Source organism: Eutrema salsugineum, unplaced genomic scaffold (genome assembly GCF_000478725.1).
Source record: "Eutrema salsugineum unplaced genomic scaffold, Eutsalg1_0 scaffold_2, whole genome shotgun sequence".
NCBI lineage: Eukaryota > Viridiplantae > Streptophyta > Magnoliopsida > Brassicales > Brassicaceae > Eutrema > Eutrema salsugineum.
In genome coordinates, this window is record NW_006256829.1 from 15,082,810 (window position 1) to 15,154,898 (window position 72,089).

A 72,089-nucleotide genomic window follows, 5' to 3' on the forward strand; every position below is an offset into this window, starting at 1 on the left:
CAAGCCATAAATTTGCTTTTAGTAATAATTTTACCGCGTCTGACGTCGGTTTCGCCAAGAGATAAAGGAAGATGGTAACCCATCATTTCTGGTACAAAAAAAAAACATATGTAAGTGTAAACCTTAATTATTAAAACTAAATATATCGAGAAAAACTAAAAACCTGGTATGTTAGTTTTCAAAACCAACGATCGAGCTAAATGGACTGTATTTAGAAGTAATATGATAAACATTCGTCCAAATTCTGATACCTATATATATAGTTAGTACTATCTAGGGTTTTTAAACTACCATACCAAACCAGTTAAGAAATATTTGTTTACTGTATACGAATTTATCCTAATAAAACCAACTATAAAAATAAGTGGAAAAAGTTGCAAACAAATATATGACACCATTAACTTGGGTAGTTATAAATATGATGAACCAAATCTAATTAATATTGTTCATTTAACACAATAGTTGTTTCAATTTAAAATAGAAAACATAAACAGTTACCAAATATATAGGTACATTATTTTACTTAAGTAGTGATATCAATATATTTTTTAATATCGAAAAGCGAAAAAAGTATTAAACATAATTATAAGAGAATATGCTTTGTCAGTTGGAAATGTGATGAACCATTAAACTACTTAATAAGGATAATTATACTGTATAATTGATTAAAATATATTTAACAAAATCTAATTACCTACCATATATTTCGTTAAACTTTTGAAGCCTTATAGATTTTTTCATAACTTGTACTTTTCCTCTTCTTTGAACAGGTAAAATCTTTTAACATAACTACAAATTATTGGGTAGCTTAAAATTTTCACACTAATTACAATGTTCATATATTAATGCAAATGAAAATAAAAATAAAAATTGGCGCTAAATTTGGGAAAACGATATAGATAAACAGTTCGACTTTCAGTTAATAGATTTATATTTGTTACACATTTTGATTTTCAAACCTTATATAAACAAATTTTATTAAAGAATTATACTGGATATATCGTTTTTTTATAGTAGTCCAATTCTATTGTAACGCTGTTTACTTACTATGTGAAGTGATAGATCAAAAAAAAGAAGAGAAAAACTACTTATACTGAACGGATTCATCGCAGATGCATAAAAAATACTGAGAACTGACCAATATATTTTGTTCTTCTTTTTAACGATATTTTTTATACATCTGTGAGAAATCAGATCAGAATATCAGTTGTATTATCGATAACTTGATGAAATTTCTCTTATGCTGTTTATTTATATAGTAAATAGAGGGTTACTATTCATGTTGTTCTGTGTGTTTAATATTTCCCAAAAGTATTCTGTTATAAAAATATTAACTACCATTTGACCGAAATATCACAGCTTTCCAAATAAGATGTTTTCAAATATATGGATTGTTTATTATTTAAAATAATAGAATATATTTTAAAATTTGAATAAGTAAATAGATGATATATACTTTTGATTTATATCCATATATATTCAATAAAAATGTATGAACTCAGAATTTATATATCTCTTACATAATATTATTTAAATGGCTTTCTATAACTGTAAAATATATCAATGTATTATAAGTAAATGTTCAGTTATGTAATAATATGTAGTAATATATTACGACTAAAAGTTACTTATTAGACCAGTTATTTTATAACAAATAAAAGTTCTTTCTTATGTGTGTCAGTTACTTTAAGATCATTTTAAAAATAACAGTAACATTCGACATAGTTTCAAAGTCTAAGTTCACCGACCAATAAAAATAAATATGACATAAAAAAATACAAACAGTTTATAACAATCAACCATTCTCATAGAACGGCATGACCCACCCACGATACTCATCTTCAACATTATTAAAATCATTTGTGTAGTCCAACCTGAAATAATTTAATAAAATATTTATTATTAAACAATATCTAACAAAATGTTTCTCATAAACAAAAAAATTTAAAAAGTGCATATTTTCTTCTAATTACATGATACGTGAATTCTCTACTTCCGGAATAGGAGGATCAAAGTTGTCATTGGGAAAAATATGTATGTCATCTGCAATATAAAAATTTAATTTAGCCCTTATGCATAATACAATCGCAGTAAACACTAAAAAAATTTAAATTCATATTACCTCCATATGGTCCAACCTCCCAAAATCTTAATACACATATGATTACTTTGTCTCTAGGTTTTGTTAGCCAGAGCTCTTCAAACTTGACAGCATTGTTACCAAATGCGACACATTTGATATCAACACACCTATGAAAATATGGAAATATATGTATAACAACCCAATCAAAATAATTACGATTAGTGAGGAAACCCATGTAATTTACCATTTGAGAAAATTAGTATAGATGGTTACGTACTCAAAATTCTGAATCGTAAATTTTATACACTTATTGGTAGCAATCCCTTCTCTCCCATATTTCATCCCTCCATGTTCAGGCAATTTGTAAACTTTTACTATGCATCCTATCAATTCAACTATACAAATGGTATTTCATATATGTTATACGTCTGTCAATTACATATAAACGTATAACATATGAAAAATAAGAAAGATGAATACGTACCAGTTTTGGATGATGTAGACAACAACATTGGCATTAATTCGGTGAATTTTGAAAAAGAATACATACGATCTTCAGATTTTGGGGATGTCATATGAAACCGAGTATCATCAGTTATAGATATCTGATATCTATTGAATTTTGCATTAGATGACGATGAAACTTCATTGATGCAAAATTTACGAACGAAATACCAATTTCCCTTCGAACATTCATTGTGATTAATAGACATTATATTCCTAGGAATTGTAGCAACAATTCTATCACCCTAGAAGAAATTGAAAATACCAAATCAGGAAATGGGATTTGAAATTATCTGAAATACATGTAACGCTTATAGACCCAAAATAGTAATATATGGATTTAGTGATTGAAGAACTTACATGTTTGTCTGCACAGACCATTGTTGCTTTATAGTCACTCGAATCATTATCTTCAACAATTTTCTTAATGATTTGAATGCATATGCTGCATCCTTCAGATGATAAGGTAATTTCAGATATTCTTTCACATGGAGACATTCTTCCCGAGAGAATACAAAATTCAAAAACGTTAATGGATATGTTAACAAAGAGTGTTTTCTATTTTACAATATCTATATATATAAAGATTTTATAAGTAACGATTAAACAATTAGGATATTTCGTTATTTAAAAGTACCGTTTAATCAGTAACCGCATGAGTATAATATATAAAAATATTAACCATAATGGCCATACATATAATTTTAATACAATTATATCCTTAAATAATTACTCAGTTAATCATTCATGTATTAAATAATATCATATCATTATTTGATAAATAGTAATTTGTATGTAGATAAACAATATGAATAATATGACGAGTATTTATTTAAACTACTCATATATTATACTTCTATTATTTGATGCAAATTGATAAAAATGTATAACATGTGACTGACGAACATAATATGCAAAACTCAAACATATTTTATTAATTCAACTTATAGAAACAAATAATTAACCATAAAAAAATATCCGAATGCTCAAAATATTAAACCAAATATTGGAAAAGAGAAAGTTATTCAATTAAAAATTGAATAATAACAAATTCATAAACTACAGAATATATGGGATCACATCTTCCCATTTTTGCCTCCCTCTCCCAACTACATTACCACCACCACGTCCTCGAGTTCGTCCATTTGCAACACATTCATTGGATTCACTTGTAAGAAGACCGTTCACCAAACACCATCACTTTTCAGTGTATCCTCATCAATCACTTCATTCACATATGTCGTTTCCACACTATTCCCACTATTACATGACTTCATAGACGATGAGGATGAGTCGACTGAATCTTTAGGATCATCTCGCTCACGCTTTGATAAAGGAGTTTTGATATTGCCAGAAACATCATCCGAAGACTCTTGGCTATGTGTGTTCATCAGTGATGCCTATAAATAAAAAAAATTTCAAGATATAGTATTGTCCCAAAAATATAAAAAATCCATTCACATGATATGAATTTTACCTGGTCGCCAGACATGAGTAAACTCTGATCACTCCCATCTTCAGATTCATTCACCTCATCAATGGTGATAGTCAAAACCTGTTTGCCTTTCCAAACATTTCCGACCTTGTATGTATTACTACCACCGTAGAGATTTTCTTTCTCAACACAAATTAAAAACTGAAAAGTCTTCCCAACCAAGTTTTGCAGTGCATCAGAAACGACATCTGGATCTTGTATCTATGTTGAAAAATATTAAGTATTCGGGAAATGATTTTTTAATATAAAACTCTTTGAAATAAAATACATAAAGTGTATAATACCTCATAGTATGTCCTTTTTAAAATTTTATCAGCAGATTGGTTAACAATATCCTTTGCATTTGAATCAAAAAGAAAACATTTGATCTTGCTCGTGTTATCCATTACACAAAGATGGAGTTTGTATCTACAATATAATTTAAATGTAAACATGTGATTATATGTTTTTGGCAAACAATTTGTTATTTAGTAATTTATAAAATTTAGTTACCTCGCACTGACAGATGAAACTTTGGCATCACATGTTTCACATGAATAAAACTTCTTAGTTTTATCAAAAAATTTCTCGTCTTCACGTTTTGGGATTTTGTAGACCTTTTTTCCCACACTTAGTGCAAACCAAGTAAAACCATGATCAATCTGTATCAACCGCGTATACAGTACACATGATTTTACATTTTCCAACCTGAATATTTAACAATAGAACAGTCACCATAATTGCATAAACTGTATAGATAAACTAACACATAAAAGTTAAGGTTTGAGTTATACCTTTAATTTAGTCGATACCATATATAAGGTTTTATACGTTTTAAGTATTTTATGTTATTAGTTTTATATTAAAAAATCATTTCCCAAAGACATATCATTTTATCAACATATAATAAAGTTATGACAACTTTGTTATATATCTCCAGTTAATCTTGCAGTTCAGCAATAGTCATCATTGGAAACTGATCAAAATTACTCTCATCATCATAAGAAATCCTCTGATGTGGCTTGCTACTCAAGAAAGTAATATTTCCGCCATTTGCAGGTAAACTTCATATTGGAAAATTTTTTTTTATTAATAATCACATTGTCAAAATATGTGTGTGGTATATAAATAAATTGTTTACCTATTTTTGAAATCAATAACATCTGGATCGTTAAGATCTATGAGCACCTTAGAGGTTTGGAAAGAACTGGTAATTTGACGTTCACCTATGATAATTTAAACAAATAATCAAAATGAATTTTATTTTATGTTGAAACAACAATTTTGTAATTAAATATTTTTACCTCTAAACACATTGATTTTTCCAAAACGGATTACAATGATGACACCACGTTCACTAGCATTCTGACACGCCGAATAGACTTGCTCACCAAATTTACCCCAAAATGTGCATGGTAAGCGCTCCTCTCTATATATAATACGGTTCAATTAGATTAGAGTAAATATTTAAAAGGATAAAAAACGTTAACCGTATATACTCACTTTGCATTCCACAAGTTGAACTCAAGCTTGCTGATATCCTTGTTCATGACAGGGATTGTTTCCAGTTCACGTACACTTTCAACTCGTCCAATAACATCTGGTATTTTGAAAAATGAAGTCAGATGAATACATATATAAATGTAATAAACTAACTATATAGATAAATGAAAACTCACCGATCAAAAAAATTGTACTTGTGGCATCGTTCAAGATTGTATCATAATCTAAGAACTAAAAAAATCGACTGTCAGATCGATTAGCACTTTTGCTGACAACGGTGGATAAAATGAAGGATATCTTGAATTGATGCTTTGTGGCCCGGTATTGACCTGATGCCTGGTTCAGTGAAAATTTCTCGATGAACTTCCATTCACCAACAACCATCAACCGCTCAAAACAATGCAACAGGTTTTTCTTGACAGTAGTGTGGACTTTGGTACCCTGAAAATAAAAATTGTTTATAAGTAAACCATTAATAGTTAGTAAAAAAAAATGTAATTACACATTCACTTTGATCATACCATTTCATCTGCGAGAACGATTTTGAGAGACTCTCCACTCTTAGTCTGGTATTGCTTCCAAGTGTGAAGCACCTTCACCTGCACCACCAAGTCTTGAATGGCTTTAAGTCAGCCAAAGGGGTTAACCCTATGTTGGAAACCATTGCAAAGAATTGAAGTGAACTAAAAGTTAAGAAAGTTGTAGATGATGTGGAGTGAAATGGAATACGATAACGTCTTTATAGTGAAACAGTATAGGACTTTCGCAATACCGTTGAGCTGTATGTAAATTGGCGGCCAAGTATATTTTTTTCAATTCAAATTGAACACAATATCGATTGGAAATAGCGAATCTTACTTTTTTGTAAAGTAGTTGTTATTGAGTATCTATACGGTGATGCGAAATAAATGAGATAATATTCAATAACAAACTAATAGCATATTCTCATATATTGATATTTAGCAATAGCTCAGAATAAAAATTGAGGATTTTGTACAATGCCGTTAAGAGGTAAGATACATTGGCGGCGAAGTATAATTGTTTAACTAAATTAAATACAATATTATGGCAAATAGCCAAATACATCATTATTGGAAGTTGTTATTATTGTGTTAATATTCGGGTATGCGAAAAAATGATTTGAAGATTTGCAGATTTTCTCTTATATTTTGAATTCAAGATTCTTTCATGCGTAATGTTCTTAATATGTAATCATATTTATTGCAATATCTATTTCATTTCTTCCGATTATTAGGAGCTAAATATTTCAAAGGGATTACATCTTTAAAAATCATTAACTGCCTAAAGTACAAAACGGGTCAAATTAAAGGATCCATGTCCTTTTAAACGGGTCATTTTTAAAAGGACGTGGATCCTCTTTGGTTTGAGTTTTTTTTTTTGTTCGTGGGATACATTTTATACAATGACATTCATTGTAATATACCACGTAACACCGAGGTCAATTTCCTAAATGTACTTCTCCTTTAATATTATAAGATTACCAACGATACGACAATTTACCAACAACAACAAGAATCCTATATATTAAATGAGAATGTAGTTTAATGAAAAATCTGATTTGTTTTAATTTGGTTGGCTTAGAAAAGCTCCTTTGCCAACGTCAGTGATGATGTTTATTCCACATCAAATGTGACATGGCAAGGGCGCTAGTTCTGCGCAATTTCATTGGATGCTGATGCTGATGTGTAATTTCTGTCCAAGTTTTTCTGTTTTTAAAAAAAATAGAAAATCATAAACGGATAAACATGCGGATCTTTATACCCGACCCGGCCCAATTATCTGTATTTTAAAAACATCCTTTGGCCCAATACTTCATACAAACCCATTTATCAAATTTTTGAAATTATGGTTTTAAAAAACTTTTCCGCGTAATTTTTTACCAAAATAAAAGTTACATTAACTATTAGCAAGATTTACCGGAGTTAATATAACAGAATATACAGAAACCTCAATATTTCAAAAAGAAACAAGAATTTATCTTACATTTTAATACTATACGTCAATTTTGGCAATTAAATCAATTTGAATATATTGATTCTCTAATATTTCTGCAACAATACATACTTCTAGGCACATTCTGAATATCCATATTTTTCATTTCATTCTCTTTTTCAAAATAATTTCAATCCTGCCTAACATCAATTTTAAATGTTCTCATTGACTTCCTCTCCTTATATATACCACCTATCCTAAACCTTAAAACTCTACCATTCTCATTCACAAAAATGGCTTTAGTTCGCAGACGTTTGGCTGCTATAGTTCCATTTGCCAAATTAGATCAATCAAGTGAAATTCAGAAAGTTAGAGCTACTATATTTTCAATTTGGAAAGTCAAGAACAGGCAGTCTAGCTTTGTTATAGAAATGGTATTGGTTGACGAAGAGGTTTGTATGCGATCTTATGTATTTTGTTTATTGTTATTTAATCAATCTATAGATTATATAGTAATACTATTTATGTGTGATTCATAGGACACTAGGATTCATGATATATCATGGTTTTTATGGTTTTTAACCATGGTATATGTCTTATTTATAGTCTTTTTAGTGTCTTTTGAGTCTTTTGGAGTCTTTTCAGGTCATAGGTACGTTTGGAGCTTAACTGGAGATTTTGGAGCACTTTAGAGCTTAACAAGGATCAAATTCGTCAAGTATGGATTTTGTGCTTTAGTGACGCTCGACACCATGGAGAGTGATGCTCGACACTTGTCAGAGAAATAAGGAAAAGGCGATTTTGTTTCCTGTTTGAAGAAGGAGTTGGGTCCAAACGTTTTCAAGGAAGCCCAAGACGTGTCTTAGAGATATATATAGGATTTTTATTCCCTTTTTACGATAACCTTAGATTTTTGAGAGAGAGATACTCTGAGTTTTCGGCTTTTGCGATTTCTGAGCTTTGGGAGACAAGTCTGAACTCTATTCGTTTAGAGAGAAGATTTCGAACCCCTTTATCTATTTCGATTTAATCTATTGCTTTCTATTCATCATGTTTGTTGTTTCAATAACCATGTCTGAGTAGATCACCTGTTAGGTTTAGGGTTAATTAGGGTTTTCTTTGAATGTTTAATTAACTTGCTAGTTAGGGTTCATATCTATTTGTTCTTCACCTTAGGTTGTTCTTAAAGCTAATTCTGGATTGATCACCTAGAACTTAGATCTTAGGTTGCTTAATTGACACGGAAGTGTAATTGAATAACTGGAAAGAACCTAGGTTGAGCAAAGTAATTATTCGCAAAGGAATTTGGTTTAGTTGCTTTGTGAACATATCGAACTTGTGCATTAAGGCTGGTTTAAATCTGTAGGATCTGCAAAGGAATTTGGGATTCTAGGATTTTAACTTAGATAATTCTCACAACGGAAGTTGGTTAATTATAATTCTGTGTTTCGAGTTCAAGAACCGAGCTTAATAACTGAACCCTGATTAGTTAAGTTGATCTGCATTCATTGATCTCCTGAAAATCACCCTAGACCTAGTCTTTATCCAATCGAATTTACAAACCGTTTTCCTTGCTGTTTTATTTATTTCTGTCGCATTACTATTTGTTTCGCATACTTCAGCTTAGCGTAACTCCATCTACACAAGGTTTATTGAGTGATCTCTTGTCTCTGTGGTTCGACCCCTAGATACTACAACTGCACATCTGTGCTCTTGCAGAGTAGCTTAGGGATTAAACTTTAAGCAGATCAAGTTTTGGCGCCGTTGCCGGGGACTTGATTTCGCCATTAAACCTAGTTTTTGAGTTTCGACTAAGTTTTTCGACCTAGTGTCGAGCGACAGCTCGCGCGACACCTTTTCTTTTTTTATAACCTAATTTACTTATTTCGTTTTCTCTCTTTGTTTTTGGTGTTTCAGGTTTATGCATACTCGTGGAACCAGAAGCAACAAGGACATGCCACTAGTGAATTTGAGCAACGAAGAGCTAGCTGAGCTAGAGCGAACGAACAAGAAAGCAAGGGATCCGGCAATGATGGAAAATGCCAATGGACTTGTTCGTGATGATGATGGAATCTGGAGAGACCAAGAGGGTCATGTGTGCAATGCGAGAGGCCAAAGGCTTGATGGATATGGTAACATCATTCCACCAGCACCTTTACCAGTGGATGTTGTTGACCAGAATCCACCACCTGCACCGCGTGGGAATGCTGTGATCGTTCCACATCAGAGGAACGCTCCAGAAGATCGGAATGTGAGGGAACCTGCACCTGCAGCTGGTCATGGACGAACACTTGGAGATTACAACAGGCCTGAGCAGTTCTATGCAAATCGTTCTGCGATTCGCGCCCCTGCGTTTCAAAGAAACGATTTTGAGCTGAAGCATGTGTACTACACTCTTGTTGGCCAGCACTCCTTTCATGGCCACTCTCATGAGCACCCTATGGATCACATCGAGAGGTTTGAGGACTTGGTCACCAGCATCAAGTACAATGGAGTGTCCAATGATTTCCTCCTCTGCAAGCTGTTTCCTTATTCTCTTGTTGGAGAAGCAGCTAACTGGTTGAAGCAGTTGGAGCCAGGATCACTCACTACTTGGGAAGAGACCAGGAATGCTTTCCTGCACAACTTCTTCAATGATGCTAGGTCTGAGGAATTGAGGACGAAAATTTCAACTTTTTCTCAAGAACCAACTGAGGCGTTCAAAGCTGCTTGGGTGAGATTCAAATCGTACCAGCGAGATTGCCCCCATCATGGCTTCAGCGATGTGCAGTTGCTGGGTATCTTCTTCAGAGGTATTGATTGGAGGTATCAGATGGCTCTTGATGCAGCGAGCAATGGAAACTTCAACACCAGATACCCAGACGAAGCTGTTGAGCTCATCGAAAACTTGGCATCTAGCAATAATACCAAGAATGCAGACTATCAGCGAAGGAAGCAGGTTGGGAACATGGATGGATCACAAATTGCTGAGGTGAAGGCTAAGCTTGACTCTGTGCATAGCCTTCTAGTGGGTAAGAAGTCCGTCCGATACGCTGCAGAAGTTAAGAATTTCGAACCAGATGAAGCACTTGAGGAAGAGGATGTTAACTTCATCAATGGAGCTGGATTTCAGGGTCAGAGATTTGGTATTCAGCCAGGAAACATGAATTACAGTGGAAATAATCAGAGGAGTACCTTCACAGGTAATCAGAACTCTTCTGATTATAACTCCAAACCTCAGTACCAGACATCCTACTCCAACAATAGTTTTTCAAGGAACTATGGTTCTCCTCCTACACAAACTCCAGATAATGAGGTGAAGTCTATGCTGGAACAGATCTTGGAAGGTCAGCAGAAGATGACTGTGGATTTCAATAGGAAGATTGATGCTCTGTATCTGGATCTGAATGGAAAAATTGAAGCTCTGAACACTCATGTCAAGAACCTTGATACTCAGGTTGCTCAGACTGCAGAATCTGTAAAAAGGCAAGAAGGATTCTTTTCTGGGAAGACTGATACCAATCCTAGGCATTACTGCAGTGACATCTCGTTAAGGAGTGGTAAAAAGTTGACTCCTGTGCTTAAAAAGGGTGTTTCTGAGGATGAAATCGTGGAGTTGGACGAATCTGAAGAAAATTTCGAAACTACAGAGCCAGTGTCGAGCGACACCACCACTAGTGTCGCGCGACACCAATCGCAGAGTGAAGCTGAAGTTGTTCAGAATCCGAAACCAACAGAAGAAAGAGTCTACAAACCTAAGGTTCCTTACCCAATGAGTCCTAGGAAGTCCAATCAGGAGCTAGACGATGCTAGATGCAAGGCTTTGATGGAGAAGCTTGTGATTGAGATTCCTTTGTTTGATGCTTTGAAGATTGCTCCTACTTTCAGACACTATGTGAAGAGGATGGTGACTAATAATCTGAGTCATGAGGAAGGAGTGATGATGATTTCTGAACAAGTCAGTGCTGTGATTCAGAATAAGATTCCAGAGAAGCTCTCGGACCCAGGAAGCTTTGTTTTGGACTGCTCTATCTTCTCAGAGAGGTTCAAGATATCGCTGTGTGATTTTGGTTCGAGTGTCAACCTCATGCCATACTCTGTAGCTGTAAGCCTTGGAATGACTGATTTCAAACCAACTAAAATCTCTCTAATCCTAGCAGATCGATCTAAAAGAATCCCAAAAGGTGTCTTGGAGGATGTTCCGATTAAAGTTGGTGATTGCATAATTCTTACAGATTTCGTGGTTCTGGAATATGGAGAGGAACCCAAAGATCCTCTTATCTTGGGAAGATCATTTTTAGCTACAGCTGGAGCGGTGATTGATTTCAAGCATGGTAACCTTGATCTCCACTTGGGAGATACCATCATGACTTTCAAGATGGAGAAGCTGAAGGATCTAACCATAGATGGTCAGACATTCCAAGTAAGTGCAATACCTGAAGTGATAGTTGGAGATCAGAACGTGTTTGATGCTGAGAAGATGAGAGATCAACCTGAGTTGACGAAAACATCTACAGAACCAGTGACTGTTGTTGATCAGGAAGCTCAAAACATCTCACTCCATTCATCTCCACCAAAGCAAAGAGCACTTGGTTTTTCGATTGATGATATTGCAGGGAATAAGTCAAGGCCACCCAAACACAGATCTCACCCTGGTGCTATTCCTGCATTTCTTGGACGGATTCATGTGCTCAACGCTTACACACCACCATGGATGAGACGACTTTCACAGAGGCACTCTTTGCCACTGTCTGATCCACCAGATGCATAGTCTATTCATCAAGTCAAGCTAATGACTTAAAACAAGCACTTTGTGAGAGGCAACCCACTGGTAAGTCTGTACATAATTCTTTTTGTTTCTTTCGATTTTCGTTTTTCGTTTTTGAGTGCTAGGTGTAACAGATATGAAGTGGTTAGTGTCGCACGACACCATCATCAGTGTCGGTCGCACCAGTAAAAAAAAAGGAAATCAGGAAACCGGAGTCAAACCAGAAATTCGGGTGGGTATGCGGCAATTCGGTACGAGGAGAACAAGTGTCGCACGACACCATCATCGGTGTTGCTCGACACCATTATTGCAGCCAGGTAAATTCTCTGTTTTTACTGCATTTCTTTGGTTCCTTTCTTTTGTTTCGCCAACTTCGGACTAGATAACACTGGGGACAGTGTTGTTCAAGTCTGGGGGAGGTAGTTGCTGACATTGTTTTTGTTTTTCTTAAGAGTCAGTCGTGTTAAAACGTTTTTGAGTCCAAACTTGTTGGAGATTATGATGCTTTTCCTGGAATTATTGTGCTGACCTTTCATCTAAGTGACCATTGCTGCAGATTCAGTCTAGATCCGACTAATGAAAAATCAAAAGGCTAACCAGATGACTAGAGGCGACCATGTTTCCAACAGAGTCCACTAACCTGAGCTAATTTCTGAACTCTTCCTTTTACATCATTGATGTGACTGATGTTCATAGAGCTTGATTCCTCGTTCATACTTGAAAAATGAAAGCCTGTGTGAAATCTAATGTTGGTGTTTCTCTCCCTGTGACGAGCTAAAAAGTGAAGAAAGAAAGAAAAAGGGCGAAAATATTGAGATGGTTTTCGCTTAGGAGTGAAGGGCAAGGAAAATTTCCAAGGATCCCATTATTTCACTTCTAAGTAGGAATGATCACACAAAGGAAGGAAGCGAGGGGTAGGAAAGTTTCCTATGACCCCACTATTCGCTGAAAACCTTTGATACAAGGTAAGGGGACAACTCGGGGACTCGATGGCAAACACCATCAGTACTCGCAGTTTTACCCTTATCGAGTATATGCCATAAAAAACTTAAGAAGATGATGATGAGTGTGCGAAAAGAATAAGTCTGGGGGAAAGAAAAGTACTAAAGTGTGTATGGCTGATTTGTTTGAGTATAGTACGGGAAAGAGTCTAGAAGGTTCTTGGCATTGGAATCATCAGTGAGATCCAACGATGAGGGTTTATGGACAATGTTGTGGAATTTTGGACTTAATTTAGAACGCTGTGAATGTTTGCGGAGAAGTACATGGTGGTTCGATTTGGTATGATGAAGTAGTAGTTGAGTTGCAGGGTAATTGGTCAAAAGCGATGTTCCAAAGCAAGGTTGAGTCTCCATGTTTTCAAACCTCTTTCTCTTATTCGGTATTCTGTTTGCTTGAGGGCAAGCAAATGCTAAGTTTGGGGGAGTTGATATATCATGGTTTTTATGGTTTTTGACCATGGTATAGGTCTTATTTATAGAGTCTTTTTAATGTTTTTCGAGTCTTTTGGAGTCTTTACAGGTCTTAGGTACATTTGGAGCTTAATTGGTGATTTTGGAGCACTTTGGAGCTTAATCAGGATCAAATTCGTGAAGGGTGAAATATGTGCTTTAGTGTCGCTCGACACCATAGAGAGTGACGCTCGACACTTGTCAAAGAAATAAGGAAAAAGCGATATTGTTTTCTGTTTAAAGAAGGAGTTGGGCCCTAAAGTTTCCAAAGAAACCCAATACGTGTTTTATAGATATAAATAGGGTTTTTAATTTCTTTTGAACGACACCTTATATTTTCTAAGAGAGAACTTTTGTTTTTGAGAGCTTTTGGGGAGACAAGTCTGAAACTCTGTTCCGGAGAGAGAAGATTTCGAACCCCTGTTTATTAATCTATTTACTGCTTTCTGCAATCTATTCATTGATGTTTATTGCTTCAATCTTCATGTCTGAGTAGTTTGCTTGTTAGGTTTAGGGTTCTCATAAAGGATTTCATTGGATGTTAGATTGATTTGTTAATTAGGGTTCATATCTGTTAGTTCTTCACCATAGGTTGTTCTTAAAGCTAATTATGGACTGATCACCTAGAACTTAGATCTTAGGTTAATTGATTGACACGAAAGTGTAATTGAATAACTGGAAAGAACCTAGGGTGAGCAAAGTAGCTATTCGCAAAAGAATTTGGTTTAGATACTTTGTGAACATATCGAACTTGAGCATTAAAGCTGGTTTAAATCTTTAAGGTTTACAAAGGAATTTGGAATTCTAGGATTTTAACTTAGATAATTCTCGCAACGGAAGTTGGTTAATTATAGTTTCGTGATTTGAGTTCAAGAACCATGCTTAAACCTCAACCCTGATTTATCGATTTATCTGCATATTTTGATTTCCTGAGAAACACCCTGAGCCTAATTCGTTTCCATCGAGTTTACAACCGTTTTGCTTTCATTGTTTCTTTCTGGAGACTATTCTGAAATACTTTTCAATCCTCACATCAAAGAGGTTTCTGATTTTCTTGACTGTAATTTTTCTAATTGGTATTAATATAAATATGTTTTATGGTATATTTTAATCTTTTTTACAATTGATAACTTGAAATTATTTTTTGTCAGGCTTCCTTTTACCGATATCCGTGGAGATATAAGTTTAATCCCTCTTATGTACTTATATTTTCCTGTAACTGTTAAACATTCCCATTATATAATATTTTCCATAAAACTTGGATGGATTTGAACCTACTTTCGTATATTTGTAATGAAATATGTAGTATTTATTTATGGTAATGTATAATTGTCAATTTACTTATGTCCTTTAATATCATTGTATTTATTGTTTATATATTTTACATGTATATATGTATAGCTTTGGATATAACATATACCATCTATATATAATCCATTTGATTTTAGAAATGTTACTTCCTTTATAGACATTTTTTTCAATCGAATATTGCATATTTCCATAATAATAAGATATTACCAAAATATACTACTACAGTATAGTAACAGCCATTTTTCATATTATGCCAATTTTAGTACCATAACAATTTATGTAAGTAGACTTCAACATTTACATTTATTGCGAACCTTTATGAATTCTCTTGTTTATTATTATGCCAAACGATGCAATTATAACGCTTCTTATAGGCAATTTCATCTAATGCTCACTATTGATCTATAACAACTTTACGTATAAGAGTAAATTGAAATTAATTTCGACTGACATTTTCATGTCAATTTTGAAAACAGACGTTAAGCTTTTCTCATAACATTTAGAGTTGAGTGTAAAATATAAATTATCGATGTTTTAATGTTTGTGGATTATAGTCAATGTAACAGATGAGTTTCAATCTTACGAATCAATACATATATATGAGAAAAGTTTTAAAATAAATCATTTTTATTTGAATCAAGATAATACAACTTATTGTAGCAAACATGCTTAGATAATTCCAATAAACAGAGATAATTTTAGCTAGACTCCAAAGTTTCTCCTTCCACGTTTATTCTTATGTGCCTATAAGATTCAAAAACATATAATGTTGTTAACTTCAAACATATTAGTTAAACAAATCATTGTATTAATGAAATATTAACAGCTTACCCACTCCGATGTATCTAGGTAGCAGATCTCTTAACAAAGCCGCATTCTATACATTTCAAACCTATCTCCAGAATCTAGATAGAGATCGTGTTTTTCTTTCTTGCAACGTTCCTTTGGATCATCAGTCGATATTTCTCCATCAGCCTGCAGATATTACATATTGATATAAACATCCAATTACAGAAATACTCAATAAAACCAAATAATTTAAAGATTAAATTACCTCAGAAGGAACCTCGATGGCCTTCGCAGTTGATTTGCTTAGAAAATCATTCATCTATTTCCACATATTAGTTTCCTCCATCTCTGATTCAGAAATTGGAGGAGGTGATGGTGGTTCTTCCACACCAAATCTCATATTCAATGGCGGTGGATTAATTCTCAGTAATCTGTTTTCATCATAACTTTTTTATTGGTGATTCTCCATTTTTGTCTAATCTCTTATCAGGCGTTTAGGGTTGTAGAGAAATTTAAGAAGTATGTTTATAATCGAAGCAACTCTTATTTTATATAGGATAGGGTAGTTAAAAAATATTCAATGTCACCAAATTTCTATGTTTTCTTGGGAATACTGTTTCAACCAACCAGTTTAACTTTTTAACTTTCGCTTTTGATATATGGACATAATATTTACACAAGTCCTCTGCGTCCAATTCACACAACTGAGCTGATACAAAAATATTGAAAAGTTTGAATTTTCCTCTTTACAGTTGTATTTAAACCGCAATATATGGTAACATAATATTGTGCTCCGATAATTTTGAACTAATATTCTTATGAAGCTATTATGTATAAATTGAATTATCTAACCATATATTCTGGATTTTTATAAATATAATATGAAGGATGTTTATATATTGTTATTACTTTCTAAAACCAGATGTATATTGAAATCTTTAACGTATTCGTATATTCGTCTATGCCCTATTTAATCCATCTATATATTCACATCATACTTTTGTGAAATGCAACTTCATTTGTTACACTGAATAAAAATTCTCCTATTCCCCATTTCTACTGCTATGAACAGGATTGGTAAGCCTTCTGCATCCAACTTTAATCTATTAAGAATCCATTTGATAGAATTATAGAGACTTACCCTTTATAATTTATTATAAAACATTATTTGTTTCCTTTTAACTGTTTTAACAAGTTCTTTATGATTGTTTTCAGAAATTATTCAATTTCATCTACCAAGAACAAATTCTTCCAAGCGAAACAAGGTCGACAAACTAATAAAAAATACAAAATTTATTGCTTGGATGGAGTGTAACAAGATATACGCAACTGCCAGATTCCTGCTCTACACTGAATTATCTCATCAATTTGTCTAGAATGCCACATTGCATGAGTGGAGGCCACAGGTGAATGGTTCAGGAAATCCAACTATTCTTCAACAGTATTCAATTTATGATGAGGAGATTTTTTATTTGGGTTGTCTGTTGAATATCATCAGAGGTCCTTACAGTTATGAAGATATCCGAACATTTAATGGTGTTGTATACGACACCTTCAGAGAAGCTTGCTGTGCAAGGGGCTTATTCCCAATCAATTAGATTTTAAATGTCTTTCTTAATTTTAGTTATAAAACTGCATGCCAAATCTTTATTTTAATAAGTTACTTTCGTTTTGTTGTTTTTAATCGTACTCATTTTTACAGTACTTTTTATGTGAAATTTATTTAATACTAAAGTAAATCATCTACTAAATACTACATTTGCAACAGTTACATATTACATAATTAATACAGGAGTCAACCAATTAAAGCATTATAAAATATAGTGTAATTTATAATTTATAATTTAGTAAATAAACTGTTATCATTGTAAGTTTAAAGTTTGTTGATGCAGATTAATCGTAACTTATTTTTTAATAAGATAAATTATATCTCAATTTTTGGAAATCTCTCATCAAATTAAACAACTTTTAAAATTTTAATTTTAACTAAAATACATAATATAGATAAATGTGATTTTTTTTTGTTATTTTAGATAATTGCAAATCAGAAATAATAAATATAACAATCCTAGAAATTAGGAAAATCATTATATATTAACATTTCCCCTCCCAATTAAAAAGTTTGTATTTCTTACACAATATTGGTTCTCATACGAGGTAAATAATATTTTTTACACATTTAGAGTTTTTTTCTAAAACTTCCAGTGAATAATAATAAAATCTACATTAGCAAAAACTTATGGAAAACATTATACATTTATGTTTACCTACTGAGCAAAATTACTTGTATCTCACTCTACAAGAAGTACACAGTCAATACTCTATCCAGAATTTGGTATAAAGTACTAACGATGTACTTCCTGTCGAAAGTGAGCATTCACAAGTAACATAATTAAAATAACTCTGTGGCGACACAATGAATAAAACTACTTCTTCTGATGTGATTCTTCACAAATGCACAAGAAATATTATGTAGGAATAGATAATTTTTTCTTTCATGTAAACATTTTTTTTGTACGTCTGTGAGAAGATCACATCAGAAGAATAATTGTAGTATGGTTTGTGTTTGAGTGAGTAATTGTTTGCTTGGTTAGTTGATCAAAATTCTCTTCTGGTATGTATTTATAGAATTCTTAGAGAATGGCTTCTCATTTTTCATCTGTATGTTTCATATTCTCCAAAAGTCGTTTATAATTAAAAGATATTAACTAACATTTGACTGATTTATCACAAATTCCAAAAGAATATACATTTCGAAATAAATGAAGACATCTTCGCATATAATCTATAAAATATGGTCATAAATGTCACATTTTGATGAATAACTTAAAAACATAAAATTAATGTATGTATTCATAATTACATTTATTCTTCATCCACACTTTCTTCATTATACATACCTAATTATAATTACATAGAATTTATAACTGCAAATATGAGCCAAATTTAAGACATCATCCAATTCTTATACTAATAACCTACAATTCGGCCCAAAATTAGTAACATTGTACCCACACACACTGTAAACTATCAATATTATAAAATTTTGACCCAATAGCCTTAACATTATACCCAATAAAATTAAAAAAAAAAACGTTCAAGCCCGCACTGCGTGCGGGCCAGTATCCTAGTCATCGTTAAATCATTGTCTTCTCGACTTTATTGGACAATGTTTTTATGACGAAAAATTGTGTTCCTATATTACGATGATTTAACGATGATTCTTATATTAGTCAAAACTTTGACATTAATGCGATGATTGTTTACAGAAATTAAATCATCGTAAATAAAGAATCAATGGTAACCCTGTATTTTTTTTATAGTGCCCGCATACTTATGACCCATATAATAAGATTTTCAATTATATATTTGAATTTGAAATTAAGAAATTTATCTATATTAACATAAACAATATCTCTCTAAACGAATGAAAGAGTTAAAAAAAAATTGATCTATAACTTAAATCTGTTATTTTCTATTTTAATAAATTATGGATATTATATATTAAATCAGTCATTTTCTAATTTTCTATATATTATAAAGAGACAATTTGCAAGAAAATCTTAAAACTGGTCAAAATTAGTAAAATAGAGAAAAGGAGGAAACAATTGAATTCAAATTGGTGGTTTATTATTAAAAAGACCCTCAGCCACAGTTTCCCAATTTTTGGATCCTATTATCATTTTATTTAAATAAAAAGATAATACTGCAGATATTATCTGCCATTTCAGGCATCTATAGCGGTGTATAGGTCTGTTACTAGGTTTCTGCGGGCCATAGAAAATTTCCGCTCCCAAACTGCATTAATTGCGGTATCTGGAAGATTTTCTTTATGTATGTCGCATGTACATGTATGCATGTATGTACATGTTATTATGATTTTTTACCCTCTATATAATGAGGTATCGTTCACTGCTTTCAGATTATTAGCCTCCAAGAAACTAAACCAGATAAAATCCAAAAGTTAAAGTTGTCTTCTAGTTTGAGTGCGTCAAGAAAGATTCAACCGCTCTCGTTCGGTAAAGGAAGGACGATAGTTATCTTATAGTCTACAATATATTCCTTTTGTAGTCTATTAAATAGCCATCACTGAGCAATAAATGCTAATTTGTGTCTTACATACGGAATAAATGCTTTCACTTTGAGTCAATTGATTTTATGTTGAACTGATTCGGTTTTTATTTCGTAGACGGTTGAGAAGTTGGTGATGCTAGTTCGCGGGGTCTGGGAGAAAACTGAAGTTGGAGCATGGAGTTTTAATGTGGACAAGCAAGGAGAAAGTTTTGCAATCATGGTTCAAGAAAATGACAGCTTCGATAGTTTACTGAACAATGTCAGAGCTTGATATCAGGTTGATGTGGCGACAGATGTTGCTTTAACCTACCAGCTTCCTGACTGGATGTTGGTGCCGAGCGGACCCCCTACTCCACCAATCGATATTCTGAGCAACTCTAATGTCAAAATATTAATGGCGGTGAGGATGGAGGTGGCGGAGCTGCCGATTTTGTAACCATAGGTACAGAAGTTGTTAACCTCTACAACTTTCAGAAGAGATCTATGTATGTTGTTGGAGGACCTTCTACGCCGGTAGCTGCCCCAACGCCTGAGATACAGTTTGGGAGCCTTGATTACCGAAGTTAGAATAAGTTTACAGGTTACTACTTATTTCGTGTCTTCTTTTACAAACAAATCATTTTGGGGTTTTTTTGGTGAAGGAATACTCTCCATAGAGTATTTTCCCTGCAGCTACAAGGTTTTGAAAGAAATTTGCACACCGGAAGAGTTGAGCAAACTGGAGAAATTGTCAGTGGAACTAGAAGCTCAGCTGGTGGCCCAAAATTACGGAATCATACCAAACACTGTAGCAGCCGCTAGTTATAAACAATCGTCAGAAGGTTCAAGCAACAATCCCACAGATGGAGGTGCAACAGCTGAGGGAATCATACGGCTTACTGATGAAGAGGATACCAACATGGGTCTTGGTAGCTTCGATGCTGCACTAGCGAACCTGGCTTTGATGACTCCTGTGAAAGGTATGGAGGACGAGTACACACTTAATGATGAATTAAATTAGAAGATGACACGTTAACTATATATGTATTTGCAGTTATAACAGGGGGAGCTCTAGGAAACGTCACCCCAATAACTCTTAAGTTTAGTGGGGAGAAAGACAAAGGAAAGGAGACAGATAAAAGCATGGAGTGTGGACCGAATCTGGTGCTGACATTGGCGTGTCTGTCGTCGTCGGATAACAATGAACCAATAACAGATGATAGCGAGGAAGACGAGCTGGGAGAAGTCGTCTTCGTAGGTATAAAACTAGATGTCAGTTAAAAATATTTAGTAGCGTGTTATTTATTTATTTAACTGATAACTACGGATATGGAATAGTATATAATATAAGAGACATAAATGTTAACCAAATACTGAAGAATATCTCATGATAATTACACTAAGCCATATTTTTTATGCAGATGGAAAACTAATTGACTAAATATACGTAATATATAATAGTATAAAAAATATTGTAAACGTCAGGTTTTTAAAAGTTTTGTTTTTAAAAAAAAATTGAAATCATTGAAGATAACTAATACAGTTAACAAAACAGGAGATGGATTAAGCAGGACGGATGAGTTGTACATGGGCATGATGTTTAAAAACCAAGAAGCTTTCAAGCTGCACATGGCTATGTACGCCCTGCACAACAAGTTCTGGTTCACACACAAGAAGTCAACGCCTACCGTAACGGTGATTGAATGTGTTGGGAAGAGCTGCCCTTGGAGGGTGTATGCAGTAATTATGAGTGGGTCGGAGTGGTACCAAGTGAGGCGGGTGAAGGCCGACCATTTATGCACCATGGACGAAAAAGGGAACTTCCAAAGACATGCAACTTCGAGCATAATAGGGGACATGATGCGAGCAAGGTTTGCTGGCCGAGGGGCCGGACCAAGGCCTAGTGAAGTGAGGAAAATGATGAGAGCTGACCACGACGTCCCAATTTCATACTGGAAAGTACGTAAAGAAGGATATAGAACGACAGCTTTGAAACATGTTAAAATAAATGTTAGCTGGAAAATATTTTAATATAGGCTTGGCGATCTCGACAGGTGGCGATGGACTATGCGAATGGTACAAACGACGACTCGTACAAGTTGTTACCCTCTTATCTTCAGCAAATGGTTATCACTAACCCTGGTACAATGATCAACCTTGAGACAGAGATAGAAGAAGGAATGGGGAAACGGTTCAAATATCTTTTCTTTGCCGTTGGTGCTTGTGTTCAAGGGTTCAAGTACATGCGCAAAGTGATAGTGGTGGATGTCGAGAATTATAAAGGTTGACCATCATGCCCAAACTCATCGTAAAACACAACAGCTAACTTATGAGACTCAAAAGCCTTCACCTTGGAGGTAATGGTTCTACAACCTTCCAAACCAGCATTGGCATGAGCCTGGAATAGCAGCATCGCCGTGACAGCAGAATCCGAGTTAATCTTATTCTGCGGAATGCCGAGAACTCTTTCCAAGGAATACGGTTTCTCGTCACGCAACGCCTTTGTGCTTGCAGCTCGAACGAGGAAAGGGAACATATTGCAAATACTGGCGAAGTCTCTTTTCAGAGAATTGTCCGATCGAAAAGCAACATTGCATGCAAGCACCAAGATAGATCTGGAAGGAATGTTTACACAGACCCCAACCTAGTGTCGTTTGTCAAAATTGAAAGTGAAATACATAACCTCCGGAAGTGGGTGGCAAGGGTTTTCAGGTTCGAAGTAAGACATCAACGAAGTTTGGAACTTAAACTTCGAACAGTCTTTAACAGCAGTCTTCAAAAATTTGGCATAGTGATTCTTTATGAGGACAGGAAGTATGGTGTCGAAGAACTCTATCTTTGTGTAGTTCATCAGGTACATTTGGGGGCTGGAAATATGGCAGATATAATACATTAAGGCGTCCACCACCTGAAAACATATACGAAATCATAATGAATAGAGGTCAAAAGAAAAAACAGGAATGTACCTTAGGAGGAAGCACTTGTATCCTCTTGCCAATGCCAATAACATCTTTGGTACCAACAGTTGCACCCTCATAAATCTCCATAGAGCGATTACGGTATAAAATTGTGTAAGTGTTAGATACATGTGTGACATCTAACACTTTCAGTAACAATATACAAATAAAGATAGTATGTAAATTTAAATTTAGTGTACTATTACCAATCGTGAATGAGCTTTGCTTTCAGTTCCATGAAACGAGCACCATAGTTCATTTTTGGATCACAGAGCATTGCAAATCGCCTTCAATGCATTTGTCTGATTTAAACCACAATGAAATTTCTTATAAACAACTGAGGAGGTCTTCAATCTTTTTCTTTTACGAGGGAGTTGTTCCTCATTTTCTGCAACATTGTCGTTTAAATAGTCAGGCTCAGTGTCGGCAGGCTTAGTGGTTGTGAAAGTACAGTGTTACCTGGCGATTTCGAGGGAGCCTGCTTGTCAACATCTGACACAACAGCTTACTGGAGGTTTGAGGGAGAAGGCCGCGTTACAATATGAGGTTCATTAACTCCTCGAGGGAAGTGTCCATACACCTCTGGCTCGTGTATATGGCGAACAGAATTTGATATGCTTGCAATGACAGATTCCTGCAATGACTTCAAAGTGGCAGTAATAGCTTCTGTAATCTTCCCATACTGCAAGAGAAATGCAGCTTCAAGATCACTTAACCGGTTATTGAAACTCTGCAACTCAACTTTCAATTTGTCAGCAACGAGCTCAGCAATATTCTCTGGATCAATATGGGTAGAGGTTGACGAACAATCTGCAGATTTATCTTTCTTCTTCTTATCTTTGATTTCTTTCTCTTTTTGAGCCTTATCGCTGCACAGACGGACCAAGTCAGCAGAGGTCAAACCACTGGTAAACATGTACTTGGTAAATCAAAAACCTTCTCCAATAAGTTTGATACGATCCTCCCAAGGAAATTGCACTTGCTCGTTGGTAGGGGTTGATAAACTTGGCCAGATCGGTTTGATCGGAGAGATGCTAAGGGGTGAGGGGTTGCCTCGAAGGTCCTTAGGCCCAACTCGCGAGAAACAGAAACTGAACAAGGGGGTGAGAACACCAAGTGTTGATCTCGCGGGTCAAGGATGAACAGGCGTGAGACTTGATCTCGAAAATCCTGCTGCCCCAAAACTAGGTTGAACAAAATCGAAACAAGATGTAAGGAAGGCTGCGTCGAATCCTATGGACTGAATCCGATAAACCAAAATAAACTTTCAAGGCTAACCACCGAAGAAAGGAAACTCAAAGTAAACAAGAGAAAATCTCGAAATTTTATTGATAAAAAGGTGAATGAGAAAATACAAGGGATTATGGCTCTTTATATAGAGTCTCATAAGAAGTGCAAAAGACAGAAATAATAAATAGATACATTGAATACGATAAAGAACCACTCGGCTTCCTCGGATGACCGTTTGACTTCTTTTGCGTGAATGATCTTTCATCTTCTTGTAACGACTATTAACTAATTCGGATAAGGAAAAGATGTGGGCCTTAACATCATTAAAACCCCACCCGGTAACCCAATGGGACAAACCCGGATGCAAGGAAAAAGAGTATCAAGGGGCCACACCGTCCGAATAGGCTAAGAGTGTTACAGCTCGGTTGCTTAGTGTGGCATCCGTGAACTTGGCCATCAGCTCGGTGTATAACCTCCAAATGACCATGGACAGCTTCTTAGCTCGGGACCGTGTAATTGGACCAGTGAGCTTGGTCAAATCCGGACTTGGGTCGTTCACCTCGGCCAGCTTCCCTTCTTGAACCTCCATCTTACTTAGCTCGGCCATCTGGTCGAGATTTCCGGTCTCGCCTAGTCCTCCGGCCTGACCCTCAGCTCGCACCTCGTCCATGCTCGTATCATTCCCCCCCCTCTTGAAAAGGACTTGTCCTCAAGTCTGGTCCATCTGGAAGAAAGGGAACTAAGTCAGAAATATTAAAGCTTGAACTGACCGTATACTTACCTCGGAGGTCGATCTGGTAGGCATTGTCATTGATGCGGTTCAAGACCGTGAATGGTCCATCGACTCGAGGTAACAGCTTGGATTTCCGTTCCTCAGGAAATCTTTCCTTCCGTAGATAAATCCAAACTTGGTCGCCGGGCTCGAACGTTCTTTTGCTTCTCCCTTTGTTTGCTTTTTTTTGAAATTGCTCGGTTTTCCTTTGAATGTTCTCCTTGGCTTTCTCGTGCATCTGTTTGACCAGTTCGGCCTTTTTCTTGCCATCTAGATTAAGTCTTTCACTTATAGGCAAAGGGGTTAGATCAAGTGGGGTAAGCGGATTAAACCCATACACAAGTTGAAAAGGAGAAAACATTGTAGTTGAATGAACCGAATGATTATAAGCAAATTCAACGTGTGGCAAGCAATCTTCCCAAGTTCTAAGATTCTTTTTAATCACGGATCGCAGCAAAGCTGACAAAGTTCGATTAACTACTTCAGTTTGTCCATCAGTTTGAGGGTGACAAGTAGTTGAAAAACAAAGTTTAGTTCCAAGTTTTGACCATAGGGTTTTCCAAAAATAACTAAGGAATTTGGTGTCCCGATCTAAAACAATGGTTCTAGGAACCCCATGCAATCGGACTATTTCCCTAAAGAACAGGTCAGCCACATTTGATGCATCATCGGTCTTATGGCATGGAATGAAATGAGCCATCTTAGAAAATCTATCTACAACCACAAAGACCGAATCTTTACCTCTTCTAGTGCGTGGCAATCCTAACACAAAGTCCATGGATATGTCGGTCCAAGGCTCACTAGGGATCGGAAGGGGAGTGTACATACCTGGGCCTTGGCTTCGGGTTTTGGCCATCTTGCAGATCGTACAACGGCTACAAATTCGCTCCACATCGCGTCTTAGGTGCGGCCAGAAGAAGTGGTCTTGCACCACACTTAGAGTCTTAGCTACTCCGAAGTGCCCCATCAGTCCTCCTCCATGTGCTTCCCTAACAATTAAATCACGAAGAGAAGTGTTAGGTATGCATAACCGATTTTCATAGAAAAGATAACCATCACTTTGGTAGTATTTGCCATGGGCAAATTTGGAACTGGCTCGGTAGGCGTCCTGGAAGTCTGGATCAGTGAGGTAGGCATCCTTCATTAGTTCAAACCCCAGCACCTTCGCATCCAAAGTGGAAATCAAGGCATGTCGTCGAGACAAAGCATCGGCCACCACGTTCTCTTTACCCTGCTTGTACTGAATGACGTATGGAAAGGTCTCGATGAATTCCATCTATTTGGCATGCCTCTTGTTAAGCTTCTGTTGGCCCTTTAAGTGTTTGAGCGACTGGTGGTCCGTATGAATGACAAACTCTTTTGGCCACAAGTAGTGCTGCCAGGTTTGTAGGGCTCGGACCAACGCATACAATTCTTTATCGTAGGTTGGGTAGTTCAAGGTTGCTCCTCCTAGCTTCTCACTGAAGAAATCCACGGGTTTCTTCTCTTGCATCAGCACGGCTCCAATTCCAACTCCTGAGGCGTCGCACTCGATCTCAAAGGTCTTGAGAAAGTCAGGTAACACCAATAAGGGCGCATGGGTTAGCTTATGTTTCAAGAGCTGAAAGGCTTCCTCCTGCTGTTGCTCCCACTTAAACCCGACCTCCTTTTTAATGATCTCGGTCAAAGGCGCGGCTATCGTGCTGAAGTTTTGGACAAAGCGACGATAGAAGCCAGCTAGCCCATGGAAGCTCCGGACTTCTCCAATAGTCTTTGGGCTCGGCCAATCCTGGATCGCCTTGATCTTCTCTTCATCGACCTGGATTCCCTGCGAACTCACAACAAAACCTAAAAAGACAACGTGATCCGCACAAAAAGTACACTTCTTGAGGTTTCCGAAGAGGCGTTCACGTCTAAGCACATCTAACACCTTTCTCAAATGCATCACATGTTCATCCAGGGTCTTGCTATAAATTAAGATGTCATCAAAGTAAACTACCACGAAAACACCTATGAACGACCTAAGAACATGATTCATCAAACGCATGAATGTGCTAGGTGCATTAGTGAGTCCAAAAGGCATAACAAGCCACTCGTAAAGACCATGCTTAGTTTTAAAAGCCGTTTTCCATTCATCACCTTCCTTCATCCTAATCTGGTGATAGCCACTTTTTAAATCAACCTTAGAAAATATGCATGCCCCATGAAGCTATTCTAACATATCGTCTAGCCTAGGTATAGGATGGCGATACTTAACCGTTATGTTGTTGATGGCTCGGCAGTCAACACACATCCTCCAAGTTTCATCCTTCTTGGGCACGAGTAAGACCGGTACGGCACATGGACTCATGCTCTCGCGAATGTAACCCTTGGCCAGAAGTTCATCCACCTGTCTTTGAAGCTCCTTGGTTTCGACTGGATTAGTACGGTAGGCGGGTCGGTTAGGAAGGGTAGCTCCGGGCACGAAGTCGATCTGGTGCTCAATTCCTCGAAGGGGTGGTAAGCCACCTGGGTCGTCTTCCGGGAAGACATCAGCAAAGTCCTGCAAAACATGAGAGATTCTGCTCGGTAAAACCGGCTCAGGGTCAGTATGGCTAGCCAAAGCTTCTTTAAAAATGAGAAGGATAAAAGGTTGCTTTGTGGCTAAGGCATATTTCACCTCGCTAGGCCTCACAAGAAAAGATTATTTGCTCACGGGATTTCCCTCATAGGCCATTTCTAGGTTTTTCTCAGACTCTCTCTTTTGAAGTGAAGTGTTTTGGGATTCGCTCATAATACCTTTACCCTTAGAGTTCTGCTCTATCTTAACTTGATCGAGATAGACTTCATGTGGTGACAAGGGTGCTAAGACGATCTTGCGACCTTGGTGCTCAAAGGAATGCCTGTTTGAGAACCCATTATGGATCGCCTTCTTGTCGAACTGCCATGGCCGTCCTAGAAGTAGATGACCGGCCTCCATAGGTAGAACGTCACAAATGACCTCGTCCTCATATCGTCCAATGATGATTGGCACGGTGACCTGCTTGGTGACCTTGAGTTGCCTCTGGTTGTTAAGCCACCGTAGGTTGTAAGGATGAGGGTGTTTACGGGTTTCCAATCCCAACTTGTCAACCATACTAGTGCTAGCCACGTTGGTGCAGCTCCCTCCGTCAATAATCAGGCTGCACACCTTTCCTTGGACCAGGCACCGGGTGTGGAACAAATTTTTCCTCTGGTCTTCCTCCTTGGTCCGTTCTTGTGCTATGAGAACACGCCGAGCTACAAGTAACTCTCCGGACACAGCTCGCTCCTCGGTCTCTTCTTCATCGTAGACCAGCTCGGTTTCCTCCTCGTGATCGGATATGATCTCTCCGGTGTCGAGCATAAGCATAGCCATCTGATTCGGACATTTATTGGCGTAGTGTCCCTTTCCCCGACACTTGAAGCACTCGATGTCTCGCGTCCTGGATGAGCTGGCCTCGGTCTTGCCTGTGTTCTGGTTCGGTTTTGCGTCCGTCCTCGGTTGAGTGTTAGATCGTGAGGGGTAGGTTGCCTTGTCGTCTCGGTAGTTCGGTCGCGAACTGGCTCCAGGGGTAAATCGATTAGTTCCCTTCCGTTTGAGTTGTTGCTCCACTAAAATCGCCTTGTGTAGCATCTCGGCCATATCGTTATACTCCTGTAGCTCCATTCGGTCCTGCAAGTCACGATTCAGACCACTTAGAAATCTGGCCATGGTCGCGTCCTCTGGCTCGAATACGTCGGCCTTTAGCATTAAACGTTCCATCTCCTAATGGTAGTCCTCCACGGACTTAGTTCCTTGCGTAAGCCTCCTAAGCTTGGTATGTAACTCCCGGTGGTAGTGAAAAGGTACAAACCGTTGCCACATAAGAGTGGCCATCTCGTCCCACGTTTCCACTGGCCGTTCACCGTTCCTATGTCGGCTGATCATGATCTGGTCCCACCAGTCTATGGCATAGCCATTGAACTCGGAGGCCGCCAAGTTGATCTTCTTCCTCTCCGACAGATCCTGGCAGTTGAACACGATGTCCACCTTCTTTTCCCATTCTAGGAAAGCATCTGGGTCATTCTTTCCGTAGAAAGGTGGAATCCGTAGCTTCATACCTCCTAGATCATTATCGTTACGTCCGCGAGCCTGCTCGGCTTCTCTTCGTTCATGGATGGGTCGCTGAGGTCGTCCTTCTTCACGTCGGAAGTCTCAGCCTGGAAAATTATTGCCTCGGTCGCGGTCTACTCCAGCTCGGCCTCGGTGTGCACCACGGTTGCCTCGCGGCCTAACTCGGCTGCTACCAGATGAGTGATTATCCGCGTAGAATGGGTTGTCGATCTCCTGCTCGAAGTTCCGGTCTCGGCGGATATGTATTGGCTCCTCACGGTTTTGATCGTTGGCCTCTTCTTGCCCTGGCTGGACTTCAAGCCGATCCATCTTTTGGCTCATACGCTCCATCATTTCGGTAATATGGTTAAGTTTGGCCTCCATTTCTCTGGGAGTATACCAGCGAATGTGATTTCCTTCTTTGAACGTGTAGAACTCGAAATCGTCCAACGAGTAGTCAGATGACATGCACGTACTTCGCAAAAACAACAAACACGTTAGTAAAAATCCTTTCTAGTGTTTCTCTCTTTGATTCACTCACTCTCTTATTAATCTCACAAACCCACACAAGATTTTCTTCCGGTTCTAAAGGAGTTAATCGATTCACGATGATTGCCTTTAGGTTTCCTTGGTTTATCAAATGTTTTGAAGGAGAAGAATAAGAATAGATAGATAGAGAAGAATACGATTTCCTTCTTTTTTTTTTTTTTTGACTTCCTTTTTTTTTTTTAATTGGACTTTTCGATTTTTTTTTTTTTTTTTTTTTTATAACGGAAATAAGAAGAAAGGGGATGAGAAAAGGCGGAAGTTAAAGAGATAGATAGACATTACCGAGTAAGCAAGTGGGCTCTGATACCACTTGATACGATCCTCCCAAGGAAATTGCACTTGCTCGTTGGTAGGGGTTGATAAACTTGGCCAGATCGGTTTGATCGGAGAGATGCTAAGGGGTGAGGGGTTGCCTCGAAGGTCCTTAGGCCCAACTCGCGAGAAACAGAAACTGAACAAGGGGGTGAGAACACCAAGTGTTGATCTCGCGGGTCAAGGATGAACAGGCGTGAGACTTGGTCTCGAAAATCCTGCTGCCCCAAAACTAGGTTGAACGAAATCGAAACAAGATGTAAGGAAGGCTGCGTCGAATCCTATGGACTGAATCCGATAAACCAAAATAAACTTTCAAGGCTAACCACCTAAGAAAGGAAACTCAAAGAGAACAAGAGAAAATCTCGAAATTTTATTGATAAAAAGGTGAATGAGAAAATACAAGGGATTATGGCTCTTTATATAGAGTCTCATAAGAAGTGCAAAAGACAGAAATAATAAATAGATACATTGAATACGATAAAGAACCACTCGGCTTCCTCGGATGACCGTTTGACTTCTTTTGCTCGAATGATCTTTCATCTTCTTGTAACGACTATTAACTAATTCGGATAAGGAAAAGATGTGGGCCTTAACCTCATTAAAACCCCACCCGGTAAACCCAATGGGACAACCCCGGATGCAAGGAAAAAGAGTATCAAGGGGCCACACCGTCCGAATAGGCTAAGAGTGTTACAGCTCGGTTGCTTAGTGTGGCATCCGTGAACTTGGCCATCAGCTCGGTGTATAACCTCCAAATGACCATGGACAGCTTCTTAGCTCGGGACCGTGTAATTGGACCAGTGAGCTCGGTCAAATCCGGACTTGGGTCGTTCACCTCGGCCAGCTTCCCTTCTTGAACCTCCATCTTACTTAGCTCGGCCATCTGGTCGAGATTTCCGGTCTCGCCTAGTCCTCCGGCCTGACCCTCAGCTCGCACCTCGTCCATGCTTGTATCAAAGTTTGACAGCGATCTCTACAGTTTCATCGACCTCTTCATCAGGCCAGCATAGATCCATGCCCACGATGGCATATTCGCTGTTACTATGAATGATAGAATGAACAACCTGCAATTACTATAAATTTTAGAGCATATCACAAAAGTTAATCTTCTAACTAAATGGGTAAAACACTAATCCTCAGGATTAGCTGTTAACAATTATGATAACGTATTATCATTGCTGTTATATGTTACAAAAATTAAAAAAGACATTAAACTAAAGGAAACATTAGCTTCTCTTCTTCATCGAGCTCGCATGTATGATTGGGGCTAAGTGTCATCTTGACAGCACCAGGGGCTGGTTCTCCTTCGGCGATACATGTATCATCTGGACCCTGGCTTGCCTCTTGGTCGCTTGCACCGTCCTGAATGTCAGACTCGTCTTCACCGTCACTGTCAGAGTCCCCAACGGAGCTTGAACAACTTCAGTCAGTGTTGGAACGGCCTCCATCATTACCAGCTGAATAGCATAAAAAAAAACCCTTTCAAGGCGATTGTCTTCTGCAAAAACTCCAATTCATCCTTGAATTTAATGCTAGACACTAACAAATCGAACCCAATTCGTGCTTCTTCTTAACACGCAATAGATGGGGAAGCATGTAGTAGCCAAAACTCCCGGAGAAAGATGGCATCTCCATGGTCGCAAAAAGCCTCCCCAGCTGCGAGTCTCGGAGCCTCTTTACTTCATCTTCATCAAAGGCATTAAGAATAGCCCGAACAGATTTGGATTTTTGGTATGAATTTACCCTCTCCCCTACCGGCTCTTGAACAGCGGTGAACATCCTCTCCGGAAATTGGAGATTAGACATCTATACAGAATCTAAAATAGAATAGTCTAAGCAAATCAAATTGGGATTTACAACCAAAATGGAGACTTACAACAAATTTAGCAGTGGGAATCACAGGAAAACAGGAGATTGTAGAAGCAATCAGAATTTGGTTCTGCCAAAGAAGGAACTGCCAAAATCGGCAAATTTGGATTCTTCTGTGTGCTCTCTACCTTGAAATTTACCCTAAACGTTGATATTGTAGAACATTTCTTCCTCTGTATAACACAAAGTGGTAAATAAATAAACTTATAAATTCATTTATCTCTCTTATATTAATTATTGTTGACATTATATCTTCTCAAGAACATGCATAATCATAGATAAACGAGGAGTGTATATAGGGATAATAGCGCCATATTGAAAAGTGTATAGAAACGAAATAGTGCACTTTTCCTATCTACCTAATTATGAACAATCTACCACATTTACTTTATTATAAATGTATATAATATTTGTATGATTTTTCATTCTATTAGTTTCTATTTTTTTGAAAACATAATTTCCCTAAATTAAAAATTTTATATTATTACTTTTACACATGTTATGATCTTAACCAACCAAGACACGAGTCATAATCTCGTGAATAAGAATTTGGCCTATGTATCACGTCCATGTTAAGAGATTCAGCTTTATATAATAAGATATAGGAAATTAAGTCGAAGTTTGAGTATAACATTCTTGTTATGAATTATTAATTAGATGCCCATTATAAGGCCTATAACTACTATTGTATTTATCCCACATCGGAAACTTGTGGTGATGACTAGGTCTTTGTAATACTATATATATCTCTCATTATCCCTGGAATAAGACACACCAATTTCCTCTTTCTCTCGATAACTGATTTACAACACGTTATCAGCGCGATCGTCTCTTGATCCGTTCTCACACCGAAAAGGTGAGAGATAGTTTTAATTTTTTTTTCTCTCTCAATTAAAGGTGAGAAATAGTTTAAAATTTTATTCTGGGATGATAAGTTATTCTTTCCCTGAAGAAGGAAGGCTATGCCTCTTCCATGTTTAGGGTTTATGATTTTTGTCATAAAAATCGTCTTAACCCTAAATTTGCACGATTTTATAATCTCCATTATTTATGATCCGTTTTTGCACGGCGAGATTATAAGATCATAATCTATGCCCTATCTATGCACGGCGGCGAGATTATAAGATCATAATTTATGCCCTATCTATGCATGGCAAGATTATAAGAGCATGATAAAAATATATACCCTATCTGTGCACGGCGGCGCGATTATATAAATATATGCCCTATCAGTGCACGGCTGATTTTTTATTTATTTTGTTTTATTTGTTAAAGATTTCTAAAACCGAATTTTGCACAAATAGATTATCTTATGCTTTATCACGACATTTGCACATTCATATCATATAAATTTTTTTGGTGAATTGATTGATTGTTAGAAAATGTTGTTAAAATCGTGGAAAATTGTTGAGATCTATTTTAGATTACATCATATTCTTTTAATCATGTTTCTAATATGCATATATTTCATATGATCGACACACTTTGCACCTTAGTGTTTTAATTCACATCAAAGGTCTATACATAATTATATGGAACATGATAATTCAATTATAGTAAATGCTTTGTCTTTGCATATTGGGTACACGTTGATCAAGTACTGTTTTAAAGCAAAACTTAAGTAATTATTTTTGATTCTGAAAATCGAATCATGCTATGCAATAGATGAAACACGTTTGACTTAAAAGAAATAAATGTTTTATTGCTAAATTGTTTGGTTTAGAAAATCGATGGTTTGATTGATTATTTATTTAGAAATCATAATCATTGTAGTTCGCTGGTTCATCATCTTCCTTACTTAGTTTTCAAGTTTCTCAAAATCCATGAGATCATAAATATTAAATAATATACTTGAAACTAAATAATTTAATTTGATATGAGTTTTCTAAATGAACCTTGCATAGGATAATTGCATCTTGGTTGATTATCATAGTTTATGAAATTTGAACAAATTTTCGTGATTATATTTATATGATAATGTCTCTTTGTTGATCTTAAGATCGAGTACTTGACCGAAAAAAATCCACAAAACTTTGAATCACCAAAATGTGATATTACACTCATTATGATTGGTTGAATCTAAAATAAAGTAATTTGAAGTCTGCAAGTGAGTTTGGCTCGGCTATGTTCAGATATTATGTGAAGATAATATCGTTGATGCAGAGATGTTAAAAGACATACTCTACAATTTAGAGAATGAGATGTTTTCCTGGAGACACAATACTCTACACTTTGGGAAGTGTTATAAACTTGTATATGGGTATGAAAGAGGCGGAGCAACATAATGAGTTAGAAAGAGAAAAATCAGGATATACTTCTGATTTGAGATAGTTCATTCCCTGAAGTGAATGTGACATCCTATATTGAGAAAGAAAAGACCACATGATTGATATAGGCCAACTATGGCTATGAAAGTGGTTGCAGACATAAATGTGGATATGGATATGGATATGGTCAAGGTCAAGGTTGAGGCCAAAGAGTTTCTTTTAAAAACTCAGATACTCACTAAAAGTGAGAAAATAAAGATAGTAACATACAAGAGATATGTCTATCATATGATGATAAAATAAACTAGTGTGAGTACAAGATGAGATTGTATAAAATATTGAAAGCTCCAGAAGAGCAGATATAATTGCCTATGGAAATGATTTGGAATCATTAATGGATTGTACTCCCCCAAGTCTCGAAATATCAAAAGGATCTTTAAAGAAAATCCAAAGGATTTTAAGATTTATTAAGTTGAGACAATGAGTGAAGAAAAGGTTTAACATCTTCACATCATGAGTATTATCCAAGGCAGTAAAAGTAATTTAGAGAAACTACTTGTATTCTCTATTGAATTGTACTACACTAGTATATGAGATATAAATGGATCTAGTAAACAAGAAGTTTACTGAAAATCTCACTGTTTTGGCATAACTGGTTAAGCCATTCCAGTAAGTAACAATACGAAAAAGATCCAGAAGATTCTTATGTGTTTTGTTTTCATTCTCCAATAAATTTGGATATGTTAATTTTCTGGTACATACACAAAGAGATATTTTGGACTGATCACCCACTATGTATCTTTGTGAAAGTATTTGGTTAATTGATTAAGAGTGAAACCACATTGATTCGTATTATGCCAACGAATATTTTGAGTTCTCCCCATTGTTGGTTTTGGTCAGAAACCAGATGTTTCCCATCTAAAAGTTTTGGATAATGTTGCTCCACCACATTGATCTAAGATGGGACCTCAAAGAGGAATATATGTTGGATATGAATCTCCCTTGATGAGTAAATGTATTAAGCCATCAAATAAGGGTAATAATAGCATTACAGACTGTAATTTCAGTGAGTCAGTCTTTCCAACAATTAAGAAAGGGGGGAGAAAATAGCAGCTGGAATATCAGTAAAAGAAATTATCTTAATCCTCAGAAAGAATGTGCACTAAAAGTTTGAAATATAATTTATTTGCAAAATTAAGCAAATTTGATGCTAGAGGCATTACTTGACCCTGATTAAGTTATACCAGCTGTGCTCCAATTAATATTGATGTCCCGGGGGGGGACAATATCAACTGCGATAGAGGCTAAAGATCGCATGAAGCGTGATAGACCTACTGATTCCAAAGATAAGAATCCTCGAAAAGAAAAAGGAGCATATTATAAAATGGCAAGGTCGAGGAAGGATTCTCTAGAAGAGATATAGACATGAGAGAGAGAGAAATCTAGGTACCTAGTAATGATAAGAGATTTCAACTAATTGAGACATGTCTGGAATGAATGGAATCAAAAGCAAATCGACGTCGATAATATTTTTGCATGCAATGAAGCAGTTGATGATGAGAAATGAGGATCAGAAACCGCGGTACAAAATATGTATTAAAAACGCGTAAACCGATGATTAGCCAATCATGATAAAGGCCGTAAAGGCAAAGATAAGGATTTGGACCAGTAGTCCGTACACTTGAAAGTGTAAAACTGGTGAAACATAAGTGGATCTTTATACGAAATATGAATGAAAGTGATACATGAAAAGATATACTTTCTTGTGGTGGACGCAACTATTTTACAGATCCTTTATCAGTATAAAAATGAGAGAAAGACTTGATTTAGTCTTGAAAGGAAATCAAATTGCAAAAAGCAATTAGAAGGATTAATGATGTTCTCAAGAACACTGGCTATTGGATTGAATTAAAGCAAATATGCTTCATGAGGTATACTCTTACAGTGGATATTATACAATAATCAATATACCCATGTGAATGTATCAAAAGATTATGGATCAATGGAATCTTTGGTTTGGACATAATCAAAACTCTTGAAGAGTTATCGGAAATCGAAATTTGAAAGAAGAAACTTTAGAATGACAAGTTTGTCTTGAAGTTCTCCAAATTGTAAATTAAAGAAAGAGATATTTTCTTAAAGATCCTTGTATGATTTTACATACAAAGTGCTCATACATAGTTGGTCTTGAGGTACCACACTTAAAATGATATTTGAGCAAGTTGTTGATCTCTTTCATGATTGAAAGATGTGCTTTCGTATGATAAGAAAGAAAGCCAACGTGATAGCTTTTACAAGAAGAGCATGAATAACTCGTATGTACAAATATGTACAATATGAATATGTAGAAGATTGTATGTAAAAGAATTTGGCATAAACATCCAAATAGAAAAAGAAAATATCCTCTATGCAAAAGGATGTTATGGACTAGAAATCCATTAACCTGAGAAATTTTGATAAGCATATGAGTGTATTAACCAAGGTTGTGCTTATATCAATTCCCTAAAGATGATATATGATTGGAATGCATCTCTGGAAGAAGATGCTTCCAAAGCGAGAAATATGATGATCTGCATGGTTGTACTCTTTTTCTTTCTCATGATTTTTATCCCACCGGGTTTTTCCATGACAAGGTTTTAACGAGGCAACAAGAACACGTAAATGATAGTAACCTAAAAGGAATGTAAATATGAAAGTCTATCACGACTAAAGAGATTATTAAGATCATCAAAAGCAAAGAAAAATATCAAGATGGATCATCTGGGACACTCGATAATTGCAGTGTATGTTGATGATGTAAACATCATTGGAACTCATATAGAGATTTTTCAGATAGTGGAATATCTTAAAAAAAGAGTTTGAGATGAAAGATCTTGGGAAAACAAAATGTGCTTGGGATTGCAAATTGAGCATCTAAAGGATGGAATCCTAATGCATCAAATGATATATACAGAAAAAGTGCTTAAAAGATTTTATATGGATGATGGACATCCCTTGAGTAGCCTTATGGTCGTAATATCAATTGATGTGTTAAAGGACACCTCTCTTCCTCGAGAAGACGATGAAGAACTACTTGGTCCTGAAGTACCATATTTAAGTGCAATTGAGGCATTAATGTACCTTGCGAGTCATACGAGACCTGACATATCATTTGCCGTAAATTTATTGGCAAGATTTAGCTCATGTCCAACTCAAAGACATTGGAATGGGATTAAGCATATATTTCGTTATCTCAAAGGAACGAAAGATATGAGTTTATTCTTTTCTAACCCATCCAAATGAGATTTGATTAGTTTTGCAAATGTTGGATATTTATCTGATCCCATAATGCCAGATCACAGACAGGATATGTATTCACATATGGTGGTACATATATTGCTTGGCGTTTTATGAAGCAAACCATTACAGCCACTTATTCTAACCATGCTGAGATTTTAGCTATTTATGAAGCCAGTCGAGAGTGTGTATGGTTAAGTCCGTTATTCAAGATATTCGAGAAGATTGTGGTTTATCAAAAGAGAAATAAGCTACAACAATTATGTATGAAGACAATGCTGCTTGCATCGCTCAAGTTAAGGAAGGATACATCAAAGGAGATAGAACAAAGCACATTCTACCGAAATTCTTCTTTACACATGACTTGCAGATCCGCTCAAGCGATAATTTAGCAGATTTATTTACCAAGGCGCTTCCAACTGCTACTTTCAAGAAGTTGGTTCAACTAATTGGATTACGACGTCTCAAGGACCTAGACGGAGGTACACATGAGGGGGAGTAAATGCGCGCTGCACTCTTTTTCCCTTAACTATGGTTTTTCCCACAGGGTTTTCCTAGTAAGGTTTTTAATGAGGCAGCATCTAACGCGCTTTACTACAATATTGTTATAATGGTCATCAGGGGGAGTGTTATGAATTATTAATTAGATGCCCATTATAAGGCCCATAACTACTATTGTATTTATCCCACATCGGAAACTTGTGGTGATGACTAGGTCTTTGTAATACTATATATATCTCTCATTATCCCTGGAATAAGACACACCAATTTCCTCTTTCTCTCGATAACTGATTTACAACAATTCTATATTTCTATAATTTATTATTATATAATATATATTGTTTAAGAAATTTTTCATCCCCTAGAAGTTAAGTCTCTTACAAAACAAGAAAAGATGCTAAGGTCTAGAAAATACGATGAAATGATGTTTTTTTTATGACTCTCCAAAGTTCAAGGCAGAAAACTTATATGAAAAGACCCTAGAATGATGAATTGGACAGAAGAAAGAATAATCGGAAAATGAGAGAGAGAAATAGGTCAGTCGGGTCCTTAAAAAACTATAAATTCGTAACAAGCTTTTTCAGATGGGCGTTTTGAGGTGAAAAAGAAAATAAGACTTTAGGTTGAGGGACTTCACGGTTTATGAACCACCGTTAAGTTGACCAGAGAATGGTCAAAAGTGAGACTTAGTCTGGGAAAGAAGGATAGTGGGGTGTTTAGAAAGTGTATTCTGATAACATCGTATTCTGACAACTTTTGTGGATCGTTTTTAAATGCTTTTCAAATGCTTTTTATTTCTTTTAAGTGTTTTTATTATGGTTTTCTAGTATTTGTAGTTCTAAGACTCTTTTCAGGTAATTAAGGAAAAAGGTGTGCATTTGGATTAATTCAAGCCGTCAGAAGTTTCACATCCTATGGAGACCTTCTCACTGTCTGATCATCCTCAAAATTGGGCTTAAGATAAAGGAGACAACTAGCTTTCAATGCAATTGGTTTGGAGACAATCCAATGGTTAGATCTCCAGATATCCTTGATGCACTGAAGATATGTTCTGCAGTCTCGCGAAGGAAGCAAGCGTAGAATGAAGATTTAATCTCACAAGCCAATCTCCACGGGTCCAGGAGCCACGACCGCAGAGAACACACTCTTGGCCACGGTTAGAAGTCTCTGGTCGCAGCCAAACCCCAATTCACCGTGGGTAGAAGCCTCGCGACCAGGGCCGACTAAAAGGCTGGCCCAAGACATCGTTTTAAGCCCAATTCGTCTTCTTTTCACAGAAAACCATAAGGACGACTGGACAGAGTTGAAGACCTATAAATATGTATCTAAGCAGACTTATTTTCGTGTGCCTCAGAAGAATCCCTTTTGGGAGCCACCAAATTTAGTTTTCTAGGATTTTTATGTTTTTATGTTCTTAGTTCTTAGTTTAGGGAGATAGAGATTTCTCTTGAACCCTCTTTATGTTCTACCTTTACTTTAGTTCAGTTTTTACTTTTATGCATCTTTCAATTTCGTTTTTACCTTCTTCATATTAGATTAGTTGTTTAAAGGATTTGAAGAGAAGTTTTCTCCGAACCTAGATCTCGAAATCGAGATGCTTCTTCTTCATCTCCTTGTCTCTTTTTTCTACTTCTTTCTTTTAGTTACCTTATGCACGTTTTTGAATGATGAGGTATGAGTTTAATGGCTCCATCGAAGGGAACGGAATATAATCGGTAGGGATCTTTGTGAGATAAACCAAGCTGAATTCTATAAATCTTTCTTCTAAGCTTATACTTAATGCATGGATCTAGCATCGCGAAGAGACTGATCTTGGTCCTTGGTGTTGCGAAAGTATTCATCCGAGACCAGATCTAGCTTGACAAGAAAAGATCAACCATAGGAGTGGAAACCTACCTACGGGCGAACTGTGAATGTTGACGAGTCTTATAAGCAAGCTTGCATCTTTTCCCTTCTAGGGCCAGAGTGGAAACTTACTGGTCAGGGTTGCGAGAGATAATTGGTTATGATCATGACAGTGGCGTATTCATACATTCGTGACTCGAGTTCAAAGAATTTACTAATATCAATTTTAATAGCTTTGTTTTGAGCGATTTGAATCGATCATATCCCGTAAACGTCTTTTATATTCAACAACGATTATTCACTTCTAATTTAGTTTTAAAATTCTTTTTAAATTCCTTTTTAACATACATATATATAAATCGTAAAACCTATCCAAAACTCCGTTTTTCGTCTTAGACTTCGTTTACTAATTCTGGTTATAAGGTTCTACAGGTAAAGCGTGAATTCTCTGTGGATCGATACCCTAACTACTACAACGCACTGCTGTACACTTACAGATATCTAAGGTTATAAATTTAAAACATGAAGCCACAAAGTATAAACCCTAGGCAGCATCATATTCCATGCCTTTTAATTTCAGAATTATATATATGTGAAAGTGAATCCCTTTTTAAAGTTTTATCTTACCCGATTTAGTATACCTGCTCGGATCCTGAGTTATCAGATTGACGGATTTGCGTTTGTTGATTGCGTCATGCATTCGTTTCCTACTTGATTTTTTCACCTACTTTTTTGGCTGCATCAGTTTGCTAGGAGGGAGAGCCTTGGTGCGTCCATATCACTATCAGTGTATGGTTCTGGTGTAGCGGTTCAGAAATGGTATGGTCTCTTCTCATACTGTCACTCTTTCTTGATGCTCCATGTGTTGTCATTTTCATCTATTATATGTAGGCAGAAAGTATTTAATGCATGATACATAGGTTTTCAGACATATGGGCTATGTCAGACACGTGTTCATATTCCAATTATCAATGACGGAAAAATTGAAAGTATCAAAATAACTATTTCAGCCGAAATATACTTCATACCTGGCCTAAGTCCCTTTATACCAGGGTTCGGGCTATAAGTATAGCCTTGCTCGTCCCAAGTATTTGTGTGGATTATCTTTCTCCTATCTCAACCTCACCAAATTATTGATCTTTGGTTGAGATAGAAAAAATATAATCACTCTCTCCTCCTAACTATTCAGTTTTCGTCTTCCTTGTTCATGACAGCTTAACTTGCATTGTCAAGTACAAAGAATTCAAGAACTAGTGGCCTTAACTGAGTTTTTTGGTCTGTAAAATTGAAGACCAAGTGCTAAAGCCTAGAGTATTTGGGCCTTAGAGCACAGTTTGACCCAGGGGATCATACCTTAAAAAAAAAACTCTGAAGAACATGTGACAATACATAATTTGCCTACGTAAGAAGGACTGTATTTTTTTTTGTAAACATATCTTATTATATAAAATAGAATATTTCAAATTTGTTAACTCATCAAGAACGTGACACGTGTGAAGTCAATATTTTTCCAGGTTTTCAATAGAAGTTCAGTGATTTAATATTTTTTTTCAGATATCATGTAGTTATCTATCTACTACGAATACAATAGTGGCCATGAAGATACTATTAGAATGATGATTCCAGCGGATATTTACGGATTTGACAATGATGACGAGACGATGGATATACACAACTAAAATCATGATGTATATTCTATAAAATCGATGACTCTATGGAGGGGTATAAACAACGTTGAAACCATAAGGCTGGGTATGAACGCCATGAAGAAGACTGGGCAGCCAGGTATAACGCCAATATTATAACGATGTGTCCAGTCTCATATGTGTTATCACATATAAATTTGAGGGAGGGTGTTAGGAGATCGAGTTGAAAGGAAAGTTAACATTTGTGTAACTAAAATAAGTAGATATTTTATTATTAAATATGTGAAGAATTTGTTAGTAAAATATGCTTCTGTATATATAAGTTTATTGGCTAATCAATAAAATTGAGAGAAACTATTATATTTATAAAGTTTCCTCTAAATAGAAAAATGCTATTTTAGAGGTAGAAATAGAGGTGAGTTGGATTTAATTTTTCTCTAATATAGAGTATAGAGACAAAAATAGAGGTGGTTGGAGATACTCTTTCAATGATACAGTTATTTTCTTAAAGTTGGATTTTTAGATCTTGTGATTTTGGTTGATGCAATGTGGTTTATCTCATAAGAATTTTTATTTGCATTATTTTATTTTGCCTTTGGTTATGGTATTTTGGTTTGGCATAAGAGTTATTGACAGTTTTTTTAGGAATAGTTGATTTCTAAGAGTTCAGGGGTTTTCAAATTTTCTTAATCTAAGTTTAGAATTTCTTGGAGTTTTTTTATATTTTTGGCTTTTCTTATTACGTGGGAGCTTTTTTTTAGGGTTGTTTTGAAAATAAGGACGTTTTTAAGTTTTAATTTGAGAAAATGGTAGTTTTAAGTTTTAATTGGTCGGGGTTGGGATATATTTGAATAATGGCAAACTTACCATTCTTTCTGAGAGAGAGAGAGAGAGACAGTGCAGTCTGTTCCTTAGAGAGAGACAGACTCAGAAAATACCGTGGGTCCCAGGCGAAGTCTACGTCCGGGCGCATAACAGGCGGGAAAAAAGCACTCACGCGCGTGATTGGGTCGTTTTTGGGCCCGATGTCGAATTTGGGAATGAAAATTCCAAAAAACCACCTTTCTGGGCCTCGGTTATGGGCCGGAAACTACCCAATTAATTACACGAAAAACTACCTTTCACATTCTCTTTTTAATTTTGGCGGGAAAATTGTGGTTAATTAGAGATAATGGAGATAAATTGGTAAAAATAAGAAACAAAGTACCCTAACCAAATTAGAAACCGTAGATTCCCTTTCCAGAAAATGTTGAAATTGAAGGGGAAATTATGCGATGATCAAGAGGACAACAACCACGGTTAGTAACTTAATCCTATTATTGTACACCCATAGATTTGTCATTGTTATTTTCGATTTTTTTTTCGGTCTGGTGTTCGCTATTTGCCAGTAGTTTTTTATAGATATGGTGTTCGCGAATTGCAGTGGATGCGTTCATTCTTGTTATGGCGGGAACGTGGATAAGGTACTATACAGGAGAATGGGATTTTAAAATGGACATATCTCGTCGTGGAAGGTGCATAAATTGCAAAGATGTATCCGGACCAGATGATTTGAGAAATCTGATTGCGCATGAGTTCGGATTAGACACGAGAGGTTTTTCGGTGGAGATTTCCTACTGGTTTGATGATGTTCTAGCTGAGCTTAATGGTGATGGGAGTTGTCCATGTGTAATAGTTACTCCTCGAGAGTATTAATTCCTCCTTTCGCTGCATAAGTCTGACAAGTCTGTGAATTTATTTGTCACATTCAAGGAGTCAGTAAATGGTGAAATGGTGAGATTGAAACGGAAGGAAAGTCTTGAAGTTCAAATTGCGAGGGAACGGCGAAAGTCCTTAGGGCCAACAAACTTCATTGCCTCTTCTTCGGCTGAGTCTAGACAACCCGATGATGAAGCAGATGATGAAGATATCGATGATTGTTTGCTGATAGCACATGCCGAGAAAGTAGAGGCAGAGGCCGCAATGAACATCTCCAAAGGTGTACAACCTGAAGTTGTCTCTGTAATTCATCCTCCAATGGGATTAAAAATGTCCCAGGAATCAGAGAAAGTAGCGGCTAAGGCCAGCACTAACACCTCCGTTAATGTAAAACCGGATGTTTCAAGTCACGCTGTCTCTGTTCACCACCCTGAGTTGGAATTAAAAATGTCCCAGGAATCAGATGAGGCGAGAGATTCGGAAGAGAAGGAAGCTGATGATGTTGACGATGCAGAATACCGATCTGATGATGATTATGATCCGGATTATGATTTTGACTGGTGGAATGATTACGTACTAGCAGATGGTAAGGGTTTCCATTCTAAACCTGGATTTGATGAGGATAAGGATGACTCTGGTAGTTCAGGCGGTTGTGGAAGTACTCGCGGAAGTGAGCCAAGTGATTCAAACCATATGGACAACTCCATTGTCTTAACGGAGAGTCCTATTCATTTTCCTGGAAGAAAGAGGACTGTATGTGAGAATGTTCTGGCTCCCCATGGAGATGATGATGATTTTGTGCAGACTCCGACAGGTGATGTCAGTTGGGGGCATCAGAATGGCGGTGCAGAGCTGAAGAAAGCGATTAAACGTACAGAACTATATGGATTTCCGGATGTGGCACCAGTCTCTGATGAAATGGCAGGGGATTTCGATGAACTTGATTTGTCAAATGAAGATGGAGAGATATGGGTTGGAAAAAAGTTCAGGAACAAGGAACACTTTAAAATCACGTTGGCCATCAATGCGCTGAAGAATATAGTGACATTCGAATTCAAAAAGCATGCGAAGAAGTACACAGTCGCCGAATGTCCATCAAAGATATGTGATTGGAGAGTGTTGGGGGGTCAAGTTGGCGAGTCGGCGTTGTATGAGGTGAGGAAGGCGTGTTTGAAGCATACATGCCACCCGGATACAAGAAAGAAATTTTCTAAACATGCTACTTCTAAAGTCATGGCGGCTCTGCTGAAGTCTAAGTATGAGAATGCAATAGTTGGGCCACGTGCGAGTCAGCTACCTGCGATTGTTCTCTCCGAATATAATATTACAGCCTCGTACTGGAAATGCTGGAAAGCTAAGGAGCTGGCTATATACTCTGCTCACGGAACAGAGGAGACTTCTTTCAAATTATTACCGATTTACCTCCATGTGCTCAAGTATGCTAACCCCGGCACCATAACGCATTTGATAACCGAGAGCGAGAGAGATGAAAAAGAAGGAAAATATATTACCAGGTTTAAGTCCGTATTTATGGCATTGGCTGCGTGTATATCTGGATGGAAACATTTGAAACAAGTACTTGTTGTTGATGGGACTCACCTCACTGGTAAGTATAAGGGTTGTCTATTAACGGCCAGTGGACAAGATGCTAATTACCAGGTATTTCCAATAGCGTTCGCCGTTGTTGATGCAGAGTCTGACAAGACGTGGAGGTGGTTCTTTGAGAAGTTGTTAGAAATTATTCCAGATTCCTCTGATCTTACTATTATCTCGGATAGGCACGGTGGAATTGCCAAAGCTAAAAAGAAATGGTATCCACAGTCACACCACGGTGCATGTCTTGTCCATATCCAGAGAAATGTTCACGGTAAATTCAAAGGTTCCGGTCAGAAAGGGTTGGTCGGAAAGGCTGGAGAAGCGTTCACAGTTTCTAATTTCAAGAAACTATACGCAAGGCTGAAGGATGTTGATTATGGTTGTTGGGAGTACATGGAAAAAATCCCTCTTGCGCTGTGGACTAGATCACACTTTTCTGGTCAGAGGTATAATATGACCTCCAGTAACATTGCAGAGTCTCTGAACAATTCACTATTAGCTCCAAGAGACAGTCCAATCGTTGCAATGCTGGAATTTATCAGGCGAATGTTAAGTAGGTGGCTTGAATGCAGCAGAGAGACCATTCAAAAGCTGGATGGTGACATTACAGAAGAGGTTGACAAGTTAATGAACCTGCAGCAGCAAAAAGCTGCTGCACTATCGGTTCAAGGCATTTCTTTGTGGGAGGTTGAAGTGAGTTCTGAGTTCGGTGTACGGAGGCTTGTTGATCTGGAAAACAAAACATGCTCATGTCTAGAGTTTCAGACATTGAAATACCCTTGCCAACATGCAATGGCCGCGGCTAGGCTTCGCCAAGTGGAATACAGCAGTTTGGTTGATCCAATTCTTAAGAAATCAATTTGGAGTGCAACAGTTTCTGGCAAAATCCTACCAGTGCCCGACCCTGACGACATTCGTATCCCAACAGAAGTGCGTGACCTTATTATTATGCCACCTAAGGCAAAGCGTCCATCAGGAAGGCCTACGACGAAGAGAAAACTTTCAGCAGCAGAGTATCCTCAGGTTAGTGTACACTAAACATATATTTTTTTCCCAGTGATACTGATTACTGATTAATGATTACTGATATAAGCTGTTGCAGGTTGCGAAAAAAAAAGAAACCAAACAAATGCTCGAGATGTGGAAATCCCGGCCATAACCGGGCAAAATGCAAGGAACCATTGGGTTGACCGGGTGTGGCTTTTGTGTGTGTCATGTTGCTTTTTGTGTGGGGATGTTGCTTTGTTTTCCGGGTTTGTTTCTAGCGTACACTATGTTTCCCTCCCTCTATTTAAACTTGGAAAGGCATGAACTATGTTATATTTGTTATGAAATTAATGATGTTTACTGGACAGGGTGTACACAGTGCGTACACCCTTGTCGGTGGACACAGTTTGTGGACACTGTGATCTCGCTTTGTTTTTTGGGTTTGTTTCTAGCGTACACTATGTTTCTCTATATTTAAACTCGGGAAGGCATGAACTATGTTAAATTTGGTATAAAAATGATGATGTTTACTGGTCAAGGGTGTACACCCTTGATGGTCAACACAGTTTGTGTAAACTATGATGGTGGACAACATAGGCAAGTTTACATCATATAGTGTATTTGCATTATGGCTTATTTATAAGTTTACATTTATATGGTGACGCATATAAATTTATGTGTATGGACGTTAGGGGTTATGTTTAGGGTTTAGGGATTAGGGCTTAGGGTTTACGATGTAGGGTTTTGGTATCAAAATAATTATCAAAGACATGGTTCTGGATCAAAATAATTATCAAAGACATGGTTCTATAGCAAAAAAAGAAAACATTATGAAAGACATGGTTCGAATAAACAACGGACAATGATCGTGTCTTTGAATTGAAATTGTAGGATAGGACAGCTCGAATAAACATTTTTTTCAAAAAGCAAGTCATTACGATTTTGAAAATTGCTTTAATGAAACCAGTGTATGAGGAATAAACGCGACCCAAAAAAATCAAATTGGAAATGACAAAAACTAATTAAGTACCTTTTTTGAAACATGTTGCACCGTTTGACCGACTCGTTTCCCTTCTTTAGTTTATAATGTTTTTCTTGTCGTCCTCTATAAAAACTGTCCCCTGCCTTCTTCTTTAGTGAAACAAGTTTCCGGAGACAGAAAAAGTTAATAACAGCAAAAGTTAATTACACAGAAACTTAATATTTACTTTCTAAAAATGTACTCTGCCAAAGTGATATCATTGCAATTGAAGGAAGTGGAGAGGAAAAGCAGTCCATGTTTCAGTACAGGTATTTGATGGTTCATTTGAAAATAGGGGATTAGTTTAGTTTTAGTTTTTCAGGATCGGTCTTTTACATCGTCTACCTAATTAGTGTTTTGCCGATTTCATTAGGACCTGTGGATGAGGACTTGTATCACTGGGAAGCTATCATAACGGGGCCTAAAGGTTCACCCTATGAGAATGGTGTTTTCAAACTAGACATTCACTTTTCGCTTGACTACCCTTTCGCGCCTCCTAGGGTAAGGATTGAAGCATATCATTGCTTTCTCAAATTGCTGTATTTTTAGGGTTTAGGATTTAGTCAATAAAGATTTCAATTACTAATAACACTGATTTTTTTTCAGGTGATGTTCAAAACAAAAGTCTATCACCCAAACGTTACAACTTATGGGAACATTTTTCTGAAGATGTTGAACCCAACTCACTTCAGTACCAACAACAGCATCAATGATGTATTTTTACATATGAAAGAAATAAATCGTTATTGTGTTTTATGGAATATAATATTAATTCCGTTTAAATAAGGGATTAACTGTGTTTACATGTATATGTAATCAGGTACTGACGGAAATACACCAAATGTTAACTGCCCCACAAATACGAACCCGTATACCAATGTTAGTGTACGTTTACGATCCCGTATAGATGTTAAAATTTTTATCTTAGATGTTCGGCAGAACGCTTTGCAAAAATGCTTTAGTATCAATGTGCTATTGTTAGATGTTGTGGTTATTTTCAAAAATAATATGAAGTTTAAATACAGCCTTATGTCCAAAAATTGTTTACAATCCCGTATACCAATGTTGGTGTACGTTTACGAATCCGTATACCAATGTTGGTGTACGTTTACGAACCCGTATACCAATGTTCGTGTACGTTTACGATCCCGTATTCATCGTTCTTTAAAAAGGTGTAATGTTACTTTATTTTCAACCTGTAGGTGTACGTCTATAGGTATACTGTAATAGGTATACATAAATAATTACAGTGAATAGGTATAGTGTAATATGTATACTGTAATAGGTGTACATAAATAATTACAGTGAATAGGTGTACATAATTAATTACTGCCCTAGACGAAATGAAATCCTGGCACTTTCATTTATGTATTTCGAATGGCTTAATTCTCCATATTTTATGTAAATGGTAAGAGCTATGATAAAATCAACATAAGTACTAAAAATATCATAAATCAACATAAATACTAAAAAACGAAAGCAGACAAGCAATTTCAAAAACATCAGTTGTAGTTCGAAACACTAAGACAACATAAATAATTAACGACACACGAATGCAACCAAATACTAAGATTACGGCTTTCACCAATCGAGCATGACCGGCCAGCTTGGAACGATGTTCCTAATGAAGCGGAAGAACCTTTGGGTCTCTTGGACCCAGAAACAGGTTGTGCACTTTGGCTGCTTAAAATCTTTTCTAAACCACTGGAGCCGGTAATTGATAACCCCGCACTGACAGGTGTACAGCGCAAGGAATCTCGGATGAAAGGCAGCCGCTTTCTCAGTGAAATCCACTGGCAAATCGAAATTCCATCCATGTGGAACATCGGCCAGCAACAACCGGCTCAACCTCCACCGGTTTTGCACCGTGAGCCTGCCCAAATACTCCTCTGCATGGACGAAGTCTTCCGGCACAGCTCTGAGCCACATCCCGTACACAAAAAGGGCTCGGTCGTAGCCTCCCTCCGCAGCAACCCTTATCAATTCCACGCCTTCACCATCGTGGAAGAAAAAGTAGGCTTGCATCCCTCTGTCGAAAATAACCCCTGGATTACCCGCGTCATAGAATCTCCTCATCATTGCTGGGTAATGTGGAACCGCCGCTGGTTCATGCACGATTTCGGCGGGATTAATGGCTCGATAGAAACCCCTGCTTGTGCCGATACGGTTGAAACGAGAACAAACAGCACGGAGGCGGGCTATTTCCCTTATAGTTGGGTTTGTAGCGGCCAGAATTTGTTCCAGCAATTCATCAGGGAGTGAGTGAAGATAGGAAAAAGCACCATCACCACCTCTGTTTCTCCTTCGAACCATCGTTTATTTCGGTGAAAAGAGAAAAGATAAGAAAATGTAATGAGGAAGAAGAGATAGGATTGAAAATGGTTTGAAAGAGGAAGTTATGATGGTTCTAAGTAGGCAGTTATGGTGAAGGGATTGAATTTAAAGAGGTAGTAGTGCGGTTTTAATAGAGCCGAATAGATGTCTTTGAAGAGAGACGTTGAAAAGAGACAAAAATGTGTCTTTTCGTTTACCGCCAAAATTAAATTACCACAATAAATACAGAGAATTACCAAATAAAAGCAAATTTCACCATTAAACTTTTTATGATATCTGAAAAGAGACGAAAATGTGTCTTTTCGTTTACCGCCAAAATTAAATTACCACAATAAATACAGAGAATTACCAAATAAAAGAAAATTTCACCATTAAACTTTTTATGATATCTGAGACAATAGTATTAGTATACCACAATACATTTATGATATCTGACACAATACTATTAGTATTTATGATATTATCGAAATTTCATTAACAACCCAGCCCTTTTTGTATTTGTTGGAAACTAAATTTCTTGTCATCATTACAGACGTTTTCTCAACATCACGTTACCCGAGATATAGAGTACAGATTGTCCACATAAACGAAATCATGCATATTTTTAAAAATATGCGTACAGAAATAGGTAAGGTGAGACTTTTAATAAGTAATGTCGTTTGTATATCCATCTTCTCTGAAAATTCCCACAAAAGAGATAATGTCGTTTGTATACTCAAATATATAATATGTGATAAATGTAACATTCAGGTGTACAAATTTAGGTGTACATATTGAGGTCTTCTTTTTTTTTTTAGTTATTAGGCGTACAAAGAGAGTTAAACTGAGACTTTAAAGATACAAGAGAATGGTTCTCGAGAAAGTGAAACTACCACCCACCGAAATTAAACAAAGTCAACACAATTAAAGTATACATAGATAGAAAGGAAAACAAAGTACACCTACATACATACATACATACGTAGTAGGCCTAAATAAAAGATTAAATCATAAAGTACGAAATATGGAATCTAATCGATTACACACCAAGGTGTACACAACGCAGGTGTACACACCAAAAATGGTCACCATTCTTCCATTGACGGCCCAGAACGCGTTGCATACCAAACAAATACGAAGAAATTTTGCGTTTCTTGTGCCCAGAAACACGACGTGCACATGCTTGGCCCCTTTAAAAATTCATCATGCCAATCAAGTTGAGCATTGGCAACACCACAGCGACAAGACCAAAGTGTGGCAAACTGAGCATTAGTCTCAAATCTCCTCCTCGAAAACTCTTCAGGCAAATTAACATAACCACGCTCACCTCCATCAATAATTTTCCGAATTATTCTCCTCATTGCCCCCCTGCTTAGTTTTGAAAGATACTCTAAACCCACGGGGTCTTCGACCACTGCTTTCATGTACATGTCATACATGTAAATACCTGTTTCGTATCCCATATCTGCAGATTCCTTGATGAGTTTTATGCCACATTTGTCTCCACGGCAGAAGTAGTCTTGCATCCCCTTCATGAACAGCAAACCAGGATTGCGTGCGTCATACATCCTCCTCAACAAGTTGGAAAATTCCCAAAACGCGATAAAAGGCATATCGAAATCTTTGGGAATAGGCATCTCCAATTCCACGGGATCAACCGATGCGAGAAAATTTTTGGTTAAAGTGCAGGCCTGGAACCGTTTGCAAACTTGCTTCAATGTGAAAATTTGTTGGACGGAGTTGCAACTGTATGCGAGAACCTTCTCCAATAGTTCGTCGGGAAGCGCCATCAGAGGGGATTGACAATCACGGATATCCGCATCACATCGCCCTCTCTTTGGTGCCATAGTTAATTTGTAAGGTTCAATTGTGATGAAAACGGTTGTTTATGGAGATGGAATAACTGCGGTTTAGGATTTGTGAAGCGGAACGGTTCTTTATGTTGCATATATATAATAATAAAATAAGCCCACTAATTGAGTGTGTACATTAAATGCGGTTTCCGTTAAGATTGTAAATGAGTTTGTAAAATTATTGCATAAACCAAAAATTTCCTTGTTGTACACCCAGTTGATGTACACCTAAATGGATATTGGTGGTGTACAGGTACATATTTCGGCTGGAACAAAGTATTCATACACCAATTAATAAATACTAAAATAAATTGAAGTATAAACAAATTTTTCTTTATGTACTCCCATTTGATGCATATTGGTGTACAACTAAATGCTATTAGGTGTACGGAAACGCAATTATTAAAGTAAACTAAATTATAACCAAACTAAATAATTGATACACCATTTAATAGATAGTAAAGTAAACTAAAGTAAACTAAATTATAAGCATATAAATTATCAAATAAACCCACATCCTAAACATTATAAAACACATAATCCAACAAATAACCCTTCCTTAAATTGTCAAGTTCAACATTAAACTTCAACATTCGTCCTAAGCGTTGGCAATAGCCGGATTCCCGACAAACTCTTCGTATGAGTCGATGGCGTATTTCTCCCTTAACCTGTCAACGTCATCGTTCGTTATCAAAGCCATATCCTCCACTCCAAGCCCTGCAGCATGCATCTCTAAGAATTTGGCTGCACATGGCCCACAGTCACCGGATCTTTTGTTCTGATATATGCCCTCCAAACGACTCCATGTGTAAGGGGTGGTGCGTAGGCCTTCCGTTAATTTGCTATCCAAATAACGCTTCAATATAAATGGCATACTTTGACACACGGGCGCCATATACTGCTCCACAGCCGCTTCATCATTATGACTGATGAATGAGTCCAAAATCTTTATGTTGCCCGTTTTAAAGTCAATTACAAGGCCCACCCAATGCTCAGACCCCCAGTTCATCGGGACGTATACAATGTCCACAAACCGTATAAACATTTGCCTCTGCCGCTGATTAGCCCACTTTGCTGGTTTTCCCAATACAATGCCCTGAATGGTTTTCCCCCAGTCATACTGATTTTTGTCTCGCGATATGAAATCGTTGTAGTAGTTGCCGATGATGGATATGAACAAGGTGTCTACAAATGCTACCCTGTCTTTCAAGTAGATTTCCCCTCTACGTCTCCAAAGCATGGCCATTATGACTTGCATGTGCTGACGAATAACAAAACATAAATAACATATATTACAGATAATTAAAGATTGAGTAAGTACTAACTATAACTATATACTCACCATCGTGTTAACCCACTCAGTAGGCTTCGCAATTTGTAGGAAGAATTGATTGTTCACAGTATGACCAGTGACAATGCAAAAGTCGCTGTAATGAGAGCAATTGGTAATTGATTAGAATGAAAGTTTAAGGATAAATTGCTTTCAATACGATATAACTTACATGTTTCTTTCACGCGATAATAACTAGTGAAATGCCTTGAAGTGGTCTTGTTCAACGGTTTCGAGTGGTTTGTACGCAGCTTTCGATCTGGATACAAATAGAGCTTTCACCTTTGAATCAGCGGTGTAAATATCTCGAATCTTGTCCGACCGTACACGTGCGCGTTTTCCTCTACCTCTTCCTCCTCTTCCTGTTCCTCTTCCTCTTCCTCCTCTTCCTGTTCCTCCACTTTTTCTCCTTACACCAGACGATCCCTCAACTTCTTGTGGGGGGTTTAGGAGTACAAGGGGTCTTCTGCGAAGCATCACTTGCATCCTCAGGCGCAGTATGGTAATCTTTCCCCGTTAATGAGTCGTCCTCATTAGCCACAGCTTACAAACCACAGTAACAATAAAGCGTATAACATATCAATCGTATACCTAGCGTATACCTAAACACTACTGTATACACATCCATATCATATGAACAACTTTAATGTCTGACCTCTGCATCCTGCGCATCTGTCTGCGCTTCATGTTTCTTATATGCGTAGCTCAATGGGTGAGGAGTCTGAGGTTTGTAGACTACTAAGGGGCCTGACACCAAATTTGTTCTACCACCATCCACCTGAATAAGTCATAAATAACACAGCACAATACACCCACGTTATGAAACTTAATAGAGTCAGCTGCTGACTAAACAATTAGCTCACCTCGTTGAGGCCAGAAGGTGGATCTTCATCCAGAATGACGAAGTAAGGAGGTGGACGAGTTGTTCCTGAATTGGCTTGTCCCGGTTCAGGGGTCATCGTCGGAGCTTCTGGAGTCTTCAAGTACGCATGGTCCCTGGGAGAATAATGGTCCCCGCCGTAGTAAGTAGATGTCCCTTCTTCATCATCTCTTTCTTTCTGGTGTACACCATCTTCGGGGTGTACACCATCATTATGGCGTACGCTAGATTGTGCCCCATCATAACCTCCTTCTTCACCTCCATCTTCGGCTTCGTCTGCATCTTCATCCGGTTTTGATCCATCTTTTTTTGTGTGCTGTCCTTCGTCATCCTGTTCCCCTTCTTCTTTTGACTGGTGGACATCGTCATCTTCTTCGTCCTCTTGGTATACGCCCAATCTCTTGTTCAACTCGGTCTTAATGTCAGGAAGGAGCAAAGTATTCTGACGTACTATCCATCTTTTAAGCTCTTTAATCGGTCCACTTTCAGGGGATTCATCTTCCGATAGATTAGAAGAGTTCTTGCCCCTGCCTCTCTTCCTCTGCATGGGACGTTTTTCAGTTTGATGAGTTTTCTGTTTCTTCTTCGGTCTGGTGGATGGCTCAGGTTCCTGTGCATTGGTAACCTCGTCCTCTGCATCACTAATATCCACGATAGGGGCCGGTGCCACTGCAAAATCCGAAGGTGTGAATTTGTACCCCTCCGCCATGAGTTCCTGCATGAATGCAACTTTGGCATCCTCTACCTCATCTCCCCAACGCAATTCATTCTGTTGGTCATTCTCACCATCATCCAGTACCATCTGTTTCACAGACAACTAAGACAAAAAAATACAATTGCAAAATTACCAACCAAAATGACAGAGCACTTATCTTTTAAGACAAGTACTACAAAATAAGACTACAAATAGTACTAAATATAGTACTACAAATAATTTACCAGAGGGTCGGATTCCACGGCATGTATGTCCCCAAGATGCAACAGTGTGATAACGTTTTGACAGCCTTCGGGATCTTCAAGGAATGTCTTCAAGTTATCAGGTTGAGGAATTTTGGAAACCAACATTGGTATACATTGGAGGGCCATGAGTTGTAGTGATAGATGGAATCCATAGCATGCACTGGTTTTCTGTTTAAGTTGACGGCGTAATCGTGTTACAGGATTCTCCCTTTTCTCTGCATTCGTGATTGCCTTCGGAGCTTGAAAACGAGATACTGTTTTGTTAAAGGATACCCTCCCCCATGGATACAGCATGAACCTATCCAAGTCAGTCAGCATCTCAACGTATTTCTCGGTGAGGGCCAGATTTTTGCTATTGCAAAACAGAACACCGTCGACAAGAACGATTAGGGCCAATGGAAGCCGTTTCCAGCGGGGTAGATCCGGGTCCTTTAGCATTTCAAGCACATCAAACACGTTCATCGCCTTCGCTCTTCCGAACAGGTCTTTCCAGATTCCTGTTTTTCCGACATCTTCTTCTTCTGTGCTATCAGGTTCGGGATTGCAATTCAATCCAGTGATTTCCTTGAACTCCCGTATCGAATATCTCAGAGGTTGTCCACCGAAGAGGAACCAAATCTCGTGTTTCTTCGTGGTCACAAGTTGTCGTGATAGAAGGGCATAGACAAGTTTGGCGCTGTTGCAACATCTTGCAACAGGTAGATGGAATAACTTCCCAAACTGGGAATGAAGTAGTTTCTGAAGATCTTCAGTACCCTTTAATGCCTCGACAAGGAGGCCAATGACATTGGCCTTTGAATATATGTTCAACCGAGCACCAACGGGGTAGCAACCATCGCCGAGGACTCTTTTTGGTAGTTTTTCCGAAAGGTTATTTGAAGCTTCTCCATCTTCGATACCTGTATTTGAAGGTTCTCCGTCTTCCATACCTGTATTTGAACGAAAACAACAATTCCAAAATGCACGAAAAGATATAGTATTCTGGATAAACAGTAAAATGCGAACCCAGGGAAAATATTTGAGGAAAAGGAGTTCGAAGGAGTTCGAAAGAGAGAACAAAGATGTGGAAAAACTACCCTATTCGTATGGTCTCCTATAAAAACTTCTGTAACTGTTTCTAGATGATATAAGAGTAATCCAACCGTTTGAAATCAATATATAGACATAAGTACTACAGTTCATAACCGCCAATACATAAATCAAGCCAATCAGGCGCCCCGTTTCAATCTTAATCTTAATTTCAATCTTAATTTGAATTACAAACCGCCAGTACAGTTCAGACAAGGTCGAAGTTCATAAATGTAACTTACTTTTAGAATTCTGAGCAGGCCATTCTAGGAAAAGAGGAGCGAATTGTACTTTGGCTCTACACCGCCGGCGTGGATTCAGACGACTCGAGTGAATGGAATGTTCAACCCGGTCACTCCGTCGCGGTGGCATGGGCGGCGAGTGGTCTGTCGGAGCTGTCTTCGAGTTACTCCGGAGTGCTCGCCTCGAAACCGGAGGCACGGTGTTGTTCCGCGTTAACGATTTTTTAACTTTCCGCGCCATTACAACGGTTAATCGGAGGCTAATCAGAGCTGGATTGCCAGAGATGGTAGATAGACGACGTCCAGATGTGGATCCCAAATTAAATTTTTAATTTAAATGTTGGGGTGTCGATAAATTATACATTTCGTTTTACTTCGGTTTATGCTATTGGACTTCGGTTTCAAATTTTGTGTAATCGGTTTACCAAATCGGATTTAATCAGACATTTTTAGTTATTTTACTTCGATAATTGCAATTTAGAAAATAAAATTTGCCTAAGGGCCCTTGTGGGAATACAAACAGTAAAAATAGCCCTTTCCTTCTACGGTTTTCAAAACATCCTATTCCTCAAATTTAAAACTTAAAAACATCCTATTCAGCAATTTTCTCTTTTTTTTACTACTATGAGAATTTATGTGGAATGTGAGTTTTTAAGTCATTGTTAATCTGATTTATGGATTGTCCAAGACAAGGAAAATTATTTTTGGAGTTGCAGGAGTTTGTGCCCGTATGATGTTATTATTCCCTTTTTCAGACCAAATATGAGCTGATGTTCCATCTCTATTTTCAAGAATGAAGTTTCATACTCCAAAGGAGTTTGTTGACTTGTTTGTCCGTCCTCAACATAATGTCCATGACATAGGTGTTCTGTTTGTGATTCCAGATTTTGCCTTTTACATACCACCTTTATCATATGGAGAAGTATTATATAAGAGATAATTTGGAGAGAACCATCAAAACTTGACTATAGAATAAGTCTGTAAAGCCCGAAAGAAACACTCTTTAAATTTTGATATATTCTCTTAGAATATTTATTTTATATATTTAGGAAAGTTTACATTATGTAAGTATTAGCATTATATTAATGTTACTACTATATACAGTATATACATATATCTTATGATCTCATATTAAATATAACTCAATATTATATATCCTATTCTATAATATTTTAAATTAAGTTTTCTGAACTTTCTACTCAAAACTAATTGACAATAATAAGTGGATTAGTCCAAATTCTTTATATATTAGAATTGGTTTCTCTAAACTTCTGATGTGAATTTCTATCTATATTAATTTTGTTCAGTTTGCTGTAAATTTATTTGCTAATTAAAACTTAAGGTTGTGCCGAATAGTAGATGCAATTTTCTACTTTTCAAAGAATAAGATTTCAAATTGATTTGCAAATTAAGATTATACATAAAGTGTAAAATAATAATTGTGAAAATTCCTCAGACTAACCTTTAAGGTTAATGAAATGACAAACCTAACCTAACATATTGAAGGGCTTACTAGACTAACCTTATAAAGTTGGTTTAAGTCAATTTTATCCAGATGTTGAATATTATTACGAAAATGCCATTGTGATTTTTTTTTTTATAAATTTTTTTTTTTTCAAAAAAACTTTAATTTCGAAAAAAAAATTTTAAAAAATCGAAATTTTTTTTGACGAAAAAAAAAACATTTTTTTAAAACGAAAAAAAAAAAAAAAAAAATACAAAACCAAAAACTAAAAAAAAAAGGGAAACCCTAATTCATCTTCTTTTCTGTCTTTCTCCTGCGCCGTTTTTTTTCTCCCATGGAGCTGCTCTTCTTCTTAACCTTTTTATTCCTCTCTTGCTCTCCTCTTTATCTTTTCTTTTGTTTTGTTAAATTTTGTTGTATGAATATGTATTCTTTATGAACTTCAAAGCTTCGATGTTTCAGATCGAGAAAAACACAACTAGTTCTACCGATTTTTTGTATCAAGAAGCCTCCAACGTTTCCAAGCTCGGAGATCTAGATCTTCCCATGGTTTCTACAATTCATTCTGCTATTATGTGAGTTTTTTTTTCATTTTTTCGAATTCTTTGATTTTTTTCTAGATCTGGGTTTTTGGATCTAATATCAACAATAAACTATGGAGATGTGGCGGTTGGCGGTGACTCTTAAGCAGCATTCTCGCTGCGTCGCGCACAACCGCAGTGGATAGACGTTGTTTCGATGGAATGGTGGTGTTGTGGAGGTTGTCGGCGGCATAAATTTTTTTTTTCAGGTACGTTTGGTAGATATATTTGGAAATCGATTTTGTATTTTTTTGGTTGTAAAGTTCATAATGTGTGATGGTAGATTTATTTGAAAAACGGTATGTAGTTTGGTAGATTATTAGTTATTTGATGGTAGATATATTTAGAAAACGAAATGTGGTTTGGTAGATTTATTAGTTATTTGATGGTAAAATTATTTTAAAAAACGATGTCGTTTGGTAGATTTATTAGTCATTTAATGGTAACTTATTTGAAAAATGATATGTGTTTGGTAGATTTATTAGTTATTTATGGTAGATTTATCAGTCGTATATATTTGAATTTTATATATAAATAACAATATTTGTTTATTTTTTTCTGACAGATTATGGGCTTTGCCATGGTGAACAAATCTTTGATGGGATATCCAACACCGATCCGACATGTTTTACTATGAATTGTAGATTTACATTTGGTAGATTTGTTTTGAAATGATGGTAGATTTATTATTAAATTGATGGTATATCTATATTTGAATTTGTAAAAATGATAATTAGATTTTGAATGATAATATTTTTGTTTTCAAATTATATTTGTCGTAAAACATTGATCCAGACATTTCACATTTTTATCACATTTGCTAGTAATGTTATTATTCAATTTAATTTATTTCTTTACTTTCACTATGATGTATATCATAACTGAAATCATTTGACATTGTGATGTTGTAAAAGTTTATGTAAATAGAGTTAAATGTAACAAATATTCAAAAATAAAAATCAAAAGATCATAAGTTAAGAGAGGGTTATTACAAATATGACATATATGTTCAAAGTTAATATGAAAAGCAAAGTTATCTTAGAAAAAAGATATATCATAGAAGAAATATTCATGTTAGAAATTTTTGATCATTGATTATGGCATCTATATCGTAAAGACCAATACTCATCTGTGATCGAATCACAGTTAACCGACATAATCTTAACAAACTCATGCAAAGAAAACGTCAATGGTAACAAAACCAAGTCAAATATAACCATGGAACAAGTCTACCATATGTACGAAACCTGTTTAACATACAACATTCCAAAACAAGTCTACCAAACCGCTGGTTTTTTCGTAGATAGGAGAATATATTTAGGACAAAAAAATAATTTCAATCCAAAAAGTCAAATGTCTGCCAAACATTAACAACTAAGTCTACCTCAAGCATGGAAAATAACTCTACCATAGAAACAAGTCTACCATAAGCACCTCATATGTCTACCAGATCAAGGTTATCTTTGTAAATACCAAACTTAATTAATCTACCACATGATTATTATAAGAAGTCTACCATATGTACAATAACTCTACCAGATTACATAAACTCTACCAAACTGACAAACAAATCTACCAACATTCTGTAAGTCTACTTCATGTAGCAAATAATCTACCACTTACCGGAAGAAATTTTATTTCAATTTAAATCTACCACACAACAAACATATCTACCACAAAACAAATAAATCTACCAACATTTTGTAAATCTACCTCATGTAACAAATAATCTACCACTCACCGGAAAGAATTTTACTTGAATTTAAATTTACCACAAAACAAACATATCTACCACAAAAGCAAAAAATCTACCAACTAAATATAACTCTACCATGAAACAAATATATCTACCGTCACATATTGACAACTTTTTTCACATAAGTCTACTGCTAAAGGACATAAGTCTAACAACTTAGAAATTAAATCTACCTCATTGTCAATAAATCTACCGATAAAGTCAACTATGCGACAAAGTCAACGCTTTCTTTAACAAATCTACCAACACGTTTGACAAGTCTGCCATTCATAACAACAAATCTACCAAAACATAATAAATCTACCTCTCATCATCAAAACTCTACCAAGATAAGTCTACCAACATTTGTAAACTCTACCAACTCTCGAATAAATCTACCATCGACCTAATAACTCTACCGACAAAATTTTTGCGTTGACCAAAATTTGATAAGTCTACTGTCAAAGCCTGGTAGACTTATCAAATTTTCAGCGCTATATTTTGCCTACGTGGCATTAAAAAAGTAATGGCATTTTCGTAATTATGTTTTTTTCAACAAAGGCTAAAAGGGTGTTTTGGGTATGCTAGGTTAGTTTTGTAAAAAAAATAAAAGTGCGTCAAATAAGTAATATAGATACTTTCTAAGGTTAGTGTAGTAATCCTCCCATAATAATTTCTTCTCACGAATAAATAGTGTACTTTGACTAGATTTTAAAAAGTCAAATATTTGCCCCCCTCTCTCACGAGATTTTCATGCTCAACTATAAGACCGTTCGAAAATGACACAACGTCTACAATTATGAATCTTTTTTGTCTTTCCGACACCAGAATTATGAAGTCTTTCTTCAACACATTTATATGTGTTTCAGATTCCCGAAAAATAACGTATTTTACCAAAACTTTTAGTCTTAATTTTTTAGATATATAGCCGCACGCACCATTGTATACAAATCTCACCATTAGTAATGTTACTGAAGAAAACATTCAAATCTAGCACATCAAAATAAGTCTAACATTAACAAAAGTTGACAAAAAATAGTTTACCATTAACCAAAAGACAATAAAAACTCAAATCGAGTAGTTCTTTTTTTTTTGGGTTGCTTTCAGCTAACTACTTGTATTAAATCGAAGAATACAAGAAACAATAAGATTAAAGATTAAGAAAAATTTTATACAAAAAATGTAAAATTGAAGAAGAGAGTATCAAAAATCGGTAAAACTATTTATATGTACTCGTGCCCAAAATACCTGAGATGAAACACTAATTAAAATTTACGAAAATAAAAAAAAAGTACTAGTAAATCATGATAACATAAATAAAATCCATGAATAATTGGATGTAAAAAGGAAAAAAAAATTATTTAATGCGTTCTTTACTTGTTGTGTAAAAAAAGAAGAGATAAATGGGATGTGTGTTTTATAAACAGATCTAAAGCACCAAATCTGACGGTCCATAGAAAGACAAAAAAAAGCTTTAATATCTGTGCCACTAAAAAACTCTCTCAAGTCTCAACACTGAGTCACTGACACTAAAATCAATGGGAGAGGTTTTGTTCTTCAAACTTTTTCAAATTCACATAGCCAAAAACACTATTCTTCTCACTTGATTTCTCCTCTTATTCATCATTGACAGGAAGATAAGAAGAAACCAGAGGAGAAAATGGAGAAGAAAAAAACTGAGGAGCCACAAGTGACATCAGAGGATAAGAAAGAAGAAGAGAAGGAGAAAAAGAAAGAGCCTCAAGAGATTGTTCTTAAGATCTTTATGCATTGTGAGGGTTGTGCTAAAAAAATCCATAGATGTCTTAAAGGTTTTGAAGGTACCACTAATTACTTTCATTTAAGCAATTTGTGCAGTGGATTAATTAACCATATGGTTATAACTTTTGAGGATAATTGAAAATGTAATTAATGTGATAGGAGTGGAGGATGTAACAACTGATTGTAAAACTAGTAAAGTTGTGGTGAAAGGAGAGAAGGCAGATCCATTAAAAGTGTTGCACAGATTGCAAAGAAAGAGTCACCGTCAAGTGGAGCTTCTTTCGCCGATTCCAGAGCCTAAACCGGTTTCTGATGAACCAGAGAAGAAAGAAAAGGAGAAGGCAAAACCTAAACCCAAAAAAGAAGAGGTATTGTAAGATTTTGTAAGATTTTGTAAGATTTGGGGGACTAGATTTGTAATTTGAAGAAAGTAAATTAATTTCTGTGAAATTTAACAATAAAATTTTGTGGGCGCTGAGAAAAATAGGTATTGACAGTGGTGCTGAGAGTTCACATGCATTGTGAAGCATGTGCAATGGAGATCCAAAAGCGAATCATGAGAATGAAAGGTTTGCTTGTATTTATTTTTTCATCTTATTATTCAATTTTGTTTTATTAAAATAATCTCAATTGGGTACGATTCCTATTGAATCTGAGTTTTAGTTCTAATTTGTGGGACTGCACTTAATTGGGACATTATGTTTTGGACTCTTCTGTATGTCATAAAATTGATTCCAGCTTTAAATTGTATGTACTATGTAGGCCCTTTTTTAATTAAAAAAAATAGCAATTTTAAAAGAGCATATGTTTAGTCAATTCTTCATTTAAAAAGGAACTCATTCACCATGTTATAGGTATTATTATATTCATATTTCAAGAAGTTTTCTTTCTTCACAATTATTTTATTTTGAGTATTTCAAGAATACATGAAACGAGTTGGGTTGAATCGAGTCAACTTAAAGTCAACTATTTCTCTGAATAAACACTCTTGTTTTTGTTTTTAGTAATTAGGATTTACATTTCTTATATGAATTTACTATATATATCAACAATACATTGTACAAGTTTTTTTGCTGCAAAGTGTGAGATGTTTGTTAAAATATTTTGGAATGCTACAAATATTTGAATTGACTTGTAAGAACCAGATAAAAATTAATTTTGATTCGACATTTTGTGGATTAATTCTCTGAATATAAAATATACAGTTAGTTTAAATTTTCTTATAGAAAATGAAGTATAAATATGTTATGTATAGGAGTGGAGTCTGTGGAACCAGATTTTAAAGCATCACAAGTGAGCGTGAAAGGAGTTTTTACACCGGAAAAGCTAGTTGAGTACGTTTACAAGAAAATCGGGAAGCACGCCGCAGTTGTTAAGCAAGATCCGCCGCCAAAACTGCCGGAGAAAGAAAAGGAAACGAAAGACAAAGACGAGAAGAAAAAAGAAGAGGAACAACCGAAAGAAGGAAAAGAGGCCAAGGAAGACGGTGGTGGAGGAGCGGCCAAACCAATGGCCGGAGGAGGCGATGCTGCCGCTGAGGAAGGGATCAAATCGGTGGACTTGAAGAAGAACGAATATCAATACCAGCCACCGAGGTATCCCGTGGAGATGTTTACTTATCCACCACAAATATTCAGTGACGAAAACCCCAACGCTTGTACCATTATGTAATAAAACTGTCGGTTTAAGAGGTTGTAGGATTTTTTTTTGTACTCTATTTATATGCCTTATTTTTATTGTAATAGTACTATTTGTGGAATTGTTTTGCTTCAAGCTAATTCGATGATCGTAGTTTCTAATATTGTATAGTATAAAATTACCCTCCATGCAGAGAATTTGCTTTAAGCTAATTAGATGATCCATTAAGATTTAGAGTCTTAGTAACTCTTTATCAAGATTTTGAGAGATTTATGATGACGGTTACGATGGAGAAACGCAAACCTACTCCTTTATATTGTTGTGTTCCACAAGGACAACAACAGAACAATAAACCTTGATCTAGCTCCTAAACGTCTTCATCTTCATCAAATCAGCCAAAGGAGTTGGTTGAATCCAATTCGTACAAAATCAAATTAAGCACACACCCTCTATTCTTAGGGGCGGACGTAGAGCAAGACATTTTAGTGGCACGTGCCTGTCTAAATTTTGTTTCTTGATATAGTCAATCTAAAGTCCGTATAATTATTTTCAAGATAGCGAAAAAAATATCATGTGTCATGGACCTTCTGGAGACTCTCCTTCCTTAAGACATCTCCATGCACACTCTCAAACTTCAAATTTGAAGTTTTTGGTGATTTTTTTCTTTTTTTGGATGAATGTTAAATTTATTTAGACCCGAAAAAACATCTTTTTCTACATATTAGATGCGAGCTTTAATAATAAATTACAAACAAAATCTCATAGTACAAATCGATTTGCAATCTCTGACTAAGGCCTTGAGGCGAGCCAGACTTGAAGACCATCTTCGTATTTGGTGTCACCAAGAAGCTGAATAGAGCTGAAGCGATTTTTAACACCTTTAGCAATGAACTTGATCAAAAGCGTTGCAGCAGAAGGATTGGTGCCATGTCTTCAGTCATTTCTCTCCCTCCAAAGTACGTGAATAGTCATTTGAAAGAGGTACCTGAGAATAAAAGTCTGAAGTCTGTCGTTAAATGGCCTAGAGATGAGTCGGATCACTTCTGACCAGTCGTTTGAGTAGCTCTGTTTGAGTATTCCACGCGCTAGATCACCCCAAACTTGAGACGAAAAGGGGCAGGAGAAAAAAAAATCGGATCGCGTTTCATTTGGATCCTGGCAAAGAACACATGCCGTCGAAACATTGGGGTTCCACATTCGCATACGATTCCCAGTTGCGAGACGATTGTGGGCTGCAAGCCAAGTAATAAAAGCATATTTCGGGCAATTGTGCGAGAACCAAATACCTTTAGACCAGGTAATCTTAGGCGCCTTAGTTCGCATTTGTTCCCGAGTTGCTTTTGTATCAAAAAAAGGTTGATATGTTGCCTCCTTCTTACGCCATAGGAAGATGTCCTATGTATCCACTCTGTATCGCAACTTAGCGTTGTCAATGGCATCTTTGACACTGTTTAATACTGCTATACGGTGCCTGCGACGTCTGTGCGAGAGGAATACTTCCTCCAAAGTGGTTTCCTCTCAAATACCCATGTCCACAATCCCTCTAGCTCCAGTGATTTTAAGCAGAATTCCCATAGGAGACCAAACATCGTGCCAGAATAGTGTTGATCTGCCATTACCAAACTCCACCTTCAGGTATTCAGCGACCTGAGAGCGAGATCTTAAAACTTGATTCCACATCCATGACCCTGGCGAGTTCGCTGTCGGAGCAGGAGTAGTCCAAAGAGATTCATGACGCATAAGGTTGGCTCTAGCCCAATGTACCCAGAGTGAGTTTGCAGTAATAAGCCTCCACGCCAATTTTAGAATGCAGACTTCATTAGCTTCACCAATACTTTTTAAACCCAGACCTCCCTCTTCTTTTGGTTTACATACATCTATCCACGCAATCTTCGCCTTGTGAGGGTTTAGATCAGGTCCAGACCACAAGAAAGCAGAGCATATGCGTTCAAGTTCTGCAATGCAACCAGCTGGTAACCGAAACGCCGAAATCCAAAAATTGGTGATGCTCGCTATAACCAAAGAGAGAAGCTGCAGTCGCCCTGCAAATGATAATGCCCTAGCTGTCCATGAACCAACTCGACTTCGTATGCGATCAATGAGAGGCTCGTAATCGAGAGTTCGCATCTTCTTTGTCAGGAGAGGCAAACCGAGGTATCGTACCAGTAATGATCCAAACTCAAAGGGGAATCTCTGTGCGATATTTGCTCTTGCTGTGTCCGACACCCCCGCCAAGAAAACCGTCGACTTCTCCACACTCACCTTGAGACCCGATACCCTTGCGAAATCACCAAAAACTCCCACAATACCTTCGATCAATCCCAACGAACCATCAGAGAAAACCATAAGATCATCAGCAAAACAAAGGTGGGTTAAGCTTATGGTTGAGCATTTCAGATGAAAACCAAATCTGTTAGATGTGGCCGCCTTATCCAGCATTTTAGACAGCACGTTCATGCATATCACAAACAGATTTGTCAAGAGAGAGCACCCTTATCGCAACCCTCTCGAACTACCAAAGTAACCACACAGTTCACCATTGACTTGAACCGAAAAAGATGCAGAAGAGATACAGAGTTTGATCCAGTGGATAAATTCTGTTGGTAGATGTAGAGCATCTAAAGTAGACAGTAAGAAACCCCATTGAAACGTATCAAATGCCTTGGAGATATGAATCTTCAAAGCACATCTAGGAGATATTATGCTCTTATGATATCATGAAACAAGCTCTGATGCAAGAAGCAAATTCCAATGAGTAACCGGTCTTGCACAAACGCCGATTGATTCGAAGCGACGAATTTCGGTAGAATCTGTTTCAGTCTATTCGCAAGAATCTTGGAAATAACTTTATACAGAACGTTACAGCAGGAGATGGGTCTGAAATCCCTCACTTGTCGTGCCCCTTCCTTCTTTGGTATAAGAGCGAGAATTGTAGAACTGACACCTTTAGGCAAAAATCCTTTGATGAAAAAGGATTAAACTCCGACTACAAAATCATTCCCTATAACTGGCCAACTCTCTTTAAAGAATTCAACCGTGTATCCATCAGGCCCAGGCGACTTGTTAGATGCCATTGCGAAGAGAACCCCTTAATTTCCTCTGCCGTAACCGATTTTATCAGATTCACCCGATCCTCCGTAGAACATTGGAACCCAAGCAACTCTCTCAGATCATCAAAGCTAGTATCCTCTAGATCCTCAGGGACGTAATTCAGAAATTCAAAGAAATGGTTAGCAGCCACTCCCTTGATTTCATCCATCTCCGTGATCAATTCCCCATTCTGCTCAAGCTCACGAATAGCATTCCTAGAAGCTCTGGTTTTCACCGCTCTATGAAAAACTTTGTTATTTCTATTGCCAATGTTGAGCCAGTGAAGCTCCGCTTTTTGAGCCAAGAAGTTTTCCTCTAGCGTTGCATTTTGTTCCCATCGATCAAAAGCCTGAGCTTCATTTTGCTGGTGGATCTCCGACGGGACACTCAAATTCTGCTCCTGCTTGCTACAAAGAGTCGCGAAATCTTCCTTCACCTTACGTGATATATCACTCAACAAGTCACGTGAAATTGTGCGAGCAATGGGCTTCAACAATTTTAATTTTTTCGAGAACCGGAAGAGAGCCGACGTAGAATGAAACAAAGGCGAGGTACTATCCCAATAATCTTTCAAAGCTTCTTTAAACTGAGGGGTTGTTGCGATAACATTTGAGAGCACACAGTATGAGCTTGGAAAGTGATCTAGCCATACATCATTAACCAACAATCTATCCAGCTTTTTGCAAATCAAACCATTTGACCTCTTGTTACACCATGTGAGAAGAGGACCATGAAACCCCATGTCACTAAGTGCACACTCCCGAACCACAGTCTGAACATCCTCCATGCCAGCTGAGTTTATCGAAACCGAGTCAGCTCCCGAATGCTCATCTCTTGATAGAATTTCATTAAAGTCCCCCATAACCATCCACTTCATGCCTCGATATATGGTGAAAGAGAAAAGCTACGAAGATCACTCCACAATGATTTCCTCTCCTCCGAAAAAGTTGATCCATAGATGAAAGAGCAAAGAAATTCGTCAAATCCTTGCAGCTTCACTAGAACAGTGATTATTTGACTCGTCTTATACACAAGCGTTACACGAACCAAATCCTGCCACAAAACCCAAATCCTTCCCAAACGACGATGCTCGTAAATGTTCATTGAAGACCAATTTGGGAACACCTTCATAATAATGCTATCCGCCTTGCACTCTGCTACTCGAGTTTCAACTATACCACCAAACAGAAAATTGTTTTCTCTGCACCAACTATTCAGAACCTTATGTTTTCTTTTTTTGTTAAAACCCCTCAAATTCCAGAAAAATCCTGACATTATTGGGTGGATTTATTTTGACGATTTCAGTTTCTCTTGCCCGTAGCCTGAATGGCAGTCGAAGCAGGAGCAGGTTTTACAAACTTGTGTGTTGATTTAGAACCTCTTGGGAGTGAGATTCTGCTACCAACATTGCCATCATTTGCAGCTTTATCTTCTAGTATGGAAATCTGTTCTGCGTCTGAATTTTTCTCTGTTTCGGTAGTCACATCCTCTGTTTCAACTACGAGAGAACCTGTTTCATCTTTATCCTCTGTCTCTTGACACTCAGCATCAATCAATGCAAGGAAAGCAAACCAGGAGCCCGAGCCCTCAATTTCCTCCACCTCTACAGAGCATTTTGCTTTCCTCGCAGGAGATTTCACTGTCTCCCATTCCTCAATATCCACTGGCTTGTCAACAATGTTCCCTTTGTTCGTTGTTGCCTTTCCTACATCACCTTCCTTTGGACGAGCAGGAACAGAGTCAACAGCGGATTCGGTTCTTGTCTGCGCCGATTTAGTCGGAGTTGCTTTCACAACCGACGCTGGAGATTCAGGAATCACCAACGAATCACTGGAGGCACCATTTTTCTTGGATACAGAATTGCTACTCTTCGCAGGGGATTGGTTCTCTCTTCGCAGAATCACCTTATCGCCTGGAGCAGCTATGCAGTCTGTGGCACAATGACCACATTTGGCACAAGATGTACAGCGTGGGGTAGCCACGGGTATTCATAATAGACAACGGTATCAAGTCCTGCAGAGGACTTGAAAGAGAAAGATTCAGGAAGCTTCTGCTGCAGATTCACTTCCACAAAAACTTTGGCTTCTTTAAAGTTTTTTGCCCAAAGAGTGTCTTGATGCAGCTTTTTTGGTTCCCCTATCGGACTGTTCAGGAAGCTCAGTCCCTTCCAGGAGAACATCGATCTTGGAACATTGCGAAGCACCACCCACATTGGGATAGATGTGATTTCCGGCTGAGCTTCTTCAACCACTGGGCTCCATTTTGACATGATCATGGAAATGTTTTTGATGCTCCACATTCCTCTTCTTAAGACTCTGGCTGATGTGATCCTCCCAAGGATTGGTACTCAAAAGCTTGGTAAGAGATAGATCAGGGACAGAAGTTTGCGGAATAGACTTCTGTTTGAAGAGATTAATAGATCAGGTTGCTGTTCAGAGTTTAATTTGATCACAAGAGATAGAAGAGAAATGAAAAAGATGCTGCAGAAGCAGCGATTCACTCTCAGGAGAAAACAAAGAGAATAGAGATGATAAAGATGCTGGACAAGCAGCAAATCACTCTCAAAGAGTCAAAGGATTTCGTCCAGGTTTGATAAGAGAAAGATAGAGTTTTATTTGATAAAAGTTTGATGATCCAATCCAGGATAAGTTCTCATAAGAGATTACAAGATTATTTAAAGAGAAGAAATGTAGAAGAACAGGGCAAACTAGAAAATGACAAGGAAATAAATGCAAAGTTTGAATAACTCTTCAAGTCACTTCTCCAGCCTCTTGAACTTCCCTTGAACGAAATTTGTCTTGGGCTTAAGTCCTTGAATCAACAATTGGGCCTTGAGAGAAGTAGACACCATTGCCTCCTTAAAATCCTTTCTTTGGAAAACCCATTGGGACAAAACCAAAGGTAAGGGAAAAAGAGTACAACTGGGCCACTTACCCAGTTGTTGATCTACTTGAGCCTGAATCAAAACCAGTGTGAATCCATCTTCTCCAGTCTGGCTCAAGCGATCTTCTTTGTTCCATAGATAAGTAGGTATCTCGCCAATGCCTTCCTTGAGCTTATTAGCCTTAGCTCCTTTGTTTTTAGACCAATATCTCTCGGCTACAAGCTGATCCTTAGCTCCATGCTCTGGTTCAAGCTCTCCTTTCTTGATGTTGCTCAGTATCACATCATCCTCCCGCAGTTGAAAATGATTTGTCCTCAAATTAGGACCATCTGCCAAGAACAAAGCTAAGTTAGAACCATTAGAACTTGAATTTGGATAATGCTTACTTTGCAAGTATGTTTCGGCAGTAATCTGTATTGGAGTTTGAGGTGTTCCATGCTTCCTAGCATCCTTTATGTTAGAGTGTTCAAGTTCCACACGTCCTCCAGCCCTCATCCATTTTTCTTTTCCGTTTTGAGCTCCTTTTTCAGTGGTAGTTTGATCGTTTAGAAGCTCCTTTTGCTTAAGGCTCTTTTTGGTGAAGATAAGGCCTTCGGATGGATTCTTCAAAGGAAAGATGCAATCTATTTGTCCAAACTGAATTCTGTTCCAGCTATTATCTTCTAAAGGTTCAGTTGGCCTAAGAAAATCATCCTTATAGTCCTGCAAAACAAAAGATCTTCCACTCTGCAGCTCCGGTGTAACATGAGATAAACTCAAAAGAGTTTCTTTATAAGCAGACTTACGACTAGATGATTGACAGAAAAGAGTTCTTTGGATATTACCAGATTTGGAAAGGAAGTTGGATTGCTTGTAAGTGTTGTTCTCAGCCTGTTTTCCTTTCTTCTTTTGATCTTGATAAATCTTGAAAGGTGTCATTGGAACAAGAATGTGCTTCCTGCCTTTGAACTCAAAAGAATACTTGTTGGTGGAGCCATCATGAGTCACTTGTCTATCATACTGCCATGGCCTTCCCAACAGGATGTGACTTGCCTCCATAGGTAGAACATCACACAGAATTTCATCCTCATACTTTCCAAGGGTTAGAGAAACCGATACTTGGCTGTTAACTCTCATTTCACCTTGATCATTGAGCCAATGCAGATTGTATGGCTTAGGATGCTTCCTCACGGTCAAGCCAAGCTTATTAACCATGTATTCACTTGCTACATTGGTGCAGATTCCTCCATCGATGATGAGATTGCACACCTTGCCTTGCACATTACATCTTGTGTGAAACATGTTCTGTCTTTGCGCTTCCTCTTCTGCCTTAGCTTGCACGTTTAGAATCTTTTTCATCATCAAAAGATCTCCTGTAGCAGCATACTCCTCTTGCTCTTCCACTGAATCTGAGATATCTTTTTCATCTGCTGATTCGTACTCACCATTGTCCAAGAGAATCAGAACTCTCTTGTTAGGACATTCACTAGCAATGTGTCCTCTTCCTTGACACTTGAAGCAGACTATCTCACGAGCTCTAGTAGTTGATGCTTCAGTTTTGACCTTGAAGTCTGATTTAGCAGGGAATGATTTAGCAGACACCACCAAGTCAGCACTTGGTTTTTCTTCTTTAGCAAGACTTGGTTTAGCCGTAGATGAGCTAACTCCAAAAGTTGATCGAGATCCTCTCCTCTTGAGCTGTTGTTCGACTAGAATGGCTTTGTGATATATCTCCTCTAGATCAGCATAGCTTTGCATCTCCACTCTGTCTTGAACTTCTCGGTTTAACCCACTCAAGAACCTAGCGATGGTTGCTTCTTCATCTTCTTCAATACCAGCCTTGATCATCAGAGATTCCATTTCTTGAAAATATTCTTCCACACTGCTGTTTCCTTGAGTCAAGCGTCTAAGTCTCTGGTGTAGCTCCCGATGATAATGACTAGGGACAAAGCGTTTCCTCATGAGTGCTTTCAACTCATCCTAAGTATCAACAGGCGGCTCTTTATTGCATTTGCGGCTTGTTGTGATCTGATCCCACCAGTTTATGGCATAACCATAAAACTCTGTAGCAGCTAGCTTTACCATCTTGAGATCTGAATACTCTTGACAATCATAGATCATCTCGATCTTCTTCTCCCATTCCAGATAAGCGTCTGGATCATTCTTGCCATGAAAAGGAGGAACTTTCAGCTTCATGCCTCTCATGTCATCATCAACACGTTCTCTTACTCCCCTTCCACGTCTTGGACTGCCTTGTGAAGAATTATCATCACCAACATCATTTCTAGGCTGTCTCTGCTGGACATGAACCCCATTGGCATTTCTTTCTTGAATTCTCCTCGGATTAGGTTCTCCTTGTAGCTGATCAATTCGCTGGTGTAGTTCTTCTGCTTGAGTTTTCATCAGTTGCTCAAACCGAGCCATCATAGCTTCCATAAAGAGTTTGTTGCTATTGTTGCTGTTGTCTCCTTGCTCTTCACTCATTGTGACCTGAAAAAGAAAGCACAAAACAAAGCCAGTAACTAGTTCTCACAAAAGATCAAAGTGCAAAAGTGACTCTTCGTGTGCCACAAGAAATCAATCAAAAGCCCTAGAATATGATTGGTTTATTTTTGAACAAACACAGATATGGCCGATGATGAGATCTGATGATAGAAGCTGAAGAGACAAACTAATATGAGCAGATCTGATGCACAGAATATGAAAAGACAAACAAAACCAGGGATGAAAACGTGATGCAGAGGCAAACAACACTAGATTTAGAGGCTTATGATGCAAACTAAACAGATCTAAAATGATTTTTATGGGTTTTCTTTTTTTTTTGAAGAGAACTAAAACGAAAATAGAAGATGAACAGATGCAGACACAAATTAAATAGATGAGAAAGGATAGAGACTACCAGAAAAAAACTTCTAAGTGTGCTCTGATACCACTTGATGTGATCCTCCCAAGGATCGGCACTCAAAAGCTTGGTAAGAGATAGATCAGGGACAGAAGTTTGCGGAATAGACTTCTGTTTGAAGAGATTAATAGATCAGGTTGCTGTTCAGAGTTTAATTTGATCACAAGAGATAGAAGAGAAATGAAAAAGATGCTGCAGAAGCAGCGATTCACTCTCAGGAGAAAACAAAGAGAATAGAGATGATAAAGATGCTGCACAAGCAGCAAATCACTCTCAAAGAGTCAAAGGATTTCGTCCAGGTTTGATAAGAGAAAGATAGAGTTTTATTTGATAAAAATTTGATGATCCAATCCAGGATGAATTCTCATAAGAGATTACAAGATTATTTAAAGAGAAGAAATGTAGAAGAACAAGACAAACTCGAAAATGATAAGGAAATAAATCCAAAGTTTGAATAACTCTTCAAGTCACTTCTCCAGCCTCTTGAACTTCCCTTGGACGAAATTTGTCTTGGGCTTAAGTCCTTGAATCAACAATTGGGCCTTGAGAGAAGTAGACACCATTGCCTCCTTAAAAACCTTTCTTTGGAAACCCATTGGGACAAAACCAAAGGTAAGGGAAAAAGAGTACAACTGGGCCACTTACCCAATTGTTGATCTACTTGAGCCTGAATCAAAACCAGTGTGGTTTGTAATCCATCTTCTCCAGCCTGGCTCAAGCGATCTTCTTTGTTCCATAGATAAGTAGGTATCTCGCCAATGCCTTCCTTGAGCTTATTAGCCTTAGCTCCTTTGTTTTTAGACCAATATCTCTCGGCTACAAGCTGATCCTTAGCTCCATGCTTTGGTTCAAGCTCTCCTTTCTTGATGTTGCTCAGTATCACATCACTGGCTCGAATTGATGGATCAGCAATATTAAATTTGATGGTCTTGTCATCTA

At 37.1% G+C, this 72,089-nt stretch overlaps 5 protein-coding genes and 1 non-coding gene across 6 annotated transcripts; 2 read left to right on the forward strand and 4 right to left on the reverse strand.

Annotated features, from left to right (window-relative positions):
* Window positions 1-1,795: 1,795 nt before the first annotated feature.
* On the reverse strand, window positions 1,796-6,998 carry LOC112086557. Its single transcript, XM_024155527.1, has 11 exons — window positions 6,987-6,998; window positions 6,086-6,163; window positions 5,894-6,005; window positions 5,565-5,661; window positions 4,575-4,769; window positions 4,367-4,490; window positions 4,065-4,283; window positions 3,776-3,987; window positions 2,123-2,250; window positions 1,974-2,043; window positions 1,796-1,874 (listed from the first exon to the last, which is right to left on the reverse strand). The coding sequence occupies exons 1-11, from the start codon at window positions 6,996-6,998 to the stop codon at window positions 1,796-1,798; spliced, it is 1,326 nt and encodes a 441-aa protein (XP_024011295.1).
* Window positions 6,999-10,167: 3,169 nt separating this feature from the next.
* On the reverse strand, window positions 10,168-10,274 carry LOC112086967. The gene has a single exon (XR_002899816.1). It is a non-coding gene; the product is annotated as a small nucleolar RNA R71 (small nucleolar RNA).
* Window positions 10,275-27,015: 16,741 nt separating this feature from the next.
* On the reverse strand, window positions 27,016-28,569 carry LOC112086558. Its single transcript, XM_024155528.1, has 2 exons — window positions 27,502-28,569; window positions 27,016-27,348 (listed from the first exon to the last, which is right to left on the reverse strand). Exons 1-2 carry the CDS (start codon window positions 28,567-28,569, stop codon window positions 27,016-27,018), a joined length of 1,401 nt encoding a protein of 466 aa, XP_024011296.1.
* Window positions 28,570-46,665: 18,096 nt separating this feature from the next.
* Window positions 46,666-47,376, forward strand: LOC112086559 (ubiquitin-conjugating enzyme E2 4-like). Its single transcript, XM_024155529.1, has 4 exons — window positions 46,666-46,738; window positions 46,843-46,970; window positions 47,076-47,183; window positions 47,290-47,376. The coding sequence occupies exons 1-4, from the start codon at window positions 46,666-46,668 to the stop codon at window positions 47,374-47,376; spliced, it is 396 nt and encodes a 131-aa protein (XP_024011297.1).
* Window positions 47,377-51,233: 3,857 nt separating this feature from the next.
* Window positions 51,234-54,732, reverse strand: LOC18018011. Its single transcript, XM_024155530.1, has 8 exons — window positions 53,785-54,732; window positions 52,829-53,662; window positions 52,621-52,743; window positions 52,568-52,574; window positions 52,422-52,508; window positions 52,173-52,224; window positions 51,978-52,062; window positions 51,234-51,896 (listed from the first exon to the last, which is right to left on the reverse strand). The coding sequence occupies exons 1-8, from the start codon at window positions 54,730-54,732 to the stop codon at window positions 51,234-51,236; spliced, it is 2,799 nt and encodes a 932-aa protein (XP_024011298.1).
* Window positions 54,733-60,434: 5,702 nt separating this feature from the next.
* Window positions 60,435-62,456, forward strand: LOC18018012 (heavy metal-associated isoprenylated plant protein 7). The gene is made up of 5 exons (XM_006402007.2): window positions 60,435-60,443; window positions 60,530-60,716; window positions 60,817-61,025; window positions 61,145-61,226; window positions 61,913-62,456. Exons 1-5 carry the CDS (start codon window positions 60,435-60,437, stop codon window positions 62,326-62,328), a joined length of 903 nt encoding a protein of 300 aa, XP_006402070.2. The 3' UTR covers window positions 62,329-62,456.
* The last annotated feature ends 9,633 nt before the right edge of the window (window positions 62,457-72,089 follow it).

Coding starts and splice junctions, on each gene's coding strand:
- LOC112086557 (XM_024155527.1), bottom strand. Junction 2,044..2,122: donor GGAGGTTGGACCATATGGAG/GTAATATGAATT, acceptor TTTATATTGCAG/ATGACATACATATTTTTCCC. Junction 1,875..1,973: donor GTAGAGAATTCACGTATCAT/GTAATTAGAAGA, acceptor AAATTATTTCAG/GTTGGACTACACAAATGATT.
- LOC112086558 (XM_024155528.1), bottom strand. CDS start 28,569: ATGGAACGTTTAATGCTAAAGGCCGACGTATTCGAGCCAGAGGACGCG. Junction 27,349..27,501: donor TGGCCTATGAGGGAAATCCC/GTGAGCAAATAA, acceptor CATGTTTTGCAG/GACTTTGCTGATGTCTTCCC.
- LOC112086559 (XM_024155529.1), top strand. CDS start 46,666: ATGTACTCTGCCAAAGTGATATCATTGCAATTGAAGGAAGTGGAGAGG. Junction 46,739..46,842: donor CAGTCCATGTTTCAGTACAG/GTATTTGATGGT, acceptor CGATTTCATTAG/GACCTGTGGATGAGGACTTG. Junction 46,971..47,075: donor ACCCTTTCGCGCCTCCTAGG/GTAAGGATTGAA, acceptor ATTTTTTTTCAG/GTGATGTTCAAAACAAAAGT.
- LOC18018011 (XM_024155530.1), bottom strand. CDS start 54,732: ATGGAAGACGGAGAACCTTCAAATACAGGTATCGAAGATGGAGAAGCT. Junction 52,225..52,421: donor TGCTTCGCAGAAGACCCCTT/GTACTCCTAAAC, acceptor ATTTGTATCCAG/ATCGAAAGCTGCGTACAAAC. Junction 51,897..51,977: donor CTGAGTGGGTTAACACGATG/GTGAGTATATAG, acceptor GTTATTCGTCAG/CACATGCAAGTCATAATGGC.
- LOC18018012 (XM_006402007.2), top strand. Junction 61,026..61,144: donor CTAAACCCAAAAAAGAAGAG/GTATTGTAAGAT, acceptor TGAGAAAAATAG/GTATTGACAGTGGTGCTGAG. Junction 61,227..61,912: donor GCGAATCATGAGAATGAAAG/GTTTGCTTGTAT, acceptor TGTTATGTATAG/GAGTGGAGTCTGTGGAACCA.